This window comes from Gorilla gorilla, chromosome 5 (assembly GCF_029281585.2).
Source record: "Gorilla gorilla gorilla isolate KB3781 chromosome 5, NHGRI_mGorGor1-v2.1_pri, whole genome shotgun sequence".
Lineage (NCBI taxonomy): Eukaryota > Metazoa > Chordata > Mammalia > Primates > Hominidae > Gorilla > Gorilla gorilla.
Window position 1 is genome coordinate 43,746,418 of NC_073229.2, and position 70,964 is coordinate 43,817,381.

Sequence of the window (70,964 nt, forward strand, 5' to 3'; positions counted from 1 at the left end):
CTTTTAGAACATCTTAAATCAGTCTAGCTACAGTCCAAATGGTCAATGATCACGTGTAGCTAGTGGTACCTTATTGGACAACACTGTCCTACGTGAAAGTAACTCTGACTTAATGTTTACATTTTATTGGGTCCAGATTATCTAAAAGTAAACATTCACTTGTAGAAGTTTAATAAATTAATAAGGATTTGGTCATAGAGATGGAAATGAATTCTTAATATAGAAAAAATTCCCTAAAAGTTATTATTGTATTGCCTAATAAGTCATTAAACAACTTTATATCTGATTTTCCCTTCCTCTTCCAGTATACATCCTTTCCCTGACCAAATACATATTTTATTCTCCCATATCTTCCTTTGACCTAATTGTGATTCTGCTTCCTCCTTCATTAATGAATTAAATCATTCTTTGACACACACACAAGCTCACTATATATAGTACATATATGTCAGTCATGTTTTTAACTTCCTGAATGTTGTACTTTGACACTTGGTTGTTCAATTTGGCCTAAGAGCTCTGAATCAGAACCTTTAGAAGCCATTCTGAAAAACTGGAAGATACAAAGCTTTTGACTATCAACTCCATAGCAACCTGATATCTGGTTGGTGTTCCATGGAAACTGTATTTCTCAAATTTTGAAATAAGATTGAACAAGCCTGTGAGCAACAACAACAAAAAAGTCTATTAGAATGACCTCCGGCCGGGCAGGGTGGCTCACACCTGTAATCCCAGCACTTTAGGAGGCCGAGGTGGGCAGATCATGAGGTCAGGAGTTTAAGACCAGCCTGACCAACATGGTGAAATTCCGTCTCTACTAAAAATACAAAAATTCGCTCGGCATGGTGGCGTGCACCTGTAATCCCAGCTACTCGGAAGGCTGAGGCAGGAGAATCACTTGAACCCAGGAGGCGGACGTTGCAGTGAGCCGAGATTGCGCCACTGCACTCCAGCCTGGGTGACAGAGCGAGACTCTATTTCAAAAAAAAAAAAGAATGACCTCCAAGGGAAAGTTCAGATTAAGGATGTGGTCGTCCCACCCAAAACTGATGTCCTCAAGAAAGCCACAAACAAATTGAGGACACAGTTAAAATATTGTAATGCAATATATTGTGTATTCTTTTATTTACACACACATCATAAATATTATAGGTTGACTAGTTTTGTTTCATGCCACACTCTTCAGGGTCTGGAAACCCTGGTAGAAAAGTTAAAAATGCAGAGCAAAATGTCAAGTCCAAACAGCAGTAATGGGGCTAGAGAGAGACTCAAACAGCCAAGATATATTCAAAGGATAGTGAGAGGAGTTGTTGGGACAGGTGTAAGGAATGAGGGTGACAGCTGGTTTTCCTTTCACTTTTTCCTTCTACTATGCCAATTAGAGTTCTTTGTTTTTGGTAGAGACAGGGGTCTCACTATGTTGCTCAGGCTGGTCTCAAACTCTTGGCACCAAGTGATCCTCCTGCCTCAGCCTCCCAAAGTTTTGAGATTATAGGTGTGAACCACCAAGCCCAGACTTAGAGTAGGGTTCTATCATCTTTTGGATGTAGCTAACCTAATATTAATATATCCTGTATAGGCCAGAACTTTGAATGATTTAAAGCTGTTTTTTCCTGACTCACCAATTAATGAGGCTAATAATAGCAGCCACCCCACTGGCAGTGCCTGCCTCAAAGAGTAAGTGTTAGTGTTGCTATCTGCTTGAGACCAACAATACAGGGACTCCAGAATATTTTCAGCCTAAATAAGATTGTAGGGGCTCTTGTCTGTTGCCTGGCTTCAGCCCCATAAACTTTTTTTAACATATAACCCGGAGCCACAGTTTTGCTCATTTTTCAATCTTTGAAGGCAAATGGCCAACAATTAGGAGATTAAACCTGAGGCTAAATATTTCCTCACCTCAAGGGCTGAGACCAAAGTTACTGCATCTGTATTCCCTAACACGCCCTCAAAATGGGTTGCAGAAAACAACAGAAAATATACTAAAGCACACAGTGGGAGCATAATAAATAGTGATTAGCTGGGTGCAGTGGCATGCACCTGTAGTTCCCACTAGTCTACTCATGAGGCTGAGGCAGGAGGATCACTTTTGCCCAGCAGTTTAAAGTTGCAGAGAGCTATGATCACAACACTTCACTCTAGCCTGGGCAACAGAGCAAGACTCTGTCCAGAAAAATAAATACATAAATATAAAATTTAAAAGCATAAATAAATACATAGAGAGTATTACAAAAGGAACAATATATTGCAAAATATATTTACCTAACATTTTGAAATTGCCATTATAATTGTATAAGTGATGTAGGAAACTGGGTCATTAACAGCTATCTTATTCTTCAAGCTTCTTTCAAATGATGTCAAAGCATTTCAGAAAGTCAAACCTACCCTCAAAGGATAAGAATTTGTCAACTGTGAGGAAATGCACATTTTTACACCTTCTCAATCTGTGTCTATATGAAGGCAGTTATAAAGCACAAGATGCAAATGTATATTAGGCAATAGTCTTCATCAGAATAAGTACATAACCTGACACAATGACTATATTGGAAGAAACATGGAAATGCAAATTTCAATAGATTGGTTGACATTATTTTTTAATGTCTAGTTTTTTACTGTGCTGTGTTTTTACACACTTAATGAGCACTTGTTAAGCACAGGACACCAGGAGAAATAATAAAAACTAAGATCAGCCTAGCAGTGTGTCCTCTCAAGGACTTATACCTGGTGGGACAGATACAGACAAATATAACCATCATACAGTGTGAGAAACCGATAGAAAAGACACAGCCACTGAGAGCACAAAAGAATAAAAACATAAAATGTTAATGTGCTGGCTAAACGTTTGCCTTCAAGTATTTACCAGTCTAGCTGGGAAAATAAGACAGAAGACAACAGCCTAAAATAGTTGTTCTTAAACATTTAGATATCAGGACTTCTTTACACTCCTAAAAATTATCAGGCCTCCAGAAAATCTTTTGCTAAATATAGGCATTTACCACTTTGGAAAACAAAGCTGAGTATTAAGTATTTAATTATTTATATTAATATTTATTTGATAACCTTTAAAAATATTATAAAATTAATATTTATTTATAATGCATATATGTGATTATATAGTTCATATGTAGCCATATATTTATCATATATACCATAGATTTATGTTATATATTACATATGTATGAAGAAAAAATGGAAAGTAAACCCAAAAGTTCCCCATTCCCTAACCCATTCAAAACCCTGGAAGTCCCAGGCTAATCTGAAACTTGTCAAACTGCCTGCATGTAGAGAACACAGCTGAGCTGGTAGTGTGGAAGAGCGGAAAGACAGCAGTTCTGGAGCAAGGAAGCTTTATATTTAATCCCAGTTTCTCCATTCATGAGCTTGGTTACCCTGCCAAGTTCCTTCTCCGTAAAATGGGAACAATACTCTCAGAAACACAGTGAGGATTAAATTAGATAATGTGCATACAGTTCCTGGGATTGGGATGAGCACACAGTAGCCTCTCATTTGAGGCATATTTGCATTAGATCCTTGCTGTATGATATCCTTCTGTTTCTTTCTTTTTTTTTTTCCTTTGGTGACCCTAAGAAAGATGGTACTCTCCTTAACTTGGAGGGCTGGATGCGAAGAGACCAAATCCAACAAGCTGGTTCATTCTTTCTAATTATGTGTGCTTCCCTTAGCTGCCTCTGAAAGGATACAGGCCCTAGGTACTAGCCCCAAGAAGCCTAATGATAAGAGATAGAGCTGGACCACCAGAGAAGAGATGAGTGTGTGTATGTGTGCAAGCAATTATATGTGTGCATTTAGGAGTGGTAGGTGTGTAAACAGTCTAGAACACTCACTCTCACTGTGATGTGAGGATGTATCCCCACATCACTGTTCTGGGAGCTCACTCCTTGTCCATCATCCAAGCTTATAATAGACAATTCTTTCCCAAGTGGGAAAGAATTCTGATGACACTCACATAACTACCCAGTCCCAACTTTCTGTATCCAAGGTGTGTGCATACCTTTGATAGCAGGCAGGTGTGCCTAGCCAATATATTAGGAGCATGGTATTCCAGCACTCTGCACTTTTTTACTATAGAATTCATCTCAACCTGCTTACATTACATAAAAGTTTTGATTGATATCAAATTTTTATTATGTTTGCTTATCAAAGGATTTGTAATTATGCTTCAGTTGATACATAGATTGTTTATATTTTTCATGGTTACTTGAAGCACTTATATTTTCCTCATACTTTTACAAAGTAATCAAGGAAAAATACAGAGGCAGCTTAGTGTATTAGTCAAAAGAATAATTAGACTGGCTTGGAACCTGGAATGTCTGAGTTCAAATTCAATTTTGCCATTTTACCAGCTGTGTGACTTTGGGTGAGTTAATAAACCTTTTCATGTCTCAGTTTTCTCACCTGTAAAGAGACAATAATAAGCCTACCTGTTTCATGGGTCATTATGAGGATTAAGGAGTTAATATTTAAATAGTTCTTAGAACAACCTCTGACATATTTTAAGTACAAAAATATATACATATATTAAATAATAACTTTTCTAAAACATCTTACCTACAATCTTGTGTGCAAATTGGTGGCTCAATTCTGCAACTGTTGTTGGTGGTGGTGTTGTTAAGCTTTTGTTTGTCATGACTGTTATCAGTAATATTAATACAGACAGTTAACTGAACCCTTCCTCTGCACCAGGCATTATATGCACTATTTTCATTCTGACTCCCTGCATCCTATGAGACAACCACCATTGTAATCATTCTCACGTTGCCAATAAGGAAATGGAGAATGAGAATTCAGACTTCTCCAAGAAGTGCTGCAGACTGATTTTAAATCGTGCATCCTAAACACACACATATTAAAGTATCAACTAAATCAAACAGAATAAAACTTTTGTTTTTCTATCTACAAAATGCATGAATTAAAATATGCCCCAACTACTTAACTAATATATTTAGTAAGTAGAGGGATGGAAGCGTTTTCACTCCTTCAGTACATTCTTCATCAACCTCTCTCACCTTACCCCTCTGTCACAGGCATTTCCTATGTCATGCGGTTTTTCTGATGTACACTAGGTGGCAGTCAAAACCAGGAACTCTTGAAAGAGAGTATATTCCTATTTTTCTGCAGCCTCAACCTCCAGGGCTCAAGTGATCCTCCTGCCTCAGCCTCCTGAGTAGCTGGGGCCACAGGTGCGAGCCACCACACCTGGCTAACTTTTACATTTTTGATAGAGACGGGGTCGCCATGTTAGCCAGCCTGGTCTCGAATTCCTGACCTCAGGTGATCTGCCCGCCTCAGCCTCCCAAAATGTTGGAATAACAGGAGTGAGCCACAGTACCTGGCCGGTAATTTTTAACTTCTAGCTATACACTTTGTTTTTTGTCCTTTTCAGTGGACAGAAATTATAATGCCTGTTTGACAGGGGATAATTCTGAGGCACTGGGAAGCCATGAAACTGCATGGATTGCACAGGCAGGCAAGAACATGGGAAGGAACAAGTGTCTTGGACACTTGTCTCAGTGGTCTAGAAAAATCATGCTAGCTGATTCATTCACTCCACAAACAACTGATCAACATCTTCAAGAAGCCCAACAATGTACTGAGTTCAGGGGACAAGAAAATAATTCAGACAGGCTCTACCTTCATGGTGGTGTTTGAAGAATAGGGATCTAGAAAAAGGTAGGTAATAGTGGCTGTGCAAAAGATATCAGAGATGATATGAAAAGGAGGGACTAGACCATTTTACCCGGGAGTGTAGGTTAAACATAGGGTCTTTAAGGGAAACGTAAAAATATTAATTCTTTTCATTTTTGAAGTAAAATGACCATCGCTTCTCGGCCTTTTGGCTAAGAACAAGTGAGGTAAAATGACCGAGGATGACAGACATAAATACTGCTATACAAACATGGTAGCACTGAAATTGGCTCTTGCCTGACAGGAAGCAAAATTATAAAATTCATTATTTAGATATATCAATAATGATGGTTATAATGGCTGTAATAATAATAACGTTATTAATCATTATGTATCAATAAGAATACAGGTGTGTGACTTTACAATGTGCCTAAGAGCAACCCAATATTTTGATTGTAAACCACATTCCCTTAAACACACGCACACCTCAAACAAGACCCCATAAAGCAGACTGCACTAAAGTGGAGGTTATATAAAAGTCCAACAGAATAAGAACCCTCCCCCATTGTGTATTAATCTGTGAACTAAAAAAAAAATTTCATTAAATTGAAAATATCTAATTGCCAACTAGCAATTTTAAAGAGTTTAGGCAGAGAATGAAATATAAAGCTTTTTTTTAACTTTTAGATTTTTCAAGGCTAGCAGAACTGCTGAAGAATAACAATTCAAAACAGGTTTGCTTTGGTTTCAATCTCTGTAGCCAAAGGCATTTACAATGTAGGATGTTGTTTGTGCTTTCAGACACTAGATGACGCTCCAAATCAAAATGCCGGTAGTGGGACAGCCGCTGATCAAGCCGCCCGGCAAATCATTAACTGAGTTGACACTGTATTACTCAGCAGATTTCAAAACTCATTCACATACAGAGTCTTTTGATGGACAAAAATAATTATTACCCACAATTGACAGTGACAGTACTGAGAAGCTGGGAAACTGAAGTAGGACCCTGGAGCAGCCAAGTACAGAGACTGGCTCCCAGGACCTTGGGAGTTAATACTATTCCTAAAGAGAATAAATTGTCAAATAGACAAGAAATTCATGTGGGTTGATGCATTCACTTCCCCAAAACAATTATTAAGCAGTAGAAATGATAACTACGCTGGTAGTGGGAATAGTTTACAGTAAAAGGGAGAAGACATGCAAAAAACAAAAAAAACGGGGCCGGGCGCAGTGGCTCACTCCTGTAATCCCAGCACTTTGGGAGGCTGAGGCGGGCCGATCACGAAGTCAGGAGATCGAGACCATCCTGGTTAACAAAGTGAAACCCCGTCTCTACTAAAAATACAAAAATTAGCCGGGCTTCGTGGCGGGTGCCTGTAGTCCCAGCTGCTCAGGAGGCTGAGGCAGGAGAATGGCGTGAATCCGGGAGGCGGAGCTTGCAGTGAGCGGAGATCACACCACTGCACTCCAGCCTGGGCAACAGAGCAAGACTCCGTCTCCAAACAACAACAACAAAAAAACAGGCAGTGATGTTTTATGTGGGTCAGCGTGAAGTAGAGATCAAAGGAGAAAATGGCCAATCTTACCAAATAATGGATGCAGAAATAATCTTCATGGAGAAGCCACTTTAATTATGTCTTAAATGAGAGTAACAAATTAAACATAAGAACCTGTAGGGGCTAAGGGAAAACTTACTCTTTGGCCTCTGAAGAGTCGCTGAAAACCACCGACAAGAGGAAGATTAATAGGATAAAATGCATCCAATTTATTATTATTATTATTATTATTTTTAGACGGAGTCTCACTCTGTCACCAGGCTGGAGTGCAGTGGCGCAATCTCGGCTCACTGCAACCTCCGCCTCCCGAGTTCAAGCAATTCTCCTGCCTCAGCCTCCCCAGTAGCTGGGACTACAGGCATGCGCCACCACGCCCAGCTAACTTTTGTATTTTTAATAGAGACGGGGTTTCACCATTTCGGCCAGGGTGGTCTTGACCTCGTGGTCTGCCCGCCTCAGCTCCCAAAGTGCTGGGATTACAGGCGTGAGCCATTGCGCCCGGCTGCACCCAATTTATTAATGTGTATATTAATAAATTATCCAATTTATATCCAATTTATTAATGTGTATTAACATGTACAGGGGAAATTTTCCATTTTTATTTTTTAGATTCAACAAAGTATGGGCCGCCGTGTAGAAATAGGATTGCTAATAAACAGAGTAGGGAAACCCAGCAAGGCCTGTCTGTCTAGATTCTTCTTGGCCTCTCTGTGCAGCATTCCTTCCTTCTGGATCCTCTCTGGAATGCGGTCTGGTGATCTATGATCAAATAAGGTAGTTCAGATAATTTCTTTATGGCCAGTTTTTACACAGAAAAACAGAGGGAAAGTTAGAGTAATATTTTTAGGTTTTATGGCTGGCTCTGGGGAAAAGGTGTTTTGATTTCTATGACCTAACTTGAGGAAGAGGAATTCTCATTTCTATGGCTAGACTCCGAGGAGAATGGGACTCAGAGACAGGAGGGCAGGAGAAGATCAGAGAAAAACTTTGGCTTCTGCGGTCTTTATTTTGGGGTATTGTTTTCCGAGTTCCAACAAACCCCAAGGACCTACAAAGACTGCATACTTTTTTTTTTTCCTTTTTATTAATTGTGAGATAACCACAGCATAGGCAATTTGTTTTTTGTTTTTGTTTTTGAGACAGGATTTTGCATTGTTGCCCAGGCTGGAGTGCAGTGGCATAATCATAGCTCACTGCGTCCCCAAACTTCTAGGCTCAAGAGATCCTCCCAGCTTAGCCACAACTGAGAGGTGCTACTAGCATTTAGTGAGTAGAGAACAGATATGACTAGAGGTTCATTAAGTGTTTTGAGCCTTTACAGCTTCAAAATTGTCTTTGTTAATCCCTAACTTTTGGATGCTACAGAGGGCCCCTGGAGTATCCAAAGGAGAGGTAAACAGGATCATTTGACACGTTTAGTTATATAGGATTGTTGAAATAAGGTGATATTTGATCTTCAGGTTATATTTTAGTGAAAACTGTGAATGTGTGTTCCAAAATTATACGGGATTTCTAGAGTTCTGATATCTGAGTTTGTGTCATCAGTTATAATTAGAGTTATTGTGTTAGGCTATTGTAAATCACAGAGGTGACTAAATTTCTTTGTCAATTGTGTTTTTGACTGTGACTACTCTAGGACATTTTAACATTCATAGACAAATGTTGTTTTGTTTTGAAACTCTTCAAAGAATGGATTATAACCCTCAATTGCAGGTTTCTGATAACTTTGAAGATTGTGAACAGGAGTTAACTAGGTGAGCTGAACTATTGGAAAACTAATCTTCTTGACTCTTGCCTCTGTACCTAATTCTTCCTGGATGCAGGACAAGAACTCAGGCAAAGGTGCTGCAGCATAAAGTCTGGCCAGAGAAACTGACACTCCAGAGGTTTTGTAACAATATTTTATGTTAAATAATTTATACATATTTCCTATTCTAAGCATTTCAAGTGATTGTAAAAACTCAACTCATGAAAACTTATAGCTGAGATGATGTATCCTGTGATTTTTAACTCAACTTTATTCCAATCTAAGTTGATAAGCATTCTTACAAAGTTTAAGAAGTTAAGATTTGCCATATTAAGTATTGTCTTAAGATTTTTAAGAATTGAAAAATTTGGAGCAGTTTTGTTCATTAGTCAATTGGATACTTAAAAGTCCAGTATGTCAGATTTAAAAATTGCAATTTATAAGTTTTTTTCTCAAAGTTCGTCAAATTGCAAAAGCCTTGCCAAAAATGAATGTTAAAAATTTGGTAGATTATTTGTTCTATGGGTTCTATGGGAAAAAAATTGGTAGATTAATAAATGCCAATAGTGAGCATTGTAAATTGAATTTAAAAGTTTAAGGAAGAGCTATTAATTTAATTTTGTCATAATAATGAATTGAATGTTGTTTTTTAAGTACCATAGTACTTGTTGAATGATCTTTCTGTATGGAAAAGGATGTAAAAATGTACATTGGTAACATCAACTCTATTTCAGTGGCGGGATTGTGGGGTGAGCTTATCTCCAGGTTTGGGAAGATTGTGTTGTATCATCTGCCTCTTGTGTGTATACTACCTGCCATTGCTGCTTGGCCACCAGCATCCACCTTGGTGAGTCCTGTCTCCCTCTAAAAGACTCGAGCTGTGCTGTTCAATCCAGTAGCCCCTAGCTACATGTAGCTATTGTAATGAATTAAAATTAAGTAAAATTAAACATTCTGCTCCTCAGACACCAGTCACATTTCAAGTGCACAATAGTCACAAGTGGCCAGTAGCTAGTTTTGAACAGTGTGGAAAGATTTCTGTCATCACAGAGCACTCTGTTATCACGTTGTAAAGCATTCTCTAGCTCTTACAAACTTGTCAGATCCCTTAAAAGTTCTTAAAAATAATTCATCATTCGAATTTTGCTCAGACTAATTTTTAGGGAAGTCTTTTTCTGGAGGCGTGGACTTGTGATCTCCATAATTCATCCCTTCTACTATGTTAGTTACCTTGAGCTGCTGTAATAAAATACTATAGACTTAGTCACTAAAAAAAAATAACTTTCTCACAGTTCTGGAAGCTCAGAAGTCCAAGATCCAGGTGCTGGCCAATTCAGTTTCTAGGTGAACGCTCTCTTCCTGACTTGTTGGTGGCAGCAGCCTTCTCACTATGTGCTCATGTGGTGTCCTTTTTGTGCTTGTAGGGCTTAGGCAGTGGAGGCAAGGAGGAGAGAAAAAGAGGTCTATCTGTTTTCTCCTTTTCCCGAGACAGGTTCTTGTGTAGCCCAGGCTGGACAGCAATGGCTCACTGCAGCCTCCTCCTGGGCTCAAGCAATCCTCCCACCTCAGCCTCCAGAGTAGCTGGGGCCTCAGATGTGTACCACCACACCCAGTTCATTTTTTAAATTTTTAGAAGTTGGGGGTCTCACTATTTTGTCCAAGCTGGTCTTGAAGTCCTGGGCTAAAGCGAGCCTCCTGCCTCAGCCTCTCATAGTGTTGGAATTACAGGCATCAGCTGCAGCACCTGGCTCGATTGTCTTTTTTTTTTTTTTTTCTGAGATGGAGTCTCTATCACCCAGGCTAGAGTACAGTGGTGTGATTTCACTGCAACTTCCACCTCCTGGGTTCAAGGGATTCACCTGCCTCAGCCTCCCAAGTAGCTGGGATTACAAGCGTGCACCACCACACCTGGCCAATTTTTGTATTTTTAGTAAACATGGGGTTTTACCATGTTGGCCAGGCTGGTCTCAAACTCCCGACCTCAGGTGATCCACCCACCTCGGCCTCCCAAAGTGCTGGGATTACAGGCATGAGCCACCGTACCTGGCCTGCTGTCTCTTTTAATAAGGGCATGAATTTCATCATGAGAGACACATCCTGATGAGTTTGTCTAAATATAATGACTTCCCAAAGGCCCCAGCTCCAAGTACCATCACACTGGGGGTTAGGGTTTCAACATATGAATTTTGGGACGGGGAGTCACAATTCAGTCCATAGTACCTACTGTATTAGTTTTCTGGGGCTGCAGTAACAAAGTACCTCAAACTCGTTGGCTTAACAACAGATATTTATCGTCACACAGTCCTGGAAGCTGGAAGTCTGAAATCAAAGTATCATCAGGTTTGATTCCTTCTGAAGGCAATGAGGGATAATCTGTTCCAGGTTTCTCTCCCAGCTTCTGGTATCCCCAGACTCATTGCTTGACTTGAATGGTGATTCTCCCTGTGTCTACTCACCACATTTTCTCTCTATAGGTGTCAGTCTCTGTGTATGACATTTCTCCTTTTTATAAGGACACCCTTTATGTTGGGTTAGAGCCCACTCTTATCTTAACTGATGAAGTGCAAAGACCCTATTTCCAAATAAGGCCACATTCACAGGTACTGATACAGGAGGGGGAAAGTGCCAGGAAGGGAAGGGCGTGGTCCCTTTAAATGATATGGAAGTGGGGAAGGGAAGGGCGTGGTCCCCGGCTAGGGCTCCATCCCCAGGCCTGCGCCCAGGGACCACGGTGAGGACAGGCATTTTTGTTTTCCTGCCCAAATGTTGCATTTCCCAAGACCTCCCCTGGCCTGCCACAAGACACGAGTAGCTGGACGTCCAGGGGAGCACACTGGCAGAAGAGCACACAACAAACGTTTGCCTGGCAAAATGAGGCGGAATTTGACTGGGGTGGTTGGAGGAGAGCCTGGGCCACTGAGTGGCTGACTCCAAGGGAAAACTTTCCCACTCCATCCACTTTTGGCTTTGCCCAACTGCTGAGAGCTACCTCCACTTAATAAAAGCTTGCACTCTTTCTCTAAGCCCAGGTGTGGTCTGATTTATTCCGGTACACCAAGGCAAGAACCTGGGATACAGAAAGCCTTCTGTCCTTGGGACAAGGTAGACGGTCTAATTGAGTTGGTTAACACCAGCTGCCTATAAATGGCAAAACTAAAAGAGCACCCTGTAACACACACCCACTGTGGCTTCAGGAGCTGTAAACATTCAACCCTAGACACTGTCGTGGGGTCATGGGGTTGGAGACCCACAACCTGCCCGTCTTTATGTTCCCCTAGAGGTTTGAGCAGCCAGGCACTGAAGAAATTAGCCACACTCCCATCACATGCCATGCGAGCGGGACAAGGGAACTTTTCCCATTTCAGTACTGGTGGTTAGGACTTCAACAACTTTATTTTTGTGGGAATGCATACTTCAGCCCATATTATGAGGGTTCCTAGAATGTGGACGGCTGAGGCTGAAGCACTACCTAAGGGCCTGAGGCCAGCCTGCAGTTGGTTTCTGGCTCTCGTGAGTTAGCTAACATGTCGGGAGGGAGGAAGACAGGCCTAGGAAGAGCAGAGCCCAGGATTCATTCTTCATTCCACCTCTGCTCTTCAGAATCTCCTTCAGTCTACGTGATGAGCCATCAGACCTCTTGGTGGGAAATGGTGCTGCCGTGCCTAGCCCTTTTCGATTGTGCTACCATGCTGAGCTTACTGAGGGACCAGGAAGGCCTGGACTCAGACCATATAGGGTGCCACCCTAGTGGGAATGGAACCTGTCAGTGCTGGGTGAATGTGACTGTCCCATGAGGAGAAGACAGATACTCTTGCCAAGCTGAGCATGGAGACCTGAATGGGACACTCATTATCATGAGGGGATGAAGATCCAGGCTTCCAAAGTTGGTACCACAGGGTGGCTATGGCATGAACAGGGGGTTAGGATGAAGGACCCAGAATCTAACATGCTGGAGAGGTAGGGAAAGGAGTCAGAAATTCAGTCTTGTTGAACCCTAAATATTGCATCTCTCTCTCTCTTTTTTTTTTTTTTTTCTGGAAATGGGGGTCTGGCTCTATCATCCAGGCTGGGGTGTAGTGGCATGATCTCGGCTTACTGCAGTCTCCGCCTTCTGGGTTCAAGAGATCCTCCCACCTCAGCTTCCTGAGTAGCTGGGACTACAGGTGCGCGCCACCACTCCCAGCTCATTTTTGTACTTTTTTGTAGAGACACGGTCTCACCATGTTGTCCAGACTGGTCTCGATCTCCTGAGCTTAAGTGATCTGTCGCCTCGGCCTCCCAAGAAGGATTGGGATTACAGGGCCTGAGCCACTGTGACCAGCCAACATTGCATCTAATTTTAGGATATTCGTCTGACTTTCCTGAACACTGCTTCTTGGGTGCTCATTTTAGCAGGCATTTGGCCATAGGTAGATTTAAAGTTTTGGTGGGTTTTGTTGTTGTTGTTGAGACAAAGTGTCACTCTGTTGCCCAGGCTGGAGTGCAGTGGCAAGATCTCAGCTAACTTCAACCTCCATCACCGTGCTTCAAGTGAGTCTCCTGCCTCAGGCTCCCGAGTAGCTGGGATGACAGGTGTGTGCCACCATGCCCTGCTAATTTTTTATGTTTTTAGTAGAGACGGGGTTTCGCCATGTTGGCCAGGCTGGTCTGGAACTTCTGACCTCAGATGATCTGCCTGCCTCAGCCTCCCAAAGTGCTGGGATTACAGGTGTGAGCCACAACCCCTGGCCAACGTTTTCTGAAAAAGCTATTCTAATCAGGTAGGAAAGATGGGAAGCGGGGTGGCGGGGTGTACTTTTTTCTGCATATTCAGTTGCAGGGTCCCAGACCAGGGAACAATCTTCAATCTCTTACCTTCAATCTCCCTTCATGGAAGTCAGTGCTCAGCCTGGCCATTTACTGTGTGCCGTAGGTGTGATGTAGAAAGCCTCTAAACCTCCATGCCTACCTGCCAGGAACAATATACACAAAGGTGTGTGTGTGTGTGTGTGTGTGTATATCTTACGGATTCTTCCACGTAGCTATGTGGACATCTAATCCATTGCTTCCAACTCTACATTGTGCAGTGACTTCATTTTACCTCCAACTCCCTCAGTGAAGGATATCAGTCAGCCCACACCTTCCTGTCACCTTTATGGGATATGTTTGAGATGATATTTGGAAAATATTCCCAGGAATGGAGTTAAAGCCCCAGTGTGCACTCCCATCAGCAGTGTATGAGGATTCCTGAGTCTCCATATCCACACCAATACTGAGCATTATTCAGCTCTCTAATTTGTTAATGCTCTCTTTTAAATGCAAAAGGACACATCACTTTACCTTTCTTTCATTACCAAGTGCTTTGGATTTTCCTGTATCTAAATTTCTTGTTCATTTATTTCATATATATACATATATATGTGTATATGTATCTATATATATACATATATATGTATCTATGTATATATATATACATATATATATGTGTATATATATATATAATTTTTTTTTTTTTTTTGAGACGGAGTCTCACACTGTCGCCCAGGCTGGAGTGCAATGGTGTGATATCAGCTCACTGCAACCTCTGCCTCCTGAGTTTAAGTGATTCTCCTGCCTTAGCCTCCCAAGTAGCTGGGATTATAGGCACCCACCACCACGCCCGGCTAATTTTTTGTATTTTTTGTAGAGATGGGGTTTCACAACGTTGGCCAGCCTGGTCTCAAACTCCTGATTGGCCCGCCCTGGCCTCCCAAAGCGCTGGGATTACTGGCATGAGCCACCGCGCCCGGCCTCATACATTTTTTATGTGGAGTTTCTGTTTTGTTCTTCTTGGCCTTGTGCATTCTAATTACTCATCCTTTCGTCTGATTCAGACATTTAATTCTCTACCATCCTTACAGCAGTGTCTTAACTTTATCCATGGGATCCTTCATTGAACCAGAATTCTTAATTTTGACACAAACAAATTTATCAATTTCTTTTTTGTGTGTGTTTTTTTTTCTGTGTGTGGTTTTTGTTTTGCACATTTCTGAGTATGACCTAGATTTATCCTTTGATAACTTCTTCTCTCTTCCCCATTTTCCTCCACTGGAGGTCAGCTATATGTGTGTGAGAGGGTTAGGTATATGTGGATATATAGAGAAAGTTTAGGTATACATATGTGGAGAGGTCAGATAAATACGTATATATGGGAGAGATATTGGGCGTATATTTTGGGGAGGGGAGGTCAGGTATATGTGGACATATGGGGAGGGGAGACCACAGCTCTCCTGGAGTCACCCTCTTCCTCTTCCCTTCCGGGGAGGTAACGGTGGGGAGCGAGAGGGTGTTTCTCCCTTCTTATTATTAGACCCTGGGTACTTTAGGGTCTCTAGTGGTTATTTTTCACAGAATTTTAACTGATAACTAATAAACAAATGTTTTCCCCACAGAAATATCTTTACGCCTTTTACAATCATTTTTATTTTCTATGCCATAACTTTATTAATATTTGCCAATTTACTTGGGGTAGGACTTTGAATATTTTGTTTAAATTAAGGGAGGGGACCACCCCTCATATTGTCTTATGCCCAATTTCTGCCTCCAAAGAAAGAAAAAGTAAAAACTAAAAGGGAGAAATGAAATCCACAGGCAAACAGCCCGGCACCGTGCCCTGGGTCTGGTTAAAGATCGACCTTTGACCTAACAGGTTATGTTATCTATAGATTCCAGACATTGTATGGAAAAGCATTGTGAAAATCCCTGTGCTGTTCTGTTCTGTTCTGATTACTGGTGCATGCAGCCCCAGTCACGTACTCCCTGCTTGCTCAATCAATCACGACCCTCTCATGCAGACCCCCTTAGAGTTGTAAGCCCTTAAAAGGGACAGGAATTGCTCACTCAGGGAGCTGGTTTTTGGAGACAGAGGTGATTAACGGACGGTCAAGGCAGCCCCTTAGGCGACTTAGGCCTGCCCTGTGGAGCATCCGTACGGGGAACTCCAGCCAGTTTGAGCGACACAGATCTGGAGAGCGCTCCCAGGTAGGCAATTGCCCCGGTGGAACGCCTCACCAGAGCAGCACGTGGCAGGCCCTCGTGGAGGATCAACGCAGTGGCTGAACACCGGGAAGGAACTGGCACTTTGTTGTCAGGGCATATTCCAAAAGCATTAAGGCCTTCCTATCAAAAATCCTTAACCCAGTAACCCGCGGATGGCCCAAATGCATTCAATCTGTAGCGGCAACTGCTTTGCTAACAGAAGAAAGTAAAAAAATAACTTTTACAGGAAGCCTCATTGTGAGCACACCTCACCGGTTCAGAAGTATCCTAAGGAAAAAAGAAAAAAGAAGATGATTTAACATTAACCACTGAAAATTCTCTTAACCCGGCAGGTTTCCTAACAGGCGATCTAAATCTTAATTACCATACAAAGCTCTGACCAGACCTAGGAGGAACTCCCTTCAGGACAGGAGGATAGATGGTTCCTCCCAGGTAATTAAAAAAAAAAAAAAGCCATCTATACCAATTCTAAGTTAATTTGGACTAAATAAGGTCTTATTAATAGCAAAGGATAATTGAAATCCCAAACTTACAAGGTTTTCAACAAAAGTAAAGTTTGCTAAAAGTTAACAGTGTAACATGTATTACAGTAATTTCTAATCTTGTGGCCTTAGACAGTCTAGTCCACAGACATAAAAGAAGTTCGCTTTGGAAAAGAATGGTTATCATCCTCGGAAAAAAAAAAAGGAAATAAAGAGCAGGCAGAATTTATATAAAAAAGAATGTTGTATGGAAAATCCTTGTCCTGAGATAAATTAACTAGTTGTTTAAAGAAAGGGATGTTTGCAATAAGTCAGAAAGTTGAGGCATGTCGAAGAATTGTCTGTGAAAGTCATGAAAAAATGTGTGTTAGAAAAATAAATTTATGCAAGAAATGTTGTATAATTTAAAAGTAACTAGGCCTCCTTCTAAATGTAAAACTATTGAATAAACAGTTTATGTGCAAGGTATGTAAGGAAAGTAAAATATACCTTTGGTAAAAGGATTATAAGGATGCATAAGAATGTGGATTTTTACCTACATTAAAAGGTTACAAAAATTGTTTTGAAGGTTTAAGCAAGTTTTGAAACCTTAATTGTAAAGAAAATTCTGTGTCTAAACATATTGGCTAAAGTTAAGGGGTATCATACAGTTTTTCTGTGAACTGAATATTAAAATAAAAACACAACAGGTTTTTCTTAAAGCACTAACCTGTTCTTTAACAAAAATTATAAAAGGTTAAAGAAAAGTCTATAAAAATCTTACCTTATGGTCAGACATTAAAAATCAAATAAATATGTCTACAGAGTTTTATTAAAACTAAGTTTAACATTAATAACACACCAATATAAAGGTGAAATCTAGTTTATCTGGTATAAACATACAAGAAGCGTTGTCAAATATAAAATGGCATTTGACTTTCTTTGGTCTAAAAACTAATAAAAATAGGTGCTAAAGGAAATTTCTCAGTAAGAAGGCACCAAAGACTATAAAGTCCACTGCTGATGTCCCCACATTTAAAACAAAAGGTCAACTTCTTAAAAGTTATATACTTGGTTTATCTTCCACTTTCGTTTCCCTCAAAACTAAAAGTCTTTTAGCACATGTACCACCCCTAGAATTTTCGGTAAACCAGCACCAGCCTGAAGATCATGTTCTCATCAAAGGGTGGAAAGAAGGAAAACTTGAGCCAGCCTAGGAAGGACCCTACCTTGTGCTGCTAACCACCGAGACTGTTGTTCATACGGTGAAAAAAGGATGGACTCATCACACCCGAGTCAAGAAAGTGCCACCCCCTCCAGAGTCGTGGGCCATAGTCCCAGGGGAAAACCCTACCAAACTAAAGCTAAGAAAAATTTAACTCCTTCATCTATTCTATTACTCTTTCTTCTTTCCTCACTCTATTTCTGACCATCTAGTTATTAACATAACCGGTCAATTTTGCCTCAAACTATTGAATTTAATGCTTGCCTTGTTATACCCTGGCGGTTGGAGTTTTGACCCAGACTGTGGGGCCGTGGCCAAGGCTGGGCCTCCAAACAACTAGATGGAGTTTCTAAGGGTTGGCCTCCATGCTTAAGAGCCTTGGCAGCAACAGCCCTGCTAGCACAAGAGGCGGATAAGCTAACTCTTGGACAAAACCTAAACTTAAAGGCCCTCCATGCTGTGGTGACTTTAATAAATACATCATTGGCTAACAAATGCTAGATTAACCAAGTACCAAAGTTTGCTATGTGAAAATCCCTGCATAACCATTGAAGTTTGCAACACCCTAAAACCCGCCACCTTGCTCCTGGTATCAGAGAGCCCAGGTGAAAGTGACTGAGTAGAGGTATTGGACTCAGTTAATTCTAGTGGGCCCAACTTCCAAGACCATCCTTGAACATCAGTAGACTGTGAGCTGTACGTGGCAGCTTCGCCAGCGCCTGCAAAGTGACTGAAGAAGACAACAAGCCCTGCTCCAGTCACACCCGGAAGCTGACTGGTCCATGCATGGCCGAAACATGAGAAAACTCATCAAGGGACTCATTTTCCTTAAAATTTGGACTTGCACAGTAAAGACTTCAACTAACCTTCCTCAGACTGAGGGCTGTTCCCAGTGTATACATCAAGTCACTGAGGTAGGACAAAAAGTTGCTACAATCTTATTATTTTATGGTTATTATAAGTGTATGAGGACTCTAAAAATAACTTGTTTGTATAATGCTATTCTATACAAGGTAGGTAGCCCAAGAAATGACCAACCTGATGTGTGTTATGACCCATCTGAGCCTCCCATGACCACAGTTTTTGAAATAAGATTGAGGACTGAGGACTGCTGGGGGTTCATAAACTATACGAGTAAAGTGTTAGCCAAAACAGAAGAAAAAGGAATGCCCAAACAAGTCACCTTGAAATTTGATGCCTGTGCTGTCATTAATAGTAATAAGTTAGAAATAGGATGTGGTTCTGTTCATTAGGAAAGAGGCTATATGGCAGAAAATAAGTACGCTTGTCATGAATTAAGACTGTGTGGAAATAAATGTAGATACTGGTCTTGTGTCATTTAGGCAACTTGGTTAAAAAATAAAAAGAATCCTGTCCACCTTCAGAAAGGGAAAAGTGGCCCTTCCTGTACCAGTGGTCAGTGTAACCCCTTAGAACTAGTAATAACCAACCCCCTTGATTCTCACTGGAAAAAAGTGGATCATGTAACCCTAGAAATAGTTGAGGCTGGACTGGATCCTCGAGTAAATATGGTGGTTTGAGGAGAAGTTTATAAATGCTCCCCTGAGCCAGTATTTCAAACCTTCTTATGATGAACTGAATGTGCTAGTACTAGAAATTCCAGGAAAAACAAGAAATGTGTTTTTGCAATTAGCTGAGAATGTAGCCCAGTCTCTCAATGTCACTTCATGTTATGTATGTGGAGGAACCGTAATGGGAGATCGATGGCCATGGGAAGCACGAGAATTAGTACCTACAGACCCAGTTCCTGATAAATTCCCAGCTCAAAAAAATCACCCTGATAACTTCTGGGTCCTAAAAGCCTCAACCATTGACAATACTGTATAGCAAAAGTGGGGAAGGACTTCACCCTTCCTGTGGGAAGACTCAGCTGTCTTGGGCAAAAACTGTATAATAGTACTATAAAAACAGCCACCTAGTGGAGTTCAAACCACACTAAGAAAAATCCATTTAGTAAATTCCCAAAGTTGCAAACTGTGTGGACCCACCCAGAGTCCCACCGGGACTGGACAGCCCCCACTGGATTATACTGGATATGTGGGCATAGAGCTTATGCCAAATTACCTGACCAGTGGGCAGGTAGTTGTGTTATTGGCACTATTAAACCATCTTTCTTCCTATTGCCCATAAAGACAGGCAAACTCCTGGGCTTCCCTGTATATGCTTCCCGCAAAAAAAAAAAAAAAAGCATAGCTATAGAAAATTGGAAAAATAATGAATGGCCCCCTGAGAGAATCATACAATATTATGGGCCTGCTACTTGGGCACAAGACGGCTTGTGGGGATACGGGACCCCCATTTACATGCTCAACCGAATCATACGGTTACAAGCTGTCTTAGAAATAATTACTAATAAGACCAGCAGAGCCCTGACTACTCTAGCCTGGCAAGAAACTCAGATGCAAAATGCTATCTATCAAAATGGATTGGCTCTCGACTACTTGCTAGCAACTGAAGGAGGGGTCTGTAGGAAATTTAACCTTACTAATTGTTATCTACACATAGATGATTAAGGGCAAGTAGTTGAAGACATAGTTAGAAATATGACAAAAGTGGCACATGTGCCCATGTAGGTGTGGTATGGATTTGATTCTGGGGTCATGTTTGAAAAATGGTTCCCAGCGCTAAGAAGATTTAAAACTCTTATAATAGGAGTTATAATATTAATAGAAACCTGCTTACTGCTTCCTTGTTTGCTACCTGTACTTCTCCAAATGATAAAAAGCTTCATCACTACCTTAGCTCACCAAAATGCTTCAGCACAAGTGTACTATATGAATCATTATCAATCTGTCTTTCAAGAAGACATAGGTAGTGAGAATAAAAGTGAGAACTCCCACTAATGAGTGAGATTCTCAAAGGGGGTGAATAAGTGAGGCGACCACCCCTCATATTGTCTTATGCCCAATTTCTGCCTCCAAAGAAAGAAAAAGTAAAAGCTAAAAGGCAGAAATGAAATCCACAGGCAGACAGCCTGGTGTTGCACCCTGGGTCTGGTTAAAGATTGACCCCCGACCTAACCAGTTATGTTATCTATAGATTCCAGACATTGTATGGAAAAACACTGTGAAAATCCCTGTTCTGTTCTGATTACCGGTGCATGCAGCTCCCAGTCACATACCCCCACTTGCTCAGTCGATCATGACCCTCTCACACAGACCCCCTTAGAGTTGCAAGCCCTTAAAAGGGACAGGAATTGCTCACTCAGGGAGCTCGGTTTTTGGAGATGTGAGTCTTGCCGAAGTTCCCAGCTGAATAAAGCCCTTCCTTCTTTTTTTTTTTTTTTTTTTTTTTTTTTTTTTTTTGAGACGGAGTCTGGCTCTGTCGCCCAGGCTGGAGTGCAGTGGCGCCATCTCAGCTCACTGCAAGCTCTGCCTCCCAGGTTCACGCCATTCTCCTGCCTCAGCCTCCTGAGTAGCTGGGACTACAGGCGCCCGCCACGACGCCCGGCTAATTTTTTGTATTTTTAGTAGAGACGGGGTTTCACCATGTTAGCCAGGATGGTCTCGATCTCCTGACCTCGTGATCCGCCCGCCTCGGCCTCCCAAAGTGCTGGGATTACAGGCGTGAGCCACCGCGCCCGGCCGCCCTTCCTTCTTTAACTCAGTGTCTGAGGGGTTTTGTCTGTGGCTTGTCCTGTTACAAAAATAAGTGTTAAATATGAGTTTTATATTACCTCATAGGTGGAAGAAGACAGGCCAAAAAAGCTGTTTTAACAACAACAAAATGCACAAATATTTATACTAACAAGACAGATATCCATTGCAGTACGACACGAGAAACAAATAAATGAGACAAGCAGTCAATTCAGACATTTTAGGAAGTGATTTTTACGGAACATAGTGACAATTACTGAGATCTGGTAGCCTTGCAAGATTCCTTTGTTATAATAAAAATAACATTGGCAAAGACCATTTTATGATGCAGACTTCTGCTTTTTTAAAGTTTGGGGGGAAGGGGAAACTTTTTTATTCTATAACGCTGAAATTTCATTTTTCTTTTCTCTTTTTTGAGAGCAAGTCTTGCTCTGTCACCAAGGCTAGAGTGCAGTGGCGTGATCTCGGTTCACTGCAACCTCCACCTCCCGGGTTCAAGCAATTCTCCTGCCTCAGCCTCCTGAGTAGCTGGAACTACAGGCACCATGCCCCGCTAGGATAACTTTTTTTGTTTTTAGTAGAGATGGGGTTTCACCATGTTGGCCAGAGAGTAGTCTAGAACTCCTGACCTCAAGTGATCTGCCCGCCTCATCCTCCCGAAGTGCTGAGATTACAGGTGTGAGGTATAGCATCTGGCCTCATGCTGAGATTTCTTTCATTACCAGTTGAAACACTTTTCACTTTTCAAGGCACAAGGAGAGGAATTCCATGCGTTGACACTGGGAGGAAGGGTACAGACCTACTTAAAAGATTCAAAACTTCTATGACAGTAAAAGAAATGTATATCAAGTTCCTTAGGGCTGCCGTAACAAAGTACCATCAACTGGGTGGCTTAGAACAAAAGAAATTTATTCTCTCACAGTTACGTAGGCCAGTTGAGATCAAGGTATTATCAGGGCCAAGATCCCTCTGTAGCCTCTGGGGAAGGATTCTTTCTTGCCTGTTTCCACTTCTAGCAGCTTCCTGTGTTCGGTTTGTGACAGCATAACTCCAATCTCTGCCTCCATCTCTACCTGGCCATCATCCCTCTGTGTCTGTGAGGACCCCAGTCATTGGTTGGAGGACTCACCCTATTCCACTATAATCTCTTCTTAACCAGTGAACTCACCGTATTCCAGATAAGGTCAGGTTCACAGGTACTGAGGGTTAGGACAGAGTATCTTTTGGGGAGATGCAATTCATCCCATAAGTGGGTGGAAAAGGATGATTAACAAGTGGTATGTGGGGATGTATTGTTTTGCATCTACGTAGCTCTCACCCCATTTCTTTCCACAACACACATTTGTCACTCTATTCTTTATTAGGTTTACAGAGAAAAGTAGATCTTCAGCGACTTTCCTGGGATGTGGATACAGCTCTTTTTTTTGAGACAGGGTCTCATTCTGTCACCTAGACTGGTGTGCAGTAGCACTATCATGGCTCACTACAGCCTCAATGTCCCAGGCTTAAGTGATCCTCCCAACCTCCTGAGTGGCTGGGACCACAAGTGTGTGCCACCACACCTGACTAATTTTATTTTTTAATTGTTTTGTGAAGACAGCATCTCCCTATGTTTCCCAGGCTGGTCTTGAATTCCTGGGCTCAAGCCATCCTCCTGCCTCGGCCTCCCAAAGTGCTGGGATTACAGGGAAGAGCCTCCATGCCTGGCCTTCAACTCTTGACCTTATGAACACAGCCCTATACCAGTTCCCTTCATGCATGTGCCTATAAGCTAAACCCTTTCCCAAGTGTACATGAAAATCTGAACCCCAACAAATATGGCCTAATTCTAAATCTGACTTTCCCAGGAGTAATTTATGTCATTTCCAGCTTACCAGCCTTTGTGAGTGTTGAATTTCAGCATTTCTGTTTGCTTGCAGCAGAAGGTGGAGCCAGGATAGGGTGGCTCAAGATTAGAGTTTCTTCCTTAACAGTTCAGTCAACTTTTTAGACCTGGATTTATAGCTTCCTACCTGCTCTCTTAAAGGTGAAATGATCTATTCACCTTCAGACCATTTGCCCTCGGGGTCTCACTGAGCAATCTATGGCTTAAGTCTTCTGAGTCTCTTAATGGCCAAATACAATGGACAATTTTCAGGTATATCTGACACCATTTCTCTGCAGCTTTTGGCACCTATAACCACTCCATGGCTTCCAGAATGTGATTGGTCATTTCTTTTTTGTTTATATGACAAGTTTTTATTCTTCTTCTGCCTGTTAAATGCGCCTGACCCCCAGTGTTCTGATTTTCACTATTTTTCTTAAAAAAAAAAAAAAAGTTTAAATGAAAACAGTTTCTTATGAAAATATTAAAACATATACAAAAATAGAATAGACATTGATAATAGATCCTAAAATTCCTAGGGAAATTCAGCAGATTGAGAATAGCTAATATAGTCTTCCAAAAAAAGATCAAATTTGAAGTTGAGAAACTTCTTGAATTCAACTTACTACAAAGCTATAGTAATCAAGACAGTGTAGTCCTGACATAAAGATAGGATTATAGTCTGGGTGTGGTGGCTCATGCCTGTAATCCCAGCACTTTGGGAGGCTGAGGTGGGCAGATCACCTGAGGTCAGGAGTTCCAGACCAGCCTGACCAACACGGTGAAACCCCGTCTCTACTAAAAATACAAAAATTAACCAGGCATGGTGGCAGGTACCTGTAATCCCAGCTGCTTGGGAGGCTGAGGCAGGAGAATTGCTTGAACCTGGGAGGAGGAGGTTGCAGTGAGCCGGGATTGGGCCACTGCACTCCAACCTGGGCAATAGAGTGAGACTCTGTCAAAAAAAAAAAAAGATAGGATTATAGATTATAGCATAATGGGATAAAATTGAGACTCCAGAAATAAACTCTCACATTTATGGTAGATTGATTTTTGATAAGGGTGCCAAAACACTTCAATGAAAAAAGAGTCTTCTCAACAAGTGATGGTGGAACAACTGAAAAACCTCATTTTTGTTCTATCTGGGGCCCTGATTCAAAAACCCAGGCAAAGATGGAGACAAATCAGAACTCTCATACACTGCTGATAGGAGGATAAAATGCTTACTTTGGAAAAGAATGTGGCAATTCCTCAAAAGGTTAAACAGTGTTACCATATGACCCAGCAAACCCACTTCTAGATATATAACCAAAAGAAATCAAAACATAAGTCCACAAAAAAACTTGTACATAAATGTTTATAATAGCACTATTCCCAATAGCCATAAAGTAGAAACAAACCAATGTCCATCAGCTGATGAATGAATAAATAAAATATGTTGTGGTATGTCCTTATAATAGATATTATTGGTCCATGAAAAACATACATAAAAACATTATGCTAAATGAAAGAAGCCAGTCACGGCAAAGCAATATATTATATGCCTCTATGTATACTAAATGTTCCAAATAGAAAGAAAGTAGATTAAAGATTGTCTAGGGCTGGAAGGGGAGGAGGAGGAGAATGGAGGAATCTGGGAGGCGATGAATTAGGGGTACTGAATTAGGGGAACATGGTTTCTTTTTGGGGAGATAGAAATGTAAAATTTTGGTAATGGTTGCACATCTCTGTAAATATACTAAAATCCATTAATTTTTGCATTTTATTTTATTTATTTTGAGACGGAGTTTTGCTCTTGTTGCCCAGGCTGGAGTGCAATGGCATGATCTCGGCTCACCGCAACCTCCGCCTCCCAGGTTCAAGCGATTCTCCTGTCTCAGCCTCCCGAGTAGCTGGAATTACAGGCGCATGCCACCACACCCAGCTAATTTTTTTTTTTTTTGAGATGAAGTCTTGCTCTTGTCTCCCATGCTGGAGTGCGATGGCACGATCTTAGCTCACTGCAACCTCCGCCTCCCGGGTTCAAGTGATTCTCCTGCCTCAGCCTCTAATGTACCTGGGATTACAGTTGCCTGCTATCACGCCCGGCTAATTTTTGTATTTTTAGTAAAGACGGGGTTTCACCATGTTGGCCAGGCTGATCTCGAACCCCTGATCTCAGGTGATCTGCCTTCCTCGGCCGCCCAAAGTGCTGGGATTACAAGCGTGAGCCACTGAGCCGGGCCAATTTTTGCATTTTACATAGATGAATTATATGGTATGCTAATTATATCTTACCAAAAATTGAAAAAAAGGAATAGTACTATCAGCCCCAATGTGCCCATCATCAATATTCTACATGTTTCCAATGTTATTGTATCTGTTCGCCTACAGTTGAGGCCCTGATATCCTGTTTGATTTTCTTGAATTGCCAAAATTTGCATACACGCTTACAAAAATAATGCCTGTTGAATTTGCTAGATATGTAAAGGTTTGGAGCAAATCAGGTGTATTAAATTTATTAATATGGTTTGAAATGTCTAAGGCAATAATTCCCAAACTTCGTTGAGGGAGGAGGAAAGCTTTTAAAATCCCATTGCCCAGGTGGCATCCCATACTGTTACTGGGAATTATGCATTGGGATGGATCCTTTAACCGAGGAGATTATTTATAGCTGGAGCTCTGAACCAGCAATCTCAGTTCTTGTGATAGTGAGCAAAGAACTACAAACTAACACCAAAATGCAAGCTTAAAGCAAAGTTTATTGAAGCACAATAATACACTCTGAGGGACAGCGGGCTTATTTCTGCGAAGTGAAATCAGCACTTCTTTACAGAGCTCAAGGTGCTTTTATGGGATTTGTGGGGAGGAGTTGAGGTTTGGGCTGTATCTGAGTGACAGGATGATGTTATTTGATTGAAGTTTATAGCTATACAATCTAAAATTAAACTGTGCATGGTCTTACCTATAATTCGTTAAGAAAAGCCTCCCAGGGATGGGGGGCAAAACTGTATGTAAATTCTATTATAATGATGGTATGATGAACTTGGGGTGAACTTGAAGACAGGCTTTTGTGTTATTGGGCATGTGCCACCTTAGGGAATTTCCACCTGTACCCTCCTTTCTCTTTCTCCAGGATATTTTGGCCACAGACTTTATCATAAACTCCATCCCTTAGGGTGGCATTAGGGTAGTCTTGGGCCTGAACTTAGGTGGGCCAGTGGCTGTCTTAGTGACAGCCTTTCTGCTCTCTTCTGTCATCCCCTCCCAACTGCTAATGTCTAACTACCTAACAATTACCCATTAAATCAGTGTGTCTGGGGTTAGGAGCAGGCCTCAATATGTTTAATCATTCTCCAGATAATCCCAATACTGTAAAGTTTGTGAAACACTTGTCAGATAATTCAATTATGAAGGCTGTGGAAGGTGTTTCAGTAGGATCTAATTGGTTAATGTTATGACTTAATTAATTTGAATCAAAAAACAAAATGAAAAAGCTTTATATTTCTAAGTCAAATAAGACATAAGTTGGTCTAAGGTTGAGATAAAATTTTTAAATGTATAATTGAATTTTGAAAATCATAAATATTTAAATATCTAAAGTTCAGATCAGAACATTGTGAAGCTACTTTCCCCAATCAACAACACCCCTTCAGGATTTAAAAACCAAGGGGGACACTGGATCACCTAGTGTTTCACAAGCAGGTACCTTCTGCTGTAGGAGAGAGAGAACTAAAATTCTGAAAGACCTGTTGCTTTTCTCCAGGAAGTTTTACTGGGCATCTCCTGAGCCTAGGCAATAGCTGTAGGGTGACTTCTGGAGCCATCTCCGTTTCCCCGCCCCCCAAAAGAAGCGTAGATTTAACGGGGACGTGCGGCCAGAGCTGGGGAAATGGGCCCGCGAGCCAGGCCGGCGCTTCTCCTCCTGATGCTTTTGCAGACCGCGGTCCTGCAGGGGCGCTTGCTGCGTGAGTCTGAGGGCTGCGGGCGAACTAGGGGCGCGGCGGGGGTGGAAAAATCGAAACTAGCTTTTTCTTTGCGCTTGGGAGTTTGCTAACTTTGGAGGACCTGTTCAACCCTATCCGCAAGCCCCTCTCCCTACTTTCTGCGTCCAGACCCCGTGAGGGAGTGCCTACCACTGAACTGCAGATAGGGGTCCCTCGCCCCAGGACCTGCCCCCTCCCCCGGCTGTCCCGGCTCTGCGGAGTGACTTTTGGAACCGCCCACTCCCTTCCCCCAACTAGAATGCTTTTAAATACATCTCGTAGTTCCTCACTTGAGCTGAGCTAAGCCTGGGGCTCCTTGGACCTGGAACTCGGGTTTATTTCCAATGTCAGCTGTGCAGTTTTTTCCCCAGTCATCTCCAAACAGGAAGTTCTTCCCTGAGTGCTTGCCTAGAAGGCTGAGCAAACCCACAGCAGGATCCGCACGGGGTTTCCACCTCAGAACGAATGCGTTGGGCGGTGGGGGCGCGAAAGAGTGGCGTTGGGGATCTGAATTCTTCACCATTCCACCCACTTTTGGTGAGACCTGGGGTGGAGGTCTCTAGGGTGGGAGGCTCCTGAGAGAGGCCTACCTCGGGCCTTTCCCCACTCTTGGCAATTGTTCTTTTGCCTGGAAAATTAAGTATATGTTAGTTTTGAACGTTTGAACTGAACAATTCTCTTTTCGGCCAGGCTTTATTAGTTTGCAATGTGCTGTGTAATTAAGAGGCCTCTCTACAAAGTACTGATAATGAACATGTAAGCAATGCACTCAGTTGTAAGTTACATTCATATCTGATCTTATTTGATTTTCACTAGGCATAGGGAGGTAGGAGCTAATAATACGTTTATTTTACTAGAAGTTAACTGGAATTCAGATTATATAACTCTTTTCAGGTTACAAAGAACATAAATAATCTGGTTTTCTGATGTTATTTCAAGTACTACAGCTGCTTCTAATCTTAGTTGACAGTGATTTTGCCCTGTAGTGTAGCACAGTGTTCTGTGGGTCACACGCCGGCCTCAGCACAGCACTTTGAGTTTTGGTACTACGTGTATCCACATTTTACACATGACAAGAATGAGGCATGGCACAGCCTGCTTCCTGGCAAATTTATTCAATGGTACACTGGGCTTTGGTGGTAGAGCTCATGTCTCCACTTCATAGCTATGATTCTTAAACATCACACTGCATTAGAGGTTGAATAATAAAATTTCATGTTGAGCAGAAATATTCATTGTTTACAAGTGTAAATGAGTCCCAGCCGTGTGTTGCACTGTTCAAGCCCCAAGGGAGAGAGCAGGGAAACAAGTCTTTACCCTTTGATATTTTGCATTCTAGTGGGAGAGATGACAATAAGCAAATGAGCAGAAAGATATACAACATCAGGAAACCATGGGTGTTGTGAGAAGCAGAGAAGTCAGGGCAAGTCACTCTGGGGCTGACACTTGAGCAGAGACATGAAGGAAATAAGAATGATATTGACTGGGAGCAGTATTTCCCAGGCAAACTGAGTGGGCCTGGCAAGTTGGATTAAAAAGCGGGTTTTCTCAGCACTACTCATGTGTGTGTGTGTGTTGGGGGGGGGGGGGGGCGGCGTAGGGGGTGGGAAGGGGGACTACCATCTGCATGTAGGATGTCTAGCAGTATCCTGTCCTCCCTACTCACTAGGTGCTAGGAGCACTCCCCCAGTCTTGACAACCAAAAATGTCTCTAAACTTTGCCACATGTCACCTAGGAGACAAACTCCTGGTTAAGAAGCTCGGGTTGAAAAAAGTAAACAAGTAGTGCTGGGGAGTAGAGGCCAAGAAGTAGGTAATGGGCTCAGAAGAGGAGCCACAAACAAGGTTGTGCAGGGGCCTGTAGGCTATGGTGTGAATTCTAGCCAAGGAGTAACAGTGATCTGTCACAGGCTTTTAAAAGATTGCTCTGGCTGCTATGTGGAAAGCAGAATGAAGGGAGCAACGGTAAAAGCAGGGAGCCCAGCCAGGAAGCTGTTACACAGTCCAGGCAAGAGAGAGTGGAGTGGGCTGGGTGGGAACAGAAAAGGGAGTGACAAACCATTGTCTCCTGAATATATTCTGAAGGAAGTTGCTGAAGGATTCTATGTTGTGTGAGAGAAAGAGAAGAACTGGCTGGGTGTGGTAGCTCATGCCAAGGAGGAGGCCAAGGAGAGCAGATTCCTGAGCTCAGGAGTCCAAGACCAGCCTGGGCAACACAGCAAAACCCCTTCTCTACAAAAAATACAAAAATTAGCTGGGTGTGGTGACATGCACCTATGATCCTAGCTACTCGGGAGGCTGAGTTGGAGGGTATTGCTTGAGCCCAGGAAGTTGAGGCTGCAGTGAGCCATGACTGTGCCACTGTACTTCAGCCTAGGTGACAGAGCAAGACCCTGTCTCCCCCGACCCCCTGAAAAAGAGAAGAGTTAAAGTTGACTTTGTTCTTTATTTTAATTTTATTGGCCTGAGCAGTGGGGTAATTGGCAATGCCATTTCTGAGATGGTGAAGGCAGAGGAAAGAGCAGTTTGGGGTAAACCAAGGATCTGCATTTGGACATGTTAAGTTTGAGATTCCAGTCAGGCTTCCAAGTGGTGAGGCCACATAGGCAGTTCAGTGTAAGAATTCAGGACCAAGGCTGGGCACGGTGGCTGACTTCTGTAATCCCAGCACTTTGGTGGCTGAGGCAAGTAGATCACTTGAGGTCAGGAGTTTGAGACAAGCTTGGCCAACATGGTGAAACCCCATGTCTACTAAAAATACAAAAATTAGCCTGGTGTGGTGGCGCACGCCTATAGTCCCAGGTTTTCAGGAGGCTTAGGTAGGAGAATCCCTTGAACCCAGGAGGTGCAGGTTGCAGTGAGCTGAGATTGTGCCACTGCACTCCAGCCTGGGTGATAGAGTGAGACTCTGTCTCAAAAAAAAAAAAAAAAAACTGAAGGAATTATTCCTCAGGATTTGGGTCTAATTTGCCCTGAGCACCAACTCCTGAGTTCAACTACCATGGCTAGACACACCTTAACATTTTCTAGAATCCACCAGCTTTAGTGGAGTCTGTCTAATCATGAGTATTGGAATAGGATCTGGGGGCAGTGAGGGGGTGGCAGCCACGTGTGGCAGAGAAAAGCACACAAGGAAAGAGCACCCAGGACTGTCATATGGAAGAAAGACAGGACTGCAACTCACCCTTCACAAAATGAGGACCAGACACAGCTGATGGTATGAGTTGATGCCGGTGTGTGGCGCCTCAACATCCTGCTCCCCTCCTACTACACATGATTAAGGCCTGTTGCTCTGTCTCCAGGTTCACACTCTCTGCACTACCTCTTCATGGGTGCCTCAGAGCAGGACCTTGGTCTTTCCTTGTTTGAAGCTTTGGGCTACGTGGATGACCAGCTGTTCGTGTTCTATGATCATGAGAGTCGCCGTGTGGAGCCTCGAACTCCATGGGTTTCCAGTAGAATTTCAAGCCAGGTGTGGCTGCAGCTGAGTCAGAGTCTGAAAGGGTGGGATCACATGTTCACTGTTGACTTCTGGACTATTATGGAAAATCACAATCACAGCAAGGGTATGTGGAGAGGGGGCCTCACCTTCCTGAGGTTGTCAGAGCTTTTCATCTTTTCATGCATCTTGAAGGAAACAGCTGGAAGTCTGAGGTCTTGTGGGAGCAGGGAAGAGGGAAGGAATTTGCTTCCTGAGATCATTTGGTCCTTGGGGATGGTGGAAATAGGGACCTATTCCTTTGATTGCAGTTAACAAGGCTGGGGATTTTTCCAGAGTCCCACACCCTGCAGGTCATCCTGGGCTGTGAAATGCAAGAAGACAACAGTACCGAGGGCTACTGGAAGTACGGGTACGATGGGCAGGACCACCTTGAATTCTGCCCTGACACGCTGGATTGGAGAGCAGCAGAACCCAGGGCCTGGCCCACCAAGCTGGAGTGGGAAAGGCACAAGATTCGGGCCAGGCAGAACAGGGCCTACCTGGAGAGGGACTGCCCTGCACAGCTGCAGCAGTTGCTGGAGCTGGGGAGAGGTCTTTTGGACCAACAAGGTATGGTGGAAACACACTTCTGCCCCTATACTCTAGTGGCAGAGTGGAGGAGGATGCAGGGGATGGAATCCCTGGTTGGAGTTTCAGAGGTGGCTGAGGTTGTGTGCCTCTCCAAATTCTGGAAAGGGACTTTCTCAATCCTAGAGTCTCTACCTTATAATTGAGATGTATGAGACAGCGACAAGTCATGGGTTTAATTTCTTTTCTCCATGCATATGGCTCAAAGGGAAGTGTCTGTTTCCCTTGCTTTTTATTTAACCAATAATCTTTTGTATATTTATACCTGTTAAAAATTCAGAAATGTCAAGGCCGGGCACGGTGGCTCACCCCTGTAATCGCATCACTTTGGGAGGCCGAGGCGGGTGGATCACAAGGTCAGGAGTTCGAGACCAGCCTGACCAACATGGTGAAACCCGTCTCTAAAAAAATACAAAAATTAGCTGGGCACAGTCATGCGCACCTGTAGTCCCAGCTAATTGGAAGGGTGAGGCAGGAGCATCGCTTGAACACGGGAAGCGGAAGTTGCACTGAGCCGAGATCATGCCACTGCACTCCAGCCTAGGCAGCAGAGTGAGACTCCATCTTAAAAAAAAAAAAAAAAAAAAAGAGAGAATTCAGAGATCTCCGCTCTCATATGAATACCAGGACAAAATACCAAGTGAGGCCACTTATCAGGGTAGAAGAATCCTTTAGGTTAAAAGTTTCTTTCATAGAACATAGCAATAATCACTGAAGCTACCTATCTTACAAGGCCCCTTCTTATAACAATGCCTCCTAGGTTGACCCAGGTGAAACTGACCATCTGTATTCAATCATTTTCAATGCACATAAAGGGCAATTTTATCTATCAGAACAAAGAACATGGGTAACAGATATGTATATTTACATGTGAGGAGAACAAGCTGATCTGACTGCTCTCCAAGTGACACTGTGTTAGAGTCCAATCTTAGGACACAAAATGGTGTCTCTCCTGTAGCTTGTTTTTTTCTGAAAAGGGTATTTCCTTCCTCCAACCTATAGAAGGAAGTGAAAGTTCCAGTCTTCCTGGCAAGGGTAAACAGATCCCCTCTCCTCATCCTTCCTCTTTCCTGTCAAGTGCCTCCTTTGGTGAAGGTGACACATCATGTGACCTCTTCAGTGACCACTCTACGGTGTCGGGCCTTGAACTACTACCCCCAGAACATCACCATGAAGTGGCTGAAGGATAAGCAGCCAATGGATGCCAAGGAGTTCGAACCTAAAGACGTATTGCCCAATGGGGATGGGACCTACCAGGGCTGGATAACCTTGGCTGTACCCCCTGGGGAAGAGCAGAGATATACGTGCCAGGTGGAGCACCCAGGCCTGGATCAGCCCCTCATTGTGATCTGGGGTATGTGACTGATGAGAGCCAGGAGCTGAGAAAATCTATTGGGGGTTGAGAGGAGTGCCTGAGGAGGTAATTATGGCAGTGAGATGAGGATCTGCTCTTTGTTAGGGGGTGGGCTGAGGGTGGCAATCAAAGGCTTTAACTTGCTTTTTCTGTTTTAGAGCCCTCACCGTCTGGCACCCTAGTCATTGGAGTCATCAGTGGAATTGCTGTTTTTTTCGTAATCTTGTTCATTGGAATTTTGTTCATAATATTAAGGAAGAGGCAGGGTTCAAGTGAGTAGGAACAAGGGGGAAGTCTCTTAGTACCTCTGCCCCAGGGCACAGTGGGAAGAGGGGCAGAGGGGATCTGGCATCCATGGGAAGCATTTTTCTCATTTATATTCTTTGGGGACACCAGCAGCTCCCTGGGAGACAGAAAATAATGTTTCTCCCCAGAATGAAAGTCTCTAATTCAACAAACATCTTCAGAGCACCTACTATTTTGCAAGAGCTGTTTAAGGTAGTGCAGGGGCTTTGAGGTTGAGAAGTCACTGTGGCTATTCTCAGAACCCAAATCTGGTAGGGAATGAAATTGATAGCAAGTAAATGTAGTTAAAGAAGACCCCATGAGGTCCTAAAGCAGGCAGGAAGCAAATGCTTAGGGTGTCAAAGGAAAGAATGATCACGTTCAGCTGGGGATCAAGAAAGCCTTCTGGATCTTGAAAGAGAAGCTTGATTCCATTAGGTGAGGTTGAAGATGATGGGAGGTCTGCACAGACGGAGCAACCATGCCAAGTAGGAGAGTATAAGGCATACTGGGAGATTAGAAATAATTACTGTACCTTAACCCTGAGTTTGCGTAGCTATCACTCACCAATTATGCATTTCTACCCCCTGAACATCTGTGGTGTAGGGAAAAGAGAATCAGAAAGAAGCCAGCTCATACAGAGTCCAAGGGTCTTTTGGGATATTGGGTTATGATCACTGGGGTGTCATTGAAGGATCCTAAGAAAGGAGGACCACGATCTCCCTTATATGGTGAATGTGTTGTTAAGAAGTTAGATGAGAGGTAAGGAGACCAGTTAGAAAGCCAATAAGCATTTCCAGATGAGAGATAATGGTTCTTGAAATCCAATAGTGCCCAGGTCTAAATTGAGATGGGTGAATGAGGAAAATAAGGAAGAGAGAAGAGGCAAGATGATGCCTAGGTTTGTGATGCCTCTTTCCTGGGTCTCTTGTCTCCACAGGAGGAGCCATGGGGCACTACGTCTTAGCTGAACGTGAGTGACACGCAGCCTGCAGACTCATTGTGGGAAGGAGACAAAACTAGAGACTCAAAAAGGGAGTGCATTTATGAGTTCTTCATGTTTCAGGACAGAGTTGAACCTAAACATAGAAATTGCCTGAAGAACTCCTTGATTTTAGCCTTCTCTGTTCATTTTCTCAGAAAGATTTCCCCATTTAGGTTTCTGAGTTCCTGCATGCCAGTGATCCCTAGCTGTGACCTCTCCCCTGGAACTGTCTCTCATGAACCTCAAGCTGCATCTAGAGGCTTCCTTCATTTCCTCCATCACCTCAGAAACATACACCTATGTCATTTCATTTCCTATTTTTGTAAGAGGACTCCTTAAATTTGGGGGACTTACATGATTCATTTTAACATCTGAGAAAAGCTTTGAACCCTGGGACATGGCTAGTCATAACCTTACCAGATTTTTACACATGTATCTATGCATTTTCTGGACCCGTTCAACTTTTCCTTTGAATCCTCTCTCTGTGTTACCCAGTAACTCATCTGTCACCAAGCCCTGGGGATTCTTCCATCTGATTGTGATGTGAGTTGCACAGCTATGAAGGCTGTACACTGCACGAATGGAAGAGGCACCTGTCCCAGAAAAAGCATCATGGCTATCTGTGGGTAGTATGATGGGTGTTTTTAGCAGGTAGGAGGCAAATATCTGGAAAGGGGTTGTGAAGAGGTGTCTTTTTCTAATTGGCATGAAGGTGTCATACAGATTTGCAAAGTTTAATGATGCCTTCATTTGGGATGCTACTCTAGTATTCCAGACCTGAAGAATCACAATAATTTTCTACCTGGTCTCTCCTTGTTCTGATAATGAAAATTATGATAAGGATGATGATAATGATGATAAAAGCACTTACTTCGTGTCCGACTCTTCTGAGCACCTACTTACATGCATTACTGCATGCAATTCTTACAATAATTCTATGAGATAGGTACTATCATCCCCATTTCTTTTTTAAATGAAGAAAGTGAAGTAGGCCGGGCACGGTGGCTCACGCCTGTAATCCCAGCACTTTGGGAGGCCAAAGCGAGTGGATCACGAGGTCAGGAGATCGAGACCATCCTGGCTAACATGGTGAAACCCCATCTCTAATAAAAATACAAAAAATTAGCTGGGCGTGGTGGCAGACGCCTGTAGTCCCAGCTACTCGGAAGGCTGAGGCAGGAGAATGGCATGAACCCAGGAGGCAGAACTTGCAGTGAGCCGAGTTTGCGCCACTGCACTCCAGCCTAGGTGACAGAGTGAGACTCCATCTCAAAAAAATAAAAATAAAAATAAAAAAATGAAAAAAAAAAGAAAGTGAAGTATAGAGTATCTCATAGCTTGTCAGTGATAGAGGTTTCAAACTCAGTCAATCTGACCGTTTGATACATCTCAGACACCACTACATTCAGTAGTTTAGATGCCTAGAGTAAATAGAGAAGGAAGTAGATGGCTCTTCTCTTGTCTCATTGTGTTTCTTCTGAGTGAGCTTGAATCACATGAAGGGGAACAGCAGAAAACAACCAGCTGATCCTCAGCTGTCATGTTTCCTTTAAAAGTCCCTGAAGGAAGGTCCTGGAATGTGACTCCCTTGCTCCTCTGTTGCTCTCTTTGGCATTCATTTCTTTGGACCCTACGCAAGGACTGTAATTGGTGGGGACAGCTAGTGGCCCTGCTGGGCTTCACACACAGTGTCCTCCCTAGGCCAGTGCCTCTGGAGTCAGAACTCTGGTGGTATTTCCCTCGATGAAGTGGAGTAAGCTCTCTCATTTTGAGATGGTATAATGGAAGCCACCAAGTGGCTTAGAGGATGCCCAGGTCCTTCCATGGGGCCACTGGGATTCCGGTGCACATTAAAAAAAAAATCTAACCAGGACACTCAGGAATTGCTAGATTCTGGGAAATCAGTTCACCATGTTCAAAAGAGTCTTTTTTTTTTGAGACTCTATTGCCCAGGCTGGAGTGCAATGGCATGATCTCGGCTCACTGTAACCTCTGCCTCCCAGGTCCAAGCGATTCTCCTGCCTCAGCCTCCCGAGTAGCTGGGATTACAGGCGTGCACCACCATGCCCGGCTAATTTTTGTATTTTTAGTAGATACGGGGTTTCACCATGTTGGCCAGGCTGGTCTCGAACTCTCCTGACCTCGTGATCCGCCTGCCTCGGCCTCCCAAAGTGCTGAGATTACAGGTGTGAGCCACCCAGCTCAGCCGTCAAAAGAGTCTTAATATATATATCCAGATGGCATGTGTTTACTTTATGTTACTACATGCATTTGGCTGCATAAATGTGGTACAAGCATTCTGTCTTGAAGGGCAGGTGCTTCAGGATACCATATACAGCTCAGAAGTTTCTTCTTTAGGCATTAAATTTTAGCAAAGATATCTCATCTCTTCTTTTAAACCATTTTCTTTTTTTCTGGTTAGAAAAGTTATGTAGAAAAAAGTAAATGTGATTTACACTTATTGTAGAAAAGCTATAAAATGAATACAATTAAAGCTGCTATTTAATTAGCCGGTGAAAAACTATTAACAACTTGTCTATTACCTGTTAGTATTATTGTTGCATTAAAAATGCATATACTTTAATAAATGTACATTGTATTGTATACTGCGTGATTTTATTGATGTTCTTGTTCATCTTGTGTATATACTTAATCGCTTTGTCATTTTGGAGACATTTATTTTGCTTCTAATTTCTTTACATTTTGTCTTACGGAATATTTTCATTCAACTGTGGTAGCCGAATTAATCATGTTTCTTCACTCTAGGGACATTGTCGTCTAAGTTGTAAGACACTGGTTATTTTACCAACAAACCATTCTGAAAGCATATGACAAATTCTTTCTCTCTTAATATCGTACTATACTGAAAGCAGACTGCTATAAGGCTTCACTTACTCTTCTACCTCATAAGGAATATGTTACAATTAATTCATTAGGTAAGCATTTGTTTTATATTGGTTTTATTTCACCTGGGCTGAGATTTCAAGAAACACCCCAGTCTTCACAGTAACACATTTCGCTAACACATTTACTAAACATCAGCAACTGTGGCCTGTTAATTTTTTTTAATAGAAATCTTAAGTCCTCATTTTCTTTCGGTGTTTTTTAAGCTTAATTTTTCTGGCTTTATTCATAAATTCTTAAGGTCAACTACATTTGAAAAATCAAAGACCTGCATTTTAAATTCTTATTCACCTCTGGCAAAACCATTCACAAACCATGGTAGTAAAGAGAAGGGTGACACCTGGTGGCCATAGGTAAACGTACCACGGTGGTGCGGTCACCAGACATGCAGCGCTGAGGGTTTTCCTGAAGGTAAAGGAATAAAGAATGGGTGGAGGGGCGTGCACTGGAAATCACTTGTAGAGAAAAGCCCCTGAAAATTTGAGAAAACAAACAAGAAACTACTTACCAGCTATTTGAATTGCTGGAATCACAGGCCATTGCTGAGCTGCCTGAACTGGGAACACAACAGAAGGAAAACAAACCACTCTGATAATCATTGAGTCAAGTACAGCAGGTGATTGAGGACTGCTGAGAGGTACAGGCCAAAATTCTTATGTTGTATTATAATAATGTCATCTTATAATACTGTCAGTATTTTATAAAACATTCTTCACAAACTCACACACATTTAAAAACAAAACACTGTCTCTAAAATCCCCAAATTTTTCATAAACTCAGTTTTAAACTAACTTTTTTCAAACCACAATCTGATTTAACAATGACTATCATTTAAATATTTCTGACTTTCAAATTAAAGATTTTCACATGCAGGCTGATATTTGTAATTGTGATTCTCTCTGTAGGCTTTGGGTATAATGTGTTCTTTTCCTTTTTTGCATCAGCGATTAACTTCTACACTCTAACATGTAGAATGTTACTACAATATTAAAGTATTTTGTATGACAATTTTATTTGAAAGCTTAGGATGCCTTGACATCCTGCATACATTTATTACTTGATATGCATGCATTCTGGTATCTCAAGCATTCTATTTCTGAGTAATTGTTTAAGGTGTAGAAGAGATAGATATGGTGGATTTGGAGTTGATACTTATATATTTTCTATTTCTTGGATGGATGAATTTGTACATTAAAAGTTTTCCATGGCAGAAATCTTTTCAAAAACTTTTTTTTTCCGGGATGGATTGAAGGCCCTGATTTCACCACAATGCCATATATCAATGTAGCAAAATTGTACTTGTACCCCATGAATATATATAATCTTAAGAAAACTTTTTTAGCCAATTATTCTTACTTACTAGATATTAGGCTCTGTTCTGAATCTTAATTTAATTCCTCCAAAGAATCTATGAGGTAGGTAGGAGCTATTGCTGCTATTCTGTTATGCTTATGTTGCTGTTATGAAACCAAGGCACAGAGAGGTTAGTTAACTTGCTGAAGAAAATGATTGTGCTGGATTTTTATTCTAGCCATTCTGGAATAACAACTACACAACCTTATGTCTGAGCCAAGGAAACATATGGTGTGGCAACAGTTACCATGTTTTTAGAAACAGCAGCACTCCTAATGTTTGCTGCAGGGAAAAAGGAATCTCAGAATTTGCCTGATCCCTATAATTTTTTTCCTAAATATTTTGAAATATCTTTCAGATGTATTTTAAAATTTAAGGATATTTTGTTCCGTTCATACAGAATTTTTTTTTTTTTTTCTCGAGATGGAGTCTCACTCTATCACCCAGGCTGGAATGCAGTGGCATGATCTCGGCTCACTGCAACCTCTGCCTCCTGGGTTCAAGCAATTTTCCTGCCTCAGCCTCCAAGTAGCTGAGACTACAGGAGCATGCCGCCACGCACGGCTAATTTTTTTTGTATTTTTAGTAGAGATGGAGTTTCACTATGTTGGCCAGGCTGGTCTTGAACTCCTGACCTCAAATGATCCGCCCTCTTTGGCCTTCCAAAGTGGTGGGATTACAGGCGTGAGCTACCGCGCCCAGCCAAATTTCTAATTTGTTTTGTTGTTGTTAAGACAGGGTCTCAGTCTGACACCAAGGCTGGTGTGCAGTACTGCAATCACGGCTCACTGCAGTCTCGACCTCCTGAGCTCAAGTGATCCTCCCACCTCAGCCTACTGAGTAGCTGGGACCACCACGCCTGGCTCATTTTTTTCTATTATTTATTGAAACGGGTTCTGGCTATGTTGCCCAGGTTGGTCTTGAACTCCGGAGCTCATGCGATCCACCCACCTCAGCGTCCGAAAGGATTATCAGGAGTGAGCCACCGTGCCCGGCCAAATTTCTAACTTTTGAATTGACATATTCATTTATTCTCTTTATCATTCAGGGAGAAATTTGGGGATGGATAGCCTTGAAGCATCATCCACCAAGTTATTTTATACACCAGATTTAGATACAAAGTATTTTTTTATTATTTAAAAAAATCAAATTCTAGCTTTTACTCTGAAGATTCTAGAAAGAATTTTGGAGTCTTTAATTCATACTTTGGGGGCAGGGGAATAAGTACCAATATTCGTATAACTTTCAGTGCAAGTCACGTTAGCTAACTGTAGTCTATTGGGTTAAATATCCTTGATTTATTCCTTAAAACTGAGTCACTATGACGGCACTTTTTTGTTTTTTTTTTTCGAGACGGAGCTCGCCCTGTCTCCCAGGCTGGACTGCAGTGGTGCGATCTCGGCTCACTGCAATCTCCGCCTCCCAGGTTCAAGCGATTCTCCTGCCCCAGCCTCCTGAGTAGCTGGGACTACAGGCACACACCACCACGCCCAGCTAATGTTTGTATTTTTAGTAGAGACAGGGTTTCATCATTTTGGTCAGGCTGGTCTCGAACTCCTGACCTCGTGATCGGCCTGCCTCGACCTCCCAAAGTGCTGGGATTACAGTCATGAGCCACTGCACCCGGCTGAATGGCACTTTCATAAAACAGTAAATAACCAACTTCACTACTGCCCCCAAGAGTTTTACTATGTATATGAGGGCATCTGTTTTAAGTATGGGTATAATGTTACGGGTTTTTCTTTGTGTAAGTTTAGGTTCACAATTTCATCATTAAAACAAATGTAAAATACTTTGTGCTTTCTGTGTGCTATTAAGAAAGTATTCAAGGGAATTTTGAAAATCAAATTTAATTACTATCATGTTTGTAAAATTTTTGAAACAAATGTTTAAGAGAGGATAATGTTAGAAATTATCTTTCCAGCCAGACCTGGTGGCTCACGCCAGTAATCCTAGCATTTTGGGAGGACAAGGTGGGCAGATCACTTAAGCCCAGGAATTCAAGACCAGCCTGGACAACACAGGGAAAGCCCATCTCTACAAAATATACAAAATTAGTGGCCGAGCGTGGTGGCTCACGCCTGTAATCCCAGCACTTTGGGAGGCCGAGGCGGGCAGATCACCTGAGGTCAGGAGTTCGAGACCAGCCTCAACATGGAGAAACCCCGTCTCTACTAAAAATACAAAATTAGCCGGGCGTGGTGATGCATGCCTGTAATCCCAGCTACTCAGGAGGCTGAGGCAGGAGAATTGCTTGAACCTGGGAGGTGGAGGTTGCGGTGAGCTGAGATCCCGCCATTGCACTCCAGCCTGGGCAACAAGAGCGAAACTCCATCTCAAAAAACAAAACAAACAAACAAACAAACAAAATTAGTCAGGTGTGGTCGTGCACACCTGTAGTCCCAGCTACTTGGGAGGCTGAAGTGGGAGGATCACTTGAGCCCGGGGAAGTGTAGGCTACCATGAGCCATCATGGTGCCACTGTACTCCAGTCTAGGAAAAAAATAAACATTAAAAATTTTAAAAACTTAAAAAAAGAAAAGAAAAAGAAATTTTCTGTCCAGATATCTTTATTTTTAACAAATCGAAGTGTATTAATAATGTTTATGGGAGAGTGCCCACACAAGGACAGCAAGCCTAGGAAGTGCAAGTCAAGAAAACTTTTTGTGAAAAAATTTGAACTGTAAAGAAAAAGCAGAGATTTTTTTTCTAGAAAAGTCAGGCGTGGAGGTAAAAAAAACCACAGCAGAGACACAGGTATGCTACGGAATCAAAGGTGTGCCAATGGTACTGACAGTTTAATTCAGAAAAAAATGAATCAGAAAATGGATATTTTAAAATAAGTTAGGTTGCTGAAAAAGAGAAATGCAGTGAAGCCTTAGATGGGAGTGAGATAAATCAGCCATTGGCTAGAGGAGTTGTTTGCCCAAGACCAGTGGTGATGTCCCTAAATGCCTGGAAACAACTGTTGTGACATTATAAAGCCCCCATAGTCTAAGTTGGGTGAGACTATACTTATGCATTTTCTCACCTGTAATATAGCTCAAAAGTATTTCTACTCTGGGATTTCTTTACATTTTACTAAAGCGCAATTATATACTTAAAACTGATAGTGTATGCTGGGCTGCTAGTCATTCTCAATCCTGGCCAATTATCAGAATTGTTTGTTGAATATACAGGTGCCATATATAGGTGCATACACACACATACACACACACACATACACACACACACACACACGCCATATTTCATTCCTCATATCGAATATTCTGAGAGAGGTAGTTTGTGGAGGGTAGTTCTGGACAATTTATATTTTCATAAGACCTCTGGTTATTTTTTTTTAAGTAGAGATGAAGACTTTCTATGTTGCCCAAAATGGTCTTGAACTCCTGAGCTCAAGCGATTCTCCCAACTCAGCCTCCTGAAGTGCTGGGATTACAGCCGTGAGCCACTGCATCAGGGCAAGACCTCTGATTAATATCATAGATTTATTTGTTTGAATGCTTCATGTATCCTCTCAACCACAACTTGTTTGCAGAGTTTTAATCTGAAGGGCTTAGGTCTCTTGTTCAATGAATGAGTTTGATCTGATGGGTGAGAGGAAGGTGAAATGGAAAGCGAACGAGAAGCCATACAGATTAGGCAAGTGAGCCTAATCTCTCCCAAACCATAAGATTGAGTATGCCTGAATTCTTCCCAGAGTGGAAGAATCCATTTTAAATATATATATATCTACATGTATAGATCCTTTAAATATTTGTTCTGACATTCATTGTTTTTGAGTCACTGTCATTGAGAAAATTTAGAAAGGAGCTATTAGGAGTAGGAAATAGAAAGTAAATAAAATATCAAAATAAAAATGGGGTTTTATAAATGATATAATAGGCAAAATAAAGGAAAGGCATCCTAGACCTCTGGTTTAAATGAAGATGGCACTTGGCGAGATGTCTTCCAGGGTAGTTCACATGATGTATGTTTTCAGAGAATTATCATATTGCATATGCTGCTATTTTTTTTTATTTTCATGAATTAAAAGGCATGTTGAGATTTCAGAGTTTTACTTATGATCTCAGACTCTGCATTTTTTCTCTGTAATGTTTGACATTTCTTCCTAGCTAAGTCTCTAGTTATAAGGTCTGTGTTGTGGCATGTGGACAGTGAGTGGAAAAACCTAAGAACTCAATTTGGGGCAGAAGAATGTAATCAATTATTTCAGAAGTGATACAAACAATATGACATGTAGAGCATTCTGGCCTTTCCTGGGTCTTTTTTCTCCATTCCTGGATTTCTTCTCTTCATGTGAGCAAGTCTGAGGTTACTATATAATGTCTCTCACAGGCCACAGCCCCATTCTAAATATTCCCAATAGAAATTCATTTATTAACCAGAGAGTGGTGGGTGGGGTTGTTTTTGTTTTTTAAACAAAAGTGGATCTTATGGGCATTCTGGAAAGCTCCCGCAGGAAGCTAAGGATAAAATTTTAAATTGAGAAGTCCCTTTCTTCAAACCACATTCAGACCCAATTCTGCTATTCTATTTATTTTTCAAGGGGATTAGCCTTATTTTAACACCAATAATCTTATCACAAAAACCTCCCAGAGGAAGACCCTGTAGATTTTGTGAAAGGGGATTAAAAACGGAGGGAAGGGAAGAGTGTTTGGAATTTCAGGCACAGCAGACCAGGAAGAGCGTCCCGGGAAAACATATTATCCAGACTTAAGTTTATATTCCCTGTCTCTCTCAGACTTTTGCAGAAAAAATGAGTCATTCAATAAATATTTGAATCGAGATAGGGAAGGTGACGAGGAAGAAGTTTGCACTTACGAGGTTTTAATTTGCAATTATTTGGCTACCTTTTTGCCTTCCCAAAACATAGGGTCTTTAGGAGTGAAACTTCATAGCCAAACTTATACCTTGTCCAGCACAGAGAAGGCCATCAAAATGCCTGGTTTAAACAAAAATATTAAAATGATTGGGAGGGTAAATCCCTTGACCTATAAATCTGACCTCCTTTAAACATTATTTGTACGTTCCCCAATAAACTATTCCGTAATTTATTAGTTAGCAAGTGGAAATAAAAAGAAATGTGGAATGGGGCTGTGCTTAGCGTCATTAAGCTGACAGGAATACAACGCATTCAACTTGCAAACACCCTTCCACTCCCACGAAGAGCGAGCTGTCACTGGCCAATCAAAACAATGAACCATAATGAAACAGTTTTTCTTGCTCCACCCACTTGGTGACCAAATTTGAAAAAAAAAAAAATCCGCGCCAACTCATGTTGTTTTCAATCAGGTCCGCCAAGTTTGTATTTAAGGAACTGTTTCAGTTCATAGCTTCCACTGCGATAGGAATCATGTCTGGTCGCGGCAAAGGCGGAAAAGGCTTGGGGAAGGGTGGTGCTAAGCGCCATCGTAAGGTGCTCCGGGATAACATCCAGGGCATTACAAAACCAGCTATTCGCCGTTTGGCTCGGCGCGGTGGCGTCAAGCGCATTTCCGGTCTTATCTATGAGGAGACTCGAGGTGTGCTTAAGGTTTTCTTAGAGAACGTTATTCGAGACGCCGTCACCTATACGGAGCACGCCAAGCGCAAAACTGTCACAGCCATGGATGTAGTATACGCCCTAAAACGTCAGGGGCGCACTCTGTATGGCTTTGGCGGCTGAATCTAAGAATACGAGGTCTCCTGAGAACTTCAAAAAACAAAAAAAAAAAACCCAAAGGCCCTTTTCAGGGCCGCTCACAAAGTCGTTTAAAGAGCTGAAATGCGTTGCGAGAGTTTGGATGACAGAATTAACCGTGATAGCCTGCATAAGAATGAATTGTGTTTGCCAAGACTGGACACTGACAAAGTTTCAAAGCATAAAGTAGGCATAGAGAGGTAAGCGCTAATAAAGTGATTGGCTCCACAAAAAGTATTTTGCTGGGCGCAGTGGCTCATGACTGTAATCCCAGCACTTTGGGAGGCCAAAGCGAGTGTATCACTTGAGATCAAGAATCCGAGACCAGCCTGGCCAAAATGGTTGAAACCCCTTCTCTACCAAAAAAAATACAAAACTTAGCCGGGCGTGGTGGTCTGCATCTGTAGGCCCAGCTAGCCCGGAAGCAGAGATTGCAGTGAGTCGAGATCGCGCCACTCTCCTCCAGCCTGGGCGACAGAGCGAGACTCCTCAAAAAAAAAAAAAAAAAAAAAAATGTATTTTAGAGCATTCTAAAAATGGTACTTTGGACTTAACCGAAGGCTGGAGGCGCGTGTTGAACAAAGGTTATCACCTTTTGGCTCATGCGGCACACAGCTACGTAAATAAAGCATCTTTAGGGACAAGCTCTCATTTGCAGAGGGTTCTATGGCTGTTGTCCTATTAGCCAAAACAAAGTGGTCTAAGCCCGGACGCGGTGGCTCACGCCTGTATTCCCAGCAGTTTGGTAGGCCAAGGTGGGTGCATCACGAGGTCAGGCGTTCAAGACTAGCCTGGCCAAGATGGTGAAACCCCGTCTACTAAAAATACAAAAATTAGCCGGGCGTGGTGGCGGGCACCTGTAATCCCAGCTACTTGGGAGGCTGAGCCAGAGAACTGCTTGAACCCAGGAGGCGGAGGTTGCAGTGAGCCGAGATTGTGCCACTGCACTGTAGCCTGGGTGACAGAGCGAGGCTCCATCCAAAACAAAACAAAACAAAAAAGTGGTCTAATAATCCCCAGAACTGGAGGAAGAACCATAACTTGTTGATTTTGTTTTTAACCTTATGTATGCCAGGCATGCTAGCCTTGTATACATACAAGGCTAGAGGAGCAAAGGTGCAGGAAGCCATCTTGAGGGAGTCCCATATTATTGAGAGACCGGCCAGCTGCTGGGAGAGGCCAGTTGTTCATCCTCACTGTATGTGATGAGAATCTGGCGACAGTCCATTGCTGGGCACAGCATTTAGACAAAATGGCTCTCTGCTATGTCAGGCAAGTGAGGCATATTTTTGCACAATCCTAGTAATTCCGAACTCATTGGGAAACAATGGCAATTACATCCAAGCAAGGAAAGGTCTGTGGTTGATTTTATCTATACAAATTTAAAACATAATGTTTACAACCTTTCATTATAGGACACAATTTTTAAAAAGATGCCAAACTATACAAACAAGTTCAGAAAAGTGAGGTACTATTGAAGCGTCTGGAAAACATAAATGTATGTGAAATAATGCAATGCATAGTTTTGCAGGGGACTTTGTTCAAACTTTCTCGAAATACCATGGTCCAAAGTAAACTAATATTAGCATTGGTTATTTATGATGATCAGTAAGAATACTAAATCAAAAATCAAAGGAAAATTAAACTATGTTTGTTTAAAGAGAAACGTAGTTTAGCTCAGACCGAGAGTTAAAACAAGTTTGTGATTCAGGAAGGATGAATTCAGAACCTAATTGGGCAGCCTCCAACATTTCCATTAAGGTTTGGATTCTTAAAATTTTTCAGTCTTTGGAATGCTCTGGTAGTCTGATGAAACGTACAGATTCTTTTCATAAATAAGATACTTAAAGTAATTCATAGGGTTACAATTGTATTAGACCAATAATATTAAAATAATTATCAAACCACTTGACCGTAATATGTGTGTTTTTGTTGATATACCTAATAGTAGTACTTCGGAAATAAGCAAGCACGATTTCCAGATTCTTGCAACAACTATAACCATACAAATTTGTTATTTCTATCAGTCACACACAATGGAAGAAAATTCTAAATTTCAGCTACAGGATAATGAATAGATGAAAAAAAAAAACAAAAAAACTCCCCTAATCCATATTCTGGGACATCTTGATTCCTATTTATTGATCCCTTGAAGTCAGTGGATAGCATATTAAGAAACAATAGTTACAATGACACCACAGAAAGACTAGAATGTAGTACTTGTGTTAAAAAAAAAAATATATCAGCAAGTTATGTTTGGATGCCAAATTGCTCTCCACTTCCCTTCCCTGACACTGGCATTTCCAGAACTTAGATGCTCTTACATGTAAAAGCCTCCTCTAGTGCACCATCGAGCTTTTCAGGATTGGACATCAGACTTTTTAGTTCCTGGACCTCTAGATATAAGCCAGTCTCTGACAAGAAGCCCTTTTTCTGTTTTAACTTTTTTTTTTTTAAGTTTTGAGACAACGTCTGACTCGCTGTCACCCAGGCTGGAGTGAGGTAGCACCACCATAGCTCACTGTATCCTTAAACGCCTGGGTGCAGGGACTAAGGGAGCGTGACAACCATGCTTGACTAATTTACTTTTTTGTAAAACCAGTAGTCTCCAACCTTTTTGACACCAGAGACCGGTTTTGTGTAAGACAATTATACCACGGACCAGGGGGTGCAGGGGCTGGGAGCAATGATTTCCGGACTAAAACTGCTCCAACCTCAGATCATCAGGCATTAGATTGTCACAAGGAGCCTGAAACCTAGATCCCTTGCATGTGCCGTTCACAATACAGTTTGAGCTTATGAGAATCTAATGCTGCAGCTAACCTGATGGGCGGTGGAGCTCAGTTGGTTAATGTTCGCTCACCCCTCAGCTGTACGGCTCAATTCGTAACGTGCCATGGACAGGGACCGGTTACCGGTCGGTGGCCGGGGGAATGAAGACCCCTGGTATAGATGGTAGTCTGGCTATGTTGCCCAGGATGGTCTTGAAGCCTGGCCTGAATTAATTCTTCAATCTCAAGACTTTTTAACTCAGCTGCATCACAACTTAAACCTATAGATAACTGTCACAGAAACTTGTTTCCAGTGTTACGCCATCTTAAAATAATGTGGGTGGCTCTTAAAAGAGCCTTTGGGTTCTTTCCAAATTGGCCTCCCGGAAAGCTCTTTACTTCTTAGATGTGGCCTTTCTAACATTAACTTCATGATGTTGGGTCAATTTTGACTTCGAAGCCCTTGCCTTCACTGGGCTCTTCTGCTGTTGCTTACCCTTGGCTCCTTTAGCCTTTCTCCCGCTCCTAACAGCTTTTTTAGGAGCTGTCGCTCTCGGCTTCTTGGCTCTCTTATTGGTTTTAGCAGTCTTTGGTGACTTGGAGTCCCTGGATAAAACGACCTTCTTGGTCTTGGCAGAAACTGACTTTTCAGCCTTGCTTCTGGTAGATTTAGGAATCACCTTCTTACTAAGCTTAAAGGAACCGGAAGCACCAGTACCCCTGGTTTGCACCAGAATTCGCTTGTTCACTAAGCTCTTGAGGGACCGTTTGATGCGGCTGTTATTCTTCTCCACGTCGTAGCCAGCAGCGGCCAACGCCTTCTTGAGCGCAACCAAAGACATACCTACTCGTTCCTGTGACACTGAAAGGGCCTCAGTGATCAACTTGGACACAGATAGGTTCGGCGCTTTGCGACTTGCACTTGTCAAGCCAGTCGGCTTCCTCCCTCGCTTGTTGGTTAGAAGTTTCTCCATAGCGGCTGGAACAGCACTGGCAGAAGCTGCAGGTACGGTTTCAGACATAACAACAGAGAAACGCAAGATGTAATAACCAGCGAAGAGTATAAAACACCCCGGGCGGCCTTGGGGCCTTATATAGGGTAGGGCGCGCTGTGATTGGTGCATCACCTAGGCACCGCCCCCGCCCCTTGGAGGAGGAGTATTTGTGTTTGTTTTACCCGGAAAAGTTGACTATAACAAAACCCCTCTTTACAGAATCTCCCAGGGCCTAGTGCTGAATAATCTGCGGAAATTCATATTTGACATGACTTTTCTCTTTTTAATGAAAAATGACCCTGGATGCCAAAACTATTCGAGAAAGCCCTCGATTTTCAATCAAATTCACGGAGAGGAACAAAACTTCCCCTTTTCCTTGTAAATTAATAAGTAATCTTTGGCAGAAGACTTATTTCATCTCTTCAGAGTGGTCTTCCAAATGGATAGCTTCAAATCGGAAGAGGAAAGAAATTATTCACGCCATGATTTTTATTTAAAATTATTTATATATGTGAGGGAAGTAACACAGATCTCTTAGCTGTCTAATTGCGGAGGCAGAAGATGCTTATAGAATTGTCAAAAGACTGCAGAGGATGTCTTTATTTAGGCATGTGCAATCTAATAAACCATAATCCACAGGAACATGGGTTGTCTGTAATTAAAGGTGCTCCCAAGTCCCTGTAGCTTTATAGAGGACTCTCAAGGATGGGGTAATATCAAGATCTCACACATTATGTAAGATTGGCCATAATCAGGCCACTCTCATGACTGGTGTCCTCAACTGAGTTTTGCTTCTGGTTTCATTAATTGAAGTCCCCTCTATCCCCCTGCCCGCCCCTACATCCCCAGATAAACAGACACAGTCCCTCCCCTAAACTAACTATAAAACATGAGGTAGGAACCCTAGACTCAAGAACCTACTAGAAACTACAGACCCCATGTCTAACAAGACTGGGCGGGTTGGCTGGGCACAGTGGTTCATGCCTGTAATCCCAGCACTTCGGAAGGCTGGAGGCCAGGAGTTCAAGACTAGGTTGGCCTGGCCCCTACTGAAAAAAAAAAAAAAATTAGGTGGGTGTGGTGGCACATGCCTGCAGTCCCAGCTTCTGGGTAGACTGAAGAGGATCACTTAGAGCCCAGGAGCTTGAGGTTGCAGCTACTGCACTCCAGCCTGGGGAGACCCTCATCTCTGAATTGCTTAATTAATTAACTGAGCTGGCAGATTTGGCTGCATAGCTGTGGGGAAAGGGTTGTTGGAATAATGTCCAGTGTGCTCCCCTGAGCTTCTACTGGAACAGGTCTTTGTGAGAGGCCTGGAGATAAGAGCTTGCTCACAAAGGCTAAGGCCTTTCTGGGATGCTGAATGAGTTTAGTGTGGCCAGAGAATAGGGTCTCAGCAAAGGAAAACTGCATAAGGGCCATTTGTGAAGATCCCCAAATACTTGTGTGAAATATTTGGTAGATATTAGAAGTTTTGTTTTGGTTTGGTTTGAGACAGTTTTGCTCTTGTTGCCCAGGCTGGAGTGCAATGGTGTGATCTTGGCTCAGTGCAACCTCCACCTCCCAGGTTCAGGCAATTCTCCTGCCTCAGCCTCCCAATTAGCTGGGATTATAGGCGCCCACCACCATGCCTGGCTAATTTTTTGTATTTTTATTAGAGATGGGGTTTCATCATGTTGGCCAGGCTAGTCTCGAACTCCCCACCTCAAGTGATCTGCCCGCCTCTGCCTCCAAAATGCTGGGAATACATGCGTGAGCCGCCGCGCCCGGCAGACATTGGAAGTTTTTAAGCAGAGAATTTGTTGTATTGTTGTAGTTGTCTTGGGTTTAGATTTATTGCATAAACAATCATTTTTGAGAAGGGCCCACAGTCAGAAGTTGGGAGTCTGTTGCAATAGTCTCAGAAGAATGGCAAAGACCTTGCCTAAGGGGACAGTGTGGTAAAGGAGAGAGTCTACATTTGAAATATTTCTGAAACAAAAGCCAAAAGATAAGACTTCAAACTTCTGATTGCAAAGTGAGATAGAAAAGTTTCTTTCTCTCTGTCTCTCTGTTATACCCATACACACACACATATGCACAAACACCTGAAAGAAAAAAAAATTCAGGGAACAGGCCAGGTAAGGTGGCTCATGCCTATAATCCCATAAATTTGGGAGGCTGAGGCTAGTGGATCACTAGAGCCCAGGAGTTCAAGGCCAGCCTAAGCACATAGCAAGACCCTGTCTCTACAATTAAAAAATTACCTGGGTGTGGTGGCACGTACCTGTGGTCCCAGTTACTCAAAAGGCTGAGGTGGGAGAATCACTTGGGCCCAGGAGGTCAAGGCTGCAGTGAGCATGATTGTGCCACTGCACTTAAGCCTGGGCAAGAGCGAGACCCTGTCTCAAAAAAAAAAAAATTTTTTTTTTTTTTTTTTCAGAAAACAATACTATCTTAAGCACCAGCACTTTAGTATATTCTACTGTGGACTAGTTCATTTTTAAAAGAACACTAGGTTGGAAATCATGAGATTGATTTCACAACTCACTAAAGCACCGTGTCACTCAGTTTGGAAAATATTTCTCCTTAGAGAGATTACAGGTGCATCTTTCTGAGCACCTGTATGTTTTTACATTTGTTTGGCTTCTCTGACCTTTGATAATTTCTGAGTGTTGTACTATTAAATATTAGTGGCTAGGGGTCAAATTGTGGATCAGGTTGATCCTTATATTTACAAGTTGACAGATACGTTACTCCATTGCTTTAAAACTAACACAGAATTAGAGAATTTAGAAAATTCTTACATTCCATAATTTAAGACCCAGAAAAAAAAGATTCATATTTTGCATTAGATAGCTAAAATGGTACCATAAAAACAAATGATATCCACATATATATAGTATATAGTGCTTCTTCTGTGCCAGTCACTATCCTAAGTTTTTCTCCCCCTTCCCCAAAAATGTAGGAATTAACTTTATAGATGAAGAAACTGAGGCACAGGAATGTCACATGACTTGCCCAAAGGAAATTCAGTCTTTCTTTTTCAATTCTTTTTTCTTTTTACTTTGCTGCAGGGTCTCGCTGTGTTGCCCAGGATGGTCTTGAACTCCCGAACTCAAGCGATCCTCCTTCTTCAGCCTCTCAAAGTGCTGGGATTACAGGCATGAGCCACTGTGCCCAGTCAGGAAATTCAGTCTTCTAAACATTCATTATTGAAATAATATTTCCATAAACATTTTCTTAGATAAACTTTGGCATCTCTAACTTCTAAGTAGCAAAGTCATGGAAACGGTCACAAAGAAAATAACTTTCTTTTAAAAATAATAAATTCTTATCTCCGGTGATAAGAAAAGTATACAGCCCATTTTTTAAAGTATTAATTTTACATTCTAATTTGGTTTTTTTAATGTTTACCATATATTTCTCTTTCTACATATGTGTGTGAGTGAATAAAATAAAGGCATCTACAGATTTTTACATGTTCAGTGAGATTAGCAGAGTTTCACTTGACAGCACTCTTACCATACTCACTTCTTGGCTTTTCCTGATATCTAACATTTTTAAAATGAGTACTCCCTTTTCATATGATTCTTCCTTTTTCAAGCACTATTTTTGAACTTTATATTTGATTGGCAATAATTTTTACAGACATTATTTTACGATTAACTTTAACTCTGTTCAAATGATTTCTTAATTTTCAAGTATTTTATTTGAACTGCTTTTTTTGGTTCAACTACTGAGTATTTAATTTGTCTGTTTTGTAGAAAGGGTATGTAGATAATTCCACATTTTGTAAAAGTTGTCTCTAAAAATCTAACAAGTGTAAGTACGATGCTATTACAGGGCTGAGAGACACAGAAAAAACACACACACACACAAAATTTTTTTTTAAGTATTACTTGGTCTCTAAACTAAAGAATTTACCATCTATTTTGGGAGATGAAATCCAAACATAAGCAATGACAACAATTATTATGTGCTTAAATCAATGTCCAAGACAATAATTGACCCCAAGGCAGGGAAATCACTGAGAGAGTATAGCAGAGAGGGTGTCCTCTCTGTTCAGATGAGCCTGAATAATTTGTTCAGTAGGTTTCTGCTACTCATTTATAAACTGTACATCTTCTGTAGTCCTGGAAAATGTCTAAGAGGAGAGAGGAACTAAGATCAGGGCCACCATTTAATTAGGAAGTTCTGGAAGTACCTGACCTGGAAGAAAGATCAGCATAGCTGAAAATCACCCATAGGAGAAACATCTAGGTAATCTTATTTCTGTTCCACCTGACATTTCAACCTCTCTTTTCAGCTATAAGTATATAAGTACTTATATGTAAGTAAAGAAATGTACCCACATCATGTTGTTTTTTATTCTATGTTTAACATGTATAATGCTAACAACACAGACTTGATGTCTGAAACATTTCTATGAACAGCTCATTACTGGATGACTGAAATAATTTTTCCAAGCCACGTGGAGGTTAATGAGTCAGTTTTTGAAAGCAAGGAGAGAAAAACATTAGAATTTAAGGTGACGTTTCTGTTGCGTTGTAATCCAGAATACAGAATAGTCAGAGAAAAGCAGAAAGCCTTTCTTCTTAAATTTTCTGAAAACCAAGGTGTGCATTAAGATGGTACATGCCTACTTCCCTTTGCCTTTACCCTTTTTTCCTGCATGGAACATAGATATGACCCCTAGACATGCTGCAGATGACCATGAGGTTGAAAGATACACGGAAGATGGTTAACACAGGATGATAGAAGAGACCTGCATACTTGGGCAGCCTAGACAGCTCCTGCCAGCCCCCAACAAAACAGCCCAGCCTTCTTGCCAATGGAGAAAAAAAATCCCTTCTGGTAACCCACTGTAAGTGAATTTCTGTAAAATGTGGCACAATGTATCCATAATTGATATACAAATATTAGTTTAGTGGGTGGCACCTCTCCACGAGCATGTCGACTTCATGAGACTGAGATTTTTGACTGCCATGTGCAGTTGTCCCATTACAGTGCCTGGTGCATGGGAACAGCTCAACTGTGCATACCCATTGAAGAAATAGATGCATGGTCAATCAAATTTCCAGGTATATCATATGTTTCCATAAAAAAAGTAAACATACAGCATATCTCCTTCCAGTTTATCTATTTTTCTCTCTAGGACCAATTTACAGTCTATCAGCAGTGCGTGAGCACCTGTTTCACCACATATACAAACCCCTCCAAGACTATAAGGATATCATTAAGCTTTGTATCACTGTCAGTTAAGTGGTAAACATAGTTTTCTACATACTTTGCACTTTTGTTTTTCATGAGATTCAATGTTTTACATGGGTAAGTTGTTAGAACATATTTATTCAAGATAAGGCATTTGTCTCCTGGTAAGACATCTTGGTCTAATGCTGACTCTGGGGTGTGGACATTTGGCTGTTGACTGTGAGGTGGCTATCTACATGTGGAGTGGAGGAGTCCTGGCCTTGGATTGAGGAGAACAAGGTCAACTTCTCACCTCACTTGTTTCTGGCTTTTGTGACCTTGGACAAGTTTAACTTTTCTCTCTCCTAGTCTTAGTTTTCTTGTCTGTAAGTGACAGCAATGATGCTGTCTTTGTTGGCTTGGGCTGCCATAACAAAATACCATAGATTGTGTGGTTTAAACAACAAAATTTTATCACAGTTCTGGAGGCTGGAAGTCTCAGAGCAGGGTATAGCATGGCTGGATTCTGGTGAGGGCTCTCTTGCTGGCTTGTAGAGTGCTACCTTCTCACTGTGAGAGCTCACATAGCCTTTCCTCAGTATATGTGCAGAGCTCCCTCTCTTCCTCTTTTTTTTTTTTTCTTTTAAATAAATTATTTAATTTGGAAGACCAAGTGCAGAATCTTCCTCTTCTTATAAGGCCACCAATCCTATCCAGTTAGAAACCCATACTAATGACCTCATTTAACCTTAATTACCTCTTATAAGTCCTGTCTAGGAATAGAGTCATATTGGGGTTTATGGCTTCAATATATGAATTTGGGGGTATGGGGAGACAATTCAGTCCATAGTAAACACTTTCTCAAAGAGTAGTTATAATGTTTATAAGAGACCATGTAGGTAAAAGTAGTTTCAGTTGCATGCAGCTAAATGCAGTTTAGTATCCCTTCAGAGACCTCCGCAGAAAAGGCACCTGATAAATATTTATATGGCCTTAACCTAAGGTATTATTCTTTATATAGTGCCTTCCATGTAATGATTGATATCATGTTTATCATTTTGCAGTGCAGTTTATTTCTTATAGGGTCATGGCTAACAAGAAACATGGGAAGAATGACCCTCACTAATAGAGTCATTAAAATAATGTAATTTCAATTTTTTTTTCTTTTGAGGGACTATTAGGTTAACAATGATTTTTAAAATTTATTGTAAATATGAGTGCTATAAAACAGGAATTTCCATATTATGTTGGGATTATAAATTGGTATGATCCTGAATAGCAATTTGGCAATGTATATGTTAAGAACCTTAGAAAATGTTTTTCACTTTTGATTTAGTATTTCCACTTCATGAAGTGTATCCTTAGGAAATAATATTTGAACAAAGATTTATGTACAAAGATGTGTGAGCGATATAATCTATAATATAATGCATAAAAATGGGAATCAATTGAAGTAGTCAATAACAAATACATAATTATCAATACATCCATAAATTATACATCCATAAAAAAGTTTCTAAGTATATTTATCTAAATATATATCATATGACACCTAAATTTATTTTATATATGATACATGATGTGAGATATATGTATATATAAATATGAGTATATATGATATACATATAAAAAGAATAGGAGATACTAGGAGTTATTTTAATTTTGTTGTTTCCCATGTCATAAATTTCTATGAAGAATATTTTAATAGTTTTATGCATAGAAAAAAAGAGCTAATTTTTCTCAGCCAGGTGTTCATTTGTCCTTCTTTGATTGTTCAAAATACCTCTATTTATCTTCTTCTAGGATCACTCATTTTCATTGGTTTATTTGCAAGATGAAACAGTGTCCAGCAGTGACGACTGTTGGAAAAGATATGTCTAAAAGCTGTTGTCTCCCCCTGGAGAAAAGAGAGAGAGTGATTGATTCACTTCTGTAATTTATCAGATATGAGATATTGTATTTGACTCTGAGAACAATGATAATGATGATGGCTAAAGTTCACTGGATGTTTGCTCTGTGCCAGGCAGTGTTTTAAGCACTTTACACAATAGATACCAATGCATTTAGTTGTTCCAACAACCTTATGAGATACCTACTGTCATTCTCCCTGCGTTATAGATGAGGAAATTAAGGCACAGAGAGGTTAAGTTTCCCAGGTAGCACAGCTGTTGGATAATGAGCCTGTGCAGTAAAACCACATCCTCTAGCCCTTGAATCTCTGTACGCTCTTAAAAGATGAATGTAACCTAGTCAGTGTCCTAAAGTTCCATTTGATCTAAACTTGAAGGATAAAAATTTATCCAGCGAGGAAAAAGACTTAGTGTTTTTCATAAAGAAGATACAGCGACGAAGGCCAGGCCGTGGGGACTGTCTGATTTTTAGAGCCTAGAACCCTGAGCACTCTCTCTAAACCCTCCAACATGCTCTTACTCTGTTGCCTGCTGAGCATCTTTGATCCACTCTTGAGGCTAGCAGTTTTCCTTCCATTCAAGATCTCAGAACGTGTATTGTTCTCTGCAGATTTTTTAAACATGCAATTTTATTTTTTGTTAAAAATATATTTATTTCAGTGCACTGAAGCTCAAATGTGTGTGTTTTAAAATCTAGTGTCCAAGGTTCATTACCCCAATTGTTTAAGCAAGTCTAACAACAAAAGGGGCACATTTTAATTTTCAATTTTTTTTTATTCTAGCCTACAGCTGAGTTTGGGCCAATAATAGTAGACAAAAAAGTGAAAAGAAAACTAAGGACAAGACAATAAAGGAAGGGAGAATGGGGGGAGAGGAGGGAGAAAAGTGAAAACAAAAGTTTATTCATATTTCTCTTGAATCCAATTCTTTTACCATTTGAAAACTTGATATGGTCAGAGAATAAGCCTAGAATTTTAAGTGATGAGGATAAGGTTTTACCACAGGTAGCCTCCTCTACATAGGTCTATTTCCTCATAGAATGAGAGAAGCCCCATCATTTCTGCTCTTTTACCCTTCTGAGCCAGCAGCAAGGAGATCTACTATCAAGGCATGAGCAACCGTAGAAACATGAGACCAGATGTCTCTATTAATTATTCTACAAATTGCGCATTGGATGATAAGGTTACATGAATCTTTAAATCAGCAAACCAAAGTCCCATTATTATTACATATTTTTTCCTCCTCAGAACTGAACTGGGGCGGGGTACAGTGACTCACGCTAGTAATCCCAACAGTTTGGGAGGCTGAGGCAGGAGGATCACTTAAGCCCAGGAGTTTGAGACCAGCCTGGGCAACATAGTAAGACCCCATCTCTACAAAAAACTTTTTAAAAAATTAGCTTGGCAGGGTGGTGTGCACCTGCTGTGGTTCCAGATACTCAGGATGCTGAGGCAGGAGGATGGCTTCAGCCCAGAAGGTGGAGGTTACAATGAGATGCGATTGCACCACTACACTCCAGCCTGGCAGCCTGGGCAACAAAGTGAGACCCTGTCTCTGGAAAAAAGAACTGAGGTCAAGGAGTAGTAAGAAAGTGGCTCATTCTGCAGATTTACTCCCTTTTTCTTAATTATAATGAACTCATGATACTTGAGGATATGTCAAACTGATCTTCAGACCCCAAAGAAATTACTCAGAGCCTAGAATATCTTTCAGGAAATGTTACAGTGGTATACTCTACTCAATTTAATTTTATGCTTGGTCATCCAGGATTACACAGGCTAAAGGTAGGAAAAGTTTCACTAATTTTTAATGTCTTTTAATTTAGGACTACTGGGATTGTCTGTCAATGTGCTGAATATATATATCCTTCCAAATCTGGAAGATTTAAGAGAAATGATAGTTATCATTCTTTAAGTCCTTAGGAATATGCCTAGAGAGCTAATTTCATATATTCAGGGAAAAAAAGTGTATTTTTTCTCAACCTGTTGGACCCCGGTAAACATATTATGATCAACTGGCATTTTCATATCAAATAATTTATGAAATTCTTATAATTCATAGAAGGCCAACTCCTACCAAAGTCTTCAGTCATAAGCTGCTTCAAGTCCTTTTAGGAGCGTAAAGATGGTTACAAATAAAATTTGTCAAACAGCAGTAAACACAGTGGTTTATATGCATTAAGGATCTTTAATCTTCACATACTTCTAGAAGGTAGGTGCTATTACCATCACCGTAAAGGTATAGAGAGGGATACTAATGCACAGAGAGATTAAATGACCTGCCTCAGAGTCCCACATCTTATATGTGGTGATCTGGGAGTCAAACTTGGAGTCTGTCTCCAGAGGCTTCACTTTTTGTCATCATTGAGCAGTGCTGTGCAGCCATTTTACTAGCATGATACCACGTCTGGAACTAGTGTTCTATAGGTGCTATTTCATTTAATCTTCACCCCATCTTTATGAGTAGGGCAATTATTACCACTCTGTAGGCTCAGGGTAGTTGAGTTTGTCAAACTGTGACTGAAAGACATTTAATTTTTGGCATACTATTTACTTGTGCACAAGGTATATCAAGCAATGGACTGATCTCACTCAACAAAGTATTTTAAAAAGATGATTTATAAAATAGAAGTGGGAGAAAAAAACTACAAACTGTCTAGGAATAGGATGTTATGTTTGCACATTATTTTCAGTAGAAAAGAGTTTAGTATGGATACTCTCTTCTTGTATAAACCAAGAATGTTAAAAGAAAACAATTAGTGATTCTCTAGAAACAATTAGTGATTCTCTAGAAACACTTAAGATTGGCTGTGCAGCACTATGGCTATCTCTGTGTAGTATTTTCCACTGACAACCAACATTTCCATGTTAGGTAGGCCATGTCTTCACGATTTCTGGCACCAGAGTTTTTCAACTCCTCCATTTTTGGTAAAAATATCTCATAAAGGAGCAAGTCTAACCATGTGAGTTTGTTTAGTTTTTTTGTTTTTTGTTTTTTTGACAATGGCTTTGTAACAACATTTAATAATCTGCATATTAGAGAAGCACAAAAGTAGGACAAAAAAAAGTTATGAGGGTAATTACAAATATTATAAGAATTCCTTAAAGTACAAATTGTCTCCAAGAATTTAATTGGCTTGTCTTAGATGAATAGGTCTCAAAGATCAGTTTGGTCAACTTTAGTTAAACAAGTTCATTTTTCCTAATTGATTATTTTGACTCAAATGTGGGCCACAGGCAGAAATAAATTTTCTAGTAAATATTCTTATTTAGGAACTTTTAGTCAAGTTATAAAGGTCCTTGTTACAAACCTGCAAAAAGTTAGCATGCCAATATCTTAGTAAAATATAACTGAGATTTGTTTATTTGCTTGTTTTTTAATACTTGGGAGGGCCGGATCAAAATTTCATCACTGGAAAGACAGATAGTGGAGAAGAGGACAAAACAGAATAATACCACAGGTAAAAGAAGGAAGAAGCTGTCTATTTCAGACCTCATCTTCCTCTGTAGACTTTGAAGAGGAAACTTCCTACTTCCAGAATTCTGGAGGTCTTTTAATGAATCTCAGAACCGTATTTTTAGTGATAGTGTATTTCTCAGTGAGATTCCAAATGTGTTTACACTGGGAAGCACAAATTCATCTGCTCTGAAGTATAAAAGCAGTATTTGTTGTTTGAAGTACTGAAAATGGAGGTTCTAGCATTGTTATAATGTTGTCAGAGAAGATTGGTTATTACATTAAGATATGAATATAAATCATGGCTATATAAAAATAAGAAAAAGATTGAAGTCTTATTTTAGAGTGACAATCCATAGTAAATTGAACGTACCACATTAACAAACAGTAACAACTTTTTAAATAAGTAAAGGCTCAAGGTAGTCACTATCTTGAATGCTTACTTGTGTTTCTCTGTAGCTATAGTACTTGATAGAGTCAGAGCTGTTTGGATTAACCATAGCCCTTAAACAAAGCAGGCAATTGTGTTCCCTCACAGGCATGAAGAAAACAGAGGCAGTCATCCAAAACCTGCATGGTCCTCTAGGCCCACACGTATACAGTACGTGATTTAGAAATCTAAAGTGGCGAAAGCAACAGTATCTATTCTAAGGCAATCATATGTTCTCTTATTGTTTATCAATGGTTATTCTAAACTGTGTAAAAATGTTATTTGCATAAAACTACACTGTTTCTTGTGATTTGTATTTTGTACCCTCTAATTTAGAAATTGTCCAGGTATCCAAAGATTGAGCATTAATTTACTCAATTTAATAATATTCACCTAAATTCTTAAAGTTATCATACACTGTGAACTCAGTACTTAAGCTCACACATTGAATCCTTATAATTAGTAACATAAAATTTAATTCCATTTTTAAAAATGACATTATCTATTATCATTTAATTTGGTTCAATGAATAATTTACAATTTTAGAATAATAAATAAAGTGATGTTAAGTCATGTAACCAGTACAACTAGTGGAAGAAATTTAGTAAATGCAAGTCAAATTAGCTTTTGTTTTTGTTTTTTAGAATATGAACCCTAAACTTGTGTATACTATAATATTATGCTAATATTATTTTTGCATTATAAGAATAAAGAAGAAGCCATTTTTAAAATGAAATTATTAAGCCAATTTGTCCAAAAAATAATCTTGATTAGATGTATATTTTCCCTATTAAAAAAAACCTAATAAAAGAGGTATTAATATTTTTAAGTTATTTAAAAATTGTGAAGTATTTTTTTTTACAAAATAAGGTGTTAACTAAGACCACTAATGAAACTCACAGTTAAACATTTTTTCTCTTAATTAGAACTTAAAGAGGTAGCACATTTAAAGCACAAGGAAAATTTTTGATTTTTTTTTAGACAAATGAGTTATTTAAATTGATGTATTTTAAGTCTTTATGTAAGCCAACTAAAATTTAAGATTACATTATAATTTATTAATTCCCTTAAGTGGATAATTTCGCAATTATTTAAATTCATAAAATAAGATAGTCTTTTCTGGGCACGGTGGCTCACGCCTGTAATCTCATCACTTTGGGAGGCCGAGGTGGATCACCTGAGTTCGAGACCAGTTTGGACAACATGGCGAAACCCCATCTCTACTAAAAATGCACAAATTAGCCAGGCGTGGTGGTGCACCTGTAATCCCAGCTACTGGGGAGGCTGAGGCAGGAGAATTGCTAGAACCCTGGAGGCAGAGGTTGCAGTGAGCCGAGATTGTGCCACTGCACCCCAGCCTGGGCCACAGAGCAAAATTCTGTCTCAAAAAAAAAAAGATAGTCTCAATCTTATTGCCAATTAGGAAAGCTAACCGTGCTAATAGAACAGAATTTAAAGTGGGTAAAAACAGAGCCATAGGTTATCTATTTAGCATGTTGATCAGTTAAAGAAATAAAAGTATGTAATTAAGATCAGAAGTCCCTCAGGTGGCACCATTGCTGAGAATATGAATAATTCTGATTCTCAGTTTAGAAGAAAATTCTAGTTTCCAGCATCACATCCCTTACAATAAACTCATTAAGGTTTAGAAAATATTAAATCTTTGTTTTATTCAGATATTGAAAGCACTCTTTTTTTTTTCCTGACTCAATAGTCCAATTTGTAACAACATTATGTTTCTTCTGTCCTCTAACCTTACTTAAAGAACCTGAAGGGGCAATAATGTGAAATTACTAAAATTAATAATAAGCTGTAGAGCCTCTGGCATAGCAGTTATTGAGACCAGACATTCGGTTTCCTTGATTTCCTTTTTGTCTCCTGTTAGTCCTAACACTTTCTTAAAGTCAAAAGTTATAACAGGGCAGCCATTTTATATTCATATCATCTTAACACAGGAATACTGGTTTTGCAGATATCGACAACTATTTGGACTCAAAAAAGACAAGTTTTGGAAGGTGGAAAGAGGCATACAAGCACAAAACATCAAATCCCATGTAAAGTCAGAAAGAAAAACACCGACTCTAACCCTGTGTTCTCACAGAGAATATCAACATCTTCAAACAAAAACACCCCAAAAAAAGGTTAATAAATAAACCAGATTTCCTGTCCTCTCCACTGACTAATCACTTAATGATGTGACCAGAAAACCAGAATTCAAATTCTACTACTGCCACCAATATGCAACCAATCAGCCAAGTCCAATTAGAATAACCAAAACAAGAAACAAACGCGGACGATAAACTTTTAGCATGCAAAAGCCAAAGGAAAGTGAACAGAAAACTCAAAGGGTCCAGGGATAGACAAGCTGTTTCCAAGACACACATTTCTGTTGGTTCTTATTGTATGACTCACATAAACACTGTCTTGGTGGAAAATTCAGAAATAAATGACCAAGAAGTTAATAATTTGCTTACTGGGTACTTGTACAGAAGAGAGAACAAGCAATAGAATTATTTCATCTAACACAGGCAAAAACATAATTTATGTAAGAGAAAGGGGAAAAGGCGGGGAAAGAATACTGAATTTTGTTTGCAGATTTTGGTTACACTGATTAGTTAGTTGGCAGGTAGGAGAGCGGTCAGTCTGAATGGGAATAAGTGACTAGGTCCATTAGAGGCATAGAAAAAAAAACATTTAGGCCCGGCGCGGTGGCTCAAGCCTGTAATCCCAGGACTTTGGGAAGCCAAGGCGGGCAGATCACCTGATGTCCGGAGTTCGAGACAAGCCTGACCAACATGGAGAAACCTCGTCTCTACTAAAAATACAAAATTAGCCAGGGTGTCGTGGCGCATGCCTGTAATCCCAGCTACTCCGGAGGCTGAGGCAGGAGAATGGCTTGAACCCGGGAGGCGGAGGTTGCTGTGAGCCAAGATCGCGCCATTGCACTCCAGCCTGGGAAACAAGAGAGAAACTTCGTCTCAAAAAAAAAAAAAAGAAAAAAAAAATTTACTTGTGAGGGACTCTGGAAATTTCATTTCTCATCAGAATTTCTCAGATAAGTTATCTAGGCAAGGCAGCCTGTGATTGCACAGCAGTGTTCAAGTATAAGGCCTTGTCTGGCACCAAAGACGGGCCTTAGTTTATTTCCCAGGTGTGAAAGAAATTGCAGATTTAAGATCACACAGTCCTTATGTTAAATAACTGTAACCTAAATTACATGGTATTTAAGTTTGTAAAAATCTGTTTTAACACTAATTTTATTTATTGTATATTCCCGGTTTTTAATGGAGAAAGCAAACTTCTAGGTGCTAAAAACGTGTTCTAGACTTGAATAAAAAGATAGGTAGACTACGTCTAACCCTTCATCTTAAAATCTTTACCTGGAAAAGACCATGAGTAAAATACTTAAGGGAATGTGGAATTTCCCAGGCCACAAAGCGGCCTGCAGTTGTCTAGGAAGGGAGGGTCCTCTAGGAGACACAGTGTATGTGCTAAATTTAATAGCGTCTCCTCTTCATTCTCCCACCCAGCGCCCAGTCGTTACTGGCCTTCAGTTCAGTGTTCGAAGGCTTGTCAATTTACCCAGCAGTTAAGAGTTGGCTTCTCCTAAAGCAACTTTCAAACTTTTCTGCATGTTACAAGCCCCCTACGGAGATTTTAAGTTTCAATCAGGCAACACACCATTTATGGCTGACTGAGCACTGGGATTCAAGCAAAATTTTATTTGATTTGAATCTTGAATAAACCAGTTGAATAGAATAAGATGTATGAAGCAACATCTGGCGCAGTGCTTACATCTTTAGTTCTGTACTGCCTTAGTGTTGTTATCAAGACTGACGCATATTAGGTTAAAAGACTATTAGCGGGGCAGTTGGAAACCCAGGAGACACAGCCTTCAGTATACTACGAAGGTGTGCGCCACGAAAACAGAGGGGGTGTCCTTCCTTAGGCAGTTACTGCCCAGGTTCCCACTCCGGTCCGCTATGTAAATCAGAGTCTCAAAACAGCTTTCCCTCGATTGGTTAATATTTAAAATGACAGGACAGCCTATTGGCTAGAAGCTGGTGGCGAAATTATGACATTACGGCAACCGTTGATCCTGGCGACGTAGACAGGGACAGACAGCTGGGTCTGAAACCTAAGCGAGCCTGAGGTTTCTTCCGGGAACGCCGAGTTAGCAAAATGGCCGCTTGTCTCCATTTTAAATTTAAGAACAACGAATTGACCCCAAACCCATTTTTAATGGCTGGCTTCTTACGGGTTCAGGACCCTTTGTCCCTCTCTAAGCTGCAACACTTGTCCGCACCCCTCTCCAATCCCTACAAATAAAATTTGGCTTCTGGCCACAGCTCTTTCAGTGGGTATGTGGGTGGCTCTTAAAAGAGCCTTTGGGGTTAGGTGTTAAGACGCTTACTTGGAATGTTTACTTGGAGCTGGTGTACTTGGTAACGGCCTTGGTGCCCTCCGACACGGCGTGCTTGGCCAGCTCTCCGGGAAGCAGCAGGCGCACGGCCGTCTGGATCTCCCTGGAGGTGATGGTCGAGCGCTTGTTGTAATGCGCCAGGCGGGAAGCCTCGCCCGCGATGCGCTCAAATATGTCGTTAACGAAAGAATTCATGATGCCCATGGCCTTGGAAGAGATGCCAGTGTCGGGATGGACCTGCTTCAACACCTTGTACACGTACACAGAGTAACTCTCCTTGCGGCTGCGCTTGCGCTTCTTGCCATCTTTCTTCTGCGCTTTGGTCACCGCCTTCTTGGAGCCCTTCTTCGGGGCGGGAGCAGACTTGGCTGGCTCAGGCATCTTAAAACACCAGAAATGTGTCGAAAGTAAAGAGCGGATTTCTGCTACTTATAGGGCTTTTATGCTAATGAGGGATGGAGAGTACCTCTTAGTTAATTGGAAGACAAACTGCAGAGTTGTCATCCGTGGGCAGAGCTATGCAAATGAAGTATGAAAGTACAGCTTTTCTATTGGCTATCTGACTAGCATTTGCTACCGACCAATCAAAAAGTCGGATTTACTCCCCAGGAACTACCTATAAAAGCAGCCATGTTTTACATATTTCTTGATTTTGTTTCTTTTCTCGTGAGCTTAGGGCGCTGGTTTTGGTAATTTTGTCTGATTGCAATGTCTGGACGTGGTAAGCAGGGAGGCAAAGCTCGCGCCAAAGCGAAATCCCGCTCTTCTCGCGCTGGTCTCCAGTTCCCGGTGGGCCGAGTGCACCGCCTGCTCCGCAAAGGCAACTACGCAGAGCGGGTTGGGGCAGGCGCGCCGGTGTACCTGGCGGCGGTGTTAGAGTACCTGACCGCCGAGATCCTGGAGCTGGCCGGCAACGCGGCTCGCGACAACAAGAAGACTCGCATCATCCCGCGCCACTTGCAGCTGGCCATCCGCAACGACGAGGAGCTCAACAAACTGCTAGGCCGGGTGACTATTGCTCAGGGCGGCGTCCTTCCTAACATCCAGGCCGTGCTTCTGCCTAAGAAGACCGAGAGTCACCACAAGGCCAAGGGCAAGTGATTTGACAGGCATCTTAGCTCCCGGAAACGCTATCAAACCCAAAGGCTCTTTTCAGAGCCCCCCTACCGTTTCAAAGGAAGAGCTAACCTCACTGCTTGTAGGTAGAAGGAAAAAAGGTACTAAGGTAAGTTAATTTTATGCCAACCTGGAGCAAAGCGTATTACAGCTTTTCGGTTTTTTGGGGAGCGCTGTTACTAAAAGTTGGTCTGTTTGTATGTAATAGGTCAGTTACGTACTATCATACTCTAACGAAATATTCTAGTTAATGTTTTGTAAGATCGACCAGTTAGTGCCTAACAGTTTACATGCAGGGATGTCTCGTGATCTAAAAACTTCGTTGTGATTACTTTAAAAATGTAAATTGAAGGCAAAACTCTAACGTGTTGGTAACCTTGTTTGGTCCTCCGACTAGTCCCCCGTCTATTTTTCTCAATTTAGGCTGTAGGCAGCCTCACTTTCCTAATTCTGTAAGAGTTACAGGTTCCATTGCTGCTAAAGTGCAGAGTATATTACCTAAAAGTTAACCAGGGAGTTGAAAGGTGTCTAAAAAACAGACTAATGTCCCTAATGTAGAACGGTGCCTGACATGCAACTTACTCTTGTATTTTAAGAAGCTCAAGCGTTTAGGTTGCCATTACAGGCAGAAAAGGAAATAGAGTGGGGCCTGTGGCCACTCAAAAACCTTTGCTTTCTGGTCACCCCTCTAATCCTACCACTTTGGGAGGCCGAGGGGGCTGATCACCTGAGGTCACGAGTTCGACACTAGCCTGGCCAACATGGTGAAACACCTCTCTACTAAATAAAAATAATAAGTAAAAAATAAGTCGGGCGGGGTGGCACATACCTTGTAATCCCAGCTACTCTTGAAGCTGACGCAGGAGAGTCGCTTGAGCCTGGGAGGCGGAGGTTGTAGTAAGCCGAGATCGTGCCACTGCCCTCCAGCCTGGGCAACAGTGAGACACGGTCCCCCAAAAAAACCTTTGCTTCTAGGGATCTGGTAACAGCTGCCCCACCCACAAGAAATGGAGATCTGGGACCATGGACAAATTTCTAGAGACCTATTTTCCTGTATTCTGTGAATCTCGCCGAGGTTTTCTTCCGGATCTCGGTTTCTGCATTTTTTTGTTTGTTTGCTTGCTTTTTTGAAACAGAGTTTTGCTCCTGTTGCCCAAGCTGGAATGCAGTGGCGCGATCTCGGCTCACTGCATACAAACTCCGCCTCCCGGGTTCAGACGACTCTCCGGCCTCAGCCTCCCTAGTAGATGGGATTCCAAGCGCCCGCCACCAGTAGAAACGGAGTTTCACCAGGTTAGCCGGGCTGGTCTCGAACTCCTGACCTCAGGTGATCCGCCGGCCTCTGCCTACCAAAGTGCTGGGATTACAGGCGTGAGCCACCGCGCCCGGCCGGTTTCTGCTTTGATCGGAATCAAGTGGGCAGAAAAGTGTAGGCGGGCTAAGTCTTGCCTACGCATCTGCGCCCAGCTGCTCAGACTGGCCAAACAGACCCAGCCGTTTAGTCTAACGCTTCTGGAACTCCACTGAAGCGTTTTGCATTGTTTCGTTTCGAGCCTTCAAATCCGAGTGTGTGGCAGGAGATAATAATCCTAGCAGAAGCTGTTTACTGCTGACGCGCCTCCCACTTCCCAGATACTGACACCGGCTCGGGGCGGATCCAGCCTTTTCCGCTCTTCCCTCCCTCCACCCCCTCCTTTCCCTACAACTACCCTCAAAGGAAAAGGGTTGGATGTCCCATTTGGGTGAAAACAAAGTGGCATAAAAGCAAATGATCACCTTTGATAGCCACATATTAGAATTTTACGAGGGTATTTTTAAATTACAACGATTCTAATGGGCAGCTGGGCTGAGAATCATCAGATTTGAAGGTCTGGTTTCACATGGCTCTTGGGCTGAGAAGACCGGATTTTCCCCCCTAGCATTTCCTGTATGTCCGAGAATTTCGATCCTAAGGTTAGAATTGCCTTATGGGCCTTGGAATCCTTTTTATTCACAGGCCAAATTGCCTTTGATTCCAGCTCCCAATCGGTGTGTGACCTTGGCCTAGGGCTTAATCTCTTCCTACCTCCATCTCTTCCTTGTATGCTTTTGCTCACCTTGAAATGAAAAGAACCTGGCTCAGCAAGTGTAGATTCTGAAATCAGAAAACAGGCTGAATAAGAGAGATGGTTTATTAGGCATTACTGTGTGCCAGGCACATTTCATGAGCTTCCAGTATGTTAATTCATTTAATCCAACAATCTAAGAGATAGGTTTTATCCTTATTCCGAATTTTGAGATGAGCAAACTAAGAAACAGCTTAAAGAACTTAAGTTCTAAGGCCAGGAAAACAGTACTTATAACAGCTGACTATTCTATAACCACACCTCCTTAAGAGATTATTGTCAGAAAAATAGAGTAAAACATCCGTACATAATGGGTAAACTTTGTCCACATACCAGAATGTTACTAATGGCTTTCTAACCTCTGAAGAATTTAAGGGAAGGAGGAAAGGTAATTTTCCCCAGGGAATCTACACGAAGAGGTAAATCTTGACAATGTATTAATACTGTAAACCCAGGGGAAAAAAAGCCAGTACAATTTTTATTTAGGGTGTGGCAAATAAAACAAAGGGACACGTGAAAAGATGGCTCAGTAAAGAGCTACAAGACTTGGTGCAACTGACTTATTGTGGTGAGTGAGAAAAGGAGAGAGAGAAAACTTGAATTTCAATTCTTCTCTCTGGGCTCCAATAACAAGATTTTGTATTCGGTCTACTTAGTAGTGAATGATACATTGTGTTAAGTTTGTTAACCTAGAGGCTTTCATCTTAAGCAGTACTTAAGATGTAGACCTCCTCTTATTCAAATACTGATAATCAGCATACAACTTGGCATACAAGAGACACTTGGCTGTTGGGCATTGAGAAAATGTTGAACTGAATGAATCAATGACTAGGCAGCCAGGAAGCACTTTGTTGTAGAGAGTTGGTTTATTACTAAGGAAGACATTAAGTATTAAATATTAGACTAATAGGTTGCTAATAGTGTTTTCTCTTTCCAATAGAAAATGTCTTCTGAGGCTGATCTGGTGTCTCACATCTGTAATCCCAGCACTTGGGGAGGCTGAGGTGGGTAGATCACCTGAGGTCAGGAGTTTGAGACCAGCCTGGCCAACATGGCGAAACCCCGTCTCTAATAAAACTACACAAATTAGTCAGGCGTGGCGGTGTTCACCTGTAGGCGCCTGTAGTCCCAGCAGCGCCTGTAGTCCCAGCTACTCAGGAGACTGAGGCAGAAGAATCACTTGAACCCCGGGAGGTGGAGGTTGTAGTAAGCCAAGATCGTGCCACTGCACTCCAGCCTGGGCGACAAAGTGAAACTCCATCTCAAAAAAAACCAACCCCATCTCTACTAAAAAATACAAAAATTAGCTGGGCATGCTAGTGCACGCCTGTAGTCCCAGCTACTCGGGAGGCTGAGGCAAGAGAATCACTTGAATATAGGAGGGGGAGGTTGCAGTGAGCGGAGATGGCACCACTGCACTCCAGCCTGGGCGACAGAGTGAGACTCTCAAAAAAAAACAACAAAACAAACAAAAAGTAACAACAAAAAAGAAACTATATTCCAAAAATCCAAATTTCATTGGCAGTTTGTTCTGGGAGCTTCAGACACATAGAAAGTGCCAGTTAACCAGTTCTTACCTAAGAGGTACTGCTAAGAGCCTAGTCCCTAAGCAAAGGGAGCTTCAGAGAAACACAGAAGGTGCCAGTTAATCAGTTCTTACCTAAGAGGTACTGCCAAGAGTCTAGTCCCTAAGCAAAGGACATTCCTCGTAGCTCTGTCCTGTCTCCTCATCTCCAAAATACTTTACCTTCTACTTTGAAATGCCCACTATTATATTCAAAAGCCCTAGTTACTTCTGGGGAAAATTATCTATTGAGCAATGAATTTCGGTAGCTTCAATTGGATTCCAACTCTTGAGCAAGTTTTCATCTCCCTTGCCTGAATGGCCCTGGGGAGGACTATTTAAATTGGGGCGAGTGGATGAGGATGCTAAACCTAGAGGTCTCCCAATTACCAAAGGCACCTGGGCACCAGGGACAAAAGTTTGTCTCAGGAATTTACTGAGATATGAGGCTGAGATAAAATCATTTTTTGGTACATAAGGTATCCTGAACAAAGCAGATCAGTTTAACACAAAATCAACAATCGTAATTTCCCTTTTTAAATTTCCAAATCTATGTAGCAATATCCTTTCCTTTAATTCATTCATCATCTCTATTCACTTTTTGTATTCTGTAAATCATTTGAACTTTTATAAGAATTATATTTTCCCCTTGAGGTCACAAAAAAGAAAATATTAGAAATTTTATAACCAATTTTTAAAAAATTATATTTTAAGGTTAAATACAAATCTTCTAAAGGTTTGTCATCTGTTGATCCTAAATTATAATTGTAAATTTATATATTCCTGTTGAATATAATGCATGTGTGTTACAAGATTATTAGCAATTTGAGAATTTCCCATGCATATTGGAGATGAGCAAATGGAATAAGGGTTCATATGTAGCGACAGGATTCTCTATTTTATTTCAATACTTAATATTGTGCCAAACCAAGTAAGAGGAGCATCATGAGAAAATGTACTAAAGGACAGTCATTACCTATATTTACACCTAGAAAAGAAAACTATATTGATAAACTGATAAATCTATTTTATGTATTTATTTATTATTTTGCTCTGTCATCCAGGCTGGAGTGTACTGGTGCGATTTCCACTCATTGCAACCTCCTGCTCCCAGGTTCAAGCAATTCTCCTACCTCAGCCTCCCTAGTAATTGGGACTACAGACATGCACCACCACACCCAACTAATTTTTATATTTATAGTAGAGACAGGGTTTCACCATGTTGGCCAGCCTGGTCTCAAACTCCTGACCTCAGGTGATATGCCCACCTCAGCCTCTCAAATGCTAGGATTACAGGTATGAGCCACCGCGCCCAGTCTGATAAATCTATATTAAAAAGAATAAATATAACCATTGCATCTTCAACAGAAATTGGAATATGGCATGTAGATTTCAAAATAAAATGAATTCTCTGGCATTGAATTACTGTACTCATGTTGAAGAAATGTCAGAACTTCATTGGATGTTATTATATTACAGTTGTTTGTTTGAGTTGTAGTTTGGGCAGAGTAAAGGAGCCAACATGTCTTAGGATTTAGAACTTGTGCACATTGCCTACAGTTGAAAGAAGAAAGCGTGATAAATTCCAGCCTCTTTGGTATGTGGTTGGGATGTAAAGTTTTACCACATCCTTCATTGTCTTAGCCTACTCAGGCTGCCATAACAAAATACCAGAGACTGGATGGCTTAAACAACAGAATCTTTTTTTCCATATCTAAGAGGCTTGGAACAGAAATTCATTTTCTCACAGTTTTGGAGCCTGGAAGTTTAAGATCAAGGTGCCAACATAGTTTATGGTGAGAATCTGTTCCTGGCTAACAGATGGCTGCCATCTCACTGTGTGTTTGTATGGTGTTTCCTTGGTGCCTGAGTGGAGAGAGAGCTCTAAGTGTCTCATCTTCTGTAAGGACACCAGCCCCAATGGGATTAGGGCCCTATCCTGTGATCTTTAGTTTTATGTACCCCCTAAAGGCCCTATGTCCAAATGCAGTCACACTGGGGTTTAGGGTTTTAATAAATGAATTTTGGGGGACACAGTTTAGTCCATAACATTCTGTCCTTGACCTGCCAAAATGTATGTCCTTCTCCCATACAAGATAAATTTATTCCATCCCAGCCGGGCATGGTGGCTCACACCTGTAATCCCAGCACTTTGGGAAGCTAAGGCGGGCGGATCACAAGGTCAAGAGATCGAGACCATTCTGGCTAACACGGTGAAACCCCATCTCTACTAAAATAAAAAAAATTAGCCAGGCGTGGTGGCGGGCGCCTGTAGTCCCAGCTACTCTGGAGGCTGAGACATAAGAATGGCATAAACCCGGGAGGCAGAGCTTGCAGTGAGCCAAGATGGCGCCACTGCACTCCAGCCTGGGTGACAGAGCTAGACTCCGTCTCAAAAAAAAAAAAAAAAAAATTATTCCATCCCAACAGCCCCCTGAAAGTCTTAACTCATTCTAGCATCAATTCTAAAGTTCAAAGTGTCATCTAAAAAATCATCTAAATCAGGTTATGGGTGAGACTCAATGTGTGATTCATCCAGAGACAAAATTCCTTTCCAGCTTTGAACGTGTGAAACCAGAAATGTTACATGCTTCTAAGGTACAATGGTGAAACAGGCATAATAGACATTCCCATTAGAAAATGGAGAAATAGGAAAGAAGGAAGGTGTGATGTGTCCTAATCAAGTCCAAAACCTGGCAAGGCAAATTCTGTTAGGTCTTAAGAAAAACCCTCTTTGGCTTGATGCCCTGACTTCCAGGCCCAGTGGTGTCTCAGTGTCACCTCTGGCTCTGTGGTTGGCCTACTCCATCTGCCCTGCCTGAAGTCTCGGTCTTTCAGTTTGGTGGGGTCCCACCCAGGCAGCCATCTGTGAGAGACTCCCACACAGTTCTGCAGGGCATCTTTGAAACAGGTAGAGTCAGCCTTGACTACATGTTCCCACCCCCACCCTATCCCATCTGTACTCTCTGAGTCTGAGATCAAAGTGGCAGCCCTGGCGGCTCCTGCCTGTAATCCCAGCACTTTGGGAGGCCGATGAGAATGGATCACTGGAGGTCAGGAGTTGCAGACTAGCCTGGCCAACATAGTGAAACCCCATCTCTACTAAAAATACAAAAATTAGCTGGGCGTGGTGGCAGGAGCGCTACTCGGGAGGGTACAGATTTAGAGCCTGTAATCCCAGCTACTCGGGAGTCTAAGGCAAGAGAATCCCTTGAACCTGGGAGGTGGACATTGCAGTGAGCTGAGATCACACCATTGCCCTACAGCCTGGGTGACAGTGAGACTGCCTCAAGA

At 41.5% G+C, this 70,964-nt stretch overlaps 5 protein-coding genes across 8 annotated transcripts in view; 3 read left to right on the plus strand and 2 right to left on the minus strand.

Annotated features, from left to right (window-relative positions):
* Positions 1-26,789: 26,789 nt before the first annotated feature.
* HFE (homeostatic iron regulator) lies at positions 26,790-37,906 on the plus strand. Of its 3 annotated transcripts, XM_063707405.1 has the most exons (6): positions 26,790-27,077; positions 30,398-30,661; positions 30,871-31,146; positions 32,243-32,518; positions 32,677-32,790; positions 33,744-37,835. In XM_063707405.1, the coding sequence occupies exons 1-6, from the start codon at positions 27,002-27,004 to the stop codon at positions 33,782-33,784; spliced, it is 1,047 nt and encodes a 348-aa protein (XP_063563475.1). In that variant the 5' UTR covers positions 26,790-27,001; the 3' UTR covers positions 33,785-37,835. The 3 variants fall into 3 exon arrangements, 2 of the variants coding, with proteins under 2 accessions (XP_063563475.1, XP_063563476.1); XR_010134218.1 differs by lacking the exon at positions 33,744-37,835 and having other exon boundaries at positions 26,956-27,077; positions 32,243-32,584; positions 32,677-32,782; XM_063707406.1 differs by lacking the exon at positions 30,398-30,661 and having other exon boundaries at positions 26,956-27,077; positions 33,744-37,906.
* A 3,757-nt stretch (positions 37,907-41,663) lies between these two features.
* Positions 41,664-44,213, plus strand: LOC129534194 (histone H4-like). Its single transcript, XM_055390428.2, has one exon. The coding sequence runs from the start codon at positions 43,324-43,326 to the stop codon at positions 43,711-43,713; it is 390 nt and encodes a 129-aa protein (XP_055246403.1). The 5' UTR covers positions 41,664-43,323; the 3' UTR covers positions 43,714-44,213.
* Positions 44,214-44,711: 498 nt separating this feature from the next.
* Positions 44,712-47,563, minus strand: H1-6 (H1.6 linker histone, cluster member). Its single transcript, XM_004043386.4, has one exon. It carries the CDS (start codon positions 47,519-47,521, stop codon positions 46,895-46,897), a length of 627 nt encoding a protein of 208 aa, XP_004043434.1. The 5' UTR covers positions 47,522-47,563; the 3' UTR covers positions 44,712-46,894.
* A 12,605-nt stretch (positions 47,564-60,168) lies between these two features.
* On the minus strand, positions 60,169-63,306 carry H2BC4 (H2B clustered histone 4). Its single transcript, XM_063707408.1, has one exon. The coding sequence runs from the start codon at positions 63,264-63,266 to the stop codon at positions 62,886-62,888; it is 381 nt and encodes a 126-aa protein (XP_063563478.1). The 5' UTR covers positions 63,267-63,306; the 3' UTR covers positions 60,169-62,885.
* Positions 63,307-63,487: 181 nt separating this feature from the next.
* The window catches only part of H2AC6 (H2A clustered histone 6), a 14,837-nt gene continuing 7,360 nt past the window's right edge, over positions 63,488-70,964 (plus strand). Inside the window, exons 1-2 of one of the 2 annotated variants that reach the window (XM_004043390.5) lie at positions 63,526-64,110; positions 67,047-67,110. In XM_004043390.5, coding sequence (XP_004043438.1) covers positions 63,594-63,986 — 393 coding nt within the window. In that variant the 5' untranslated portion in view covers positions 63,526-63,593 and the 3' untranslated portion in view covers positions 63,987-64,110; positions 67,047-67,110. Of the gene's footprint in view, positions 64,111-67,046; positions 67,111-70,964 lie in introns of both variants that reach the window. The other variant, XM_004043389.5, reaches the window with a different exon arrangement.

What these genes read in the sequence shown, in the direction of transcription:
- HFE (XM_063707405.1), top strand. Translation starts at nt 27,002, where the DNA reads ATGGGCCCGCGAGCCAGGCCGGCGCTTCTCCTCCTGATGCTTTTGCAG. An exon ending in CCTGCAGGGGCGCTTGCTGC is followed by an intron (nt 27,078 to 30,397) that starts GTGAGTCTGAGG and finishes CTCTGTCTCCAG; the next exon opens with GTTCACACTCTCTGCACTAC. An exon ending in AAATCACAATCACAGCAAGG is followed by an intron (nt 30,662 to 30,870) that starts GTATGTGGAGAG and finishes GGATTTTTCCAG; the next exon opens with AGTCCCACACCCTGCAGGTC.
- LOC129534194 (XM_055390428.2), top strand. Translation starts at nt 43,324, where the DNA reads ATGTTGTTTTCAATCAGGTCCGCCAAGTTTGTATTTAAGGAACTGTTT.
- H1-6 (XM_004043386.4), bottom strand. Translation starts at nt 47,521, where the DNA reads ATGTCTGAAACCGTACCTGCAGCTTCTGCCAGTGCTGTTCCAGCCGCT.
- H2BC4 (XM_063707408.1), bottom strand. Translation starts at nt 63,266, where the DNA reads ATGCCTGAGCCAGCCAAGTCTGCTCCCGCCCCGAAGAAGGGCTCCAAG.